Source organism: Anguilla anguilla, chromosome 14 (genome assembly GCF_013347855.1).
Source record: "Anguilla anguilla isolate fAngAng1 chromosome 14, fAngAng1.pri, whole genome shotgun sequence".
NCBI classification, from domain to species: Eukaryota; Metazoa; Chordata; class Actinopteri; order Anguilliformes; family Anguillidae; genus Anguilla; species Anguilla anguilla.
In genome coordinates, this window is record NC_049214.1 from 6,105,598 (window position 1) to 6,177,686 (window position 72,089).

The following is a 72,089-nucleotide window of genomic DNA, read 5'->3' on the forward strand; positions in this document are numbered from 1 at the left end:
AATGTCCAAACTACACTTCTAAAACTTCAGTGTTTAATTTGGTGTGACAGTTGTAACAGGTAATTTAAGGATTGACTGAGTAATCTAGTACTATTTCCAATATTATTATTACAGCTGCAAACATAGAAAAATCAGATGTTTTTGTAATTAAGATATATTACAAGTTATTGTTCTGGCATGTTTGGAAGTGGTTCTAATGTATTTGTATACTATGAAAAGTGTCAACCTCTTGGTTCTGTAGGTGAATGTAGTATACTGTAACCATTAGTCCAATAATTTGGCACATGGCATACCAAAGTTTAATTGGTTTAAATATATTACATTTCGAATGCATTTCAATGAATGCAGTTCATTAAAAATCATTGCCTTACAATATAATTTCAGCTGTATTGCAATGTTTTATTAAATGCAAATGTGCAATTAGATGTGGACTTGGAGGACGAGAGCTTTATTCTCAGACTAATTTGTGCATCTTTGAAAATTGTTCTGAAGCACTGCCTTGAGAGATCTGCGTATTTTACAGCATCTTGATGATTGTTTTCTTTTTAAATTTATCATCATTCCAAGTGAAACATTTAAAAAACCAACTGTCATCACATTGTTTTTATGAAATGCTTCCAGGTTTTAATAGATTTGGAAAGTCTAAAATGCCAAGGTACAAAGTGAGTACAATAAATAAAAATTGTCAATGATCAACAATAATTAATCTAAAATATCATGCCTATAGAATTACAACCAGCCATGCATTATTATATTATTTTCTTTTTTAGATATAGCTTCAGTTATGTCCTTGCTGGGGAAAACCAGATTTTTTAAGTTGACCTCTCTTTTTTATCTTGGTGGCATAATTTAAATTCATTGAAGGAATTTCTTACGAAGCAGCATTTCAGTTTGGTGTATACATACTACAGTAACTTACACAGAAGGGAAGGGCTATGAAGACCTTGTCTGAAAGCAAGTTTCATGCTAGAACACACATTTCTAAAGAACCCATAGTAAATACCCTTATGAGGCTGTGTTAGATAACTACAGACATGACATGAAGCATCATTTTATGCACAAACATAAATTTGAGACATGACTATAGAGCATGTTTTGCCATTTTGCAGGAGCAACCCCCCCCCCCCCTTTTAACCTTCAGTTTTTTTTAGCTGTGCATAATTAAGTTAATGAATGAACTTAAGAGTAAATCAAATCAATAATCTCTAATATTTGGTTAATGTGCAATAACTGCATCAAGTCTACGACCTCTTGACATCACCACCGTTTGGTATCTTCTTTGGAAATGTTTTACAGGCATTCACTGCAGCCTTTTTCAGTTCATCTTTTTACAGGAAGCTTTACTCCTCTTCATCAAGTGAAAGGCATGCTCGATTGGATCTAAATTAGGTGACTGTCCAAAATGTTCTACTTTTTCCCATTGATGTTTGTGTAGGCAGTGTTTCTCATTGTCTTGCTGCAGGATGAAGTGCCAGCTGGTGAGGCTGGAGGAGTTTTTTTTGTACGTAGGCAGACTGTTCACTTCTGAATTCATCCTCCTACAACCATCCTCTATTACATCATCAATAAAGACGAGTGAGCTAGTCCCAAAAGCAACCATACATGCCCATGTCATGATACTACCGCCTCCATATTTCTCAGAATAGGTGTGGAAGGGGTTCTTTGAATCATGGGCTGTTCCTCCCTTTCTCTGCCTTCAGCTTTCCATCACTTTGGTAAAGTTTTTTTTTGTTGATCTCATCTGTCCATAAAACTTTGTTCCAGATTTCTTCTGGCTTGTCTCTGTACTGTATTTTTTAGGCTACTTATAATCCTTTCAATTCTTGCTGCCGATCCTTTCAATTCTTGTTCGCATTTTGCAGTGTAGTCTTGATAATTCTGCTCTCAAAGTCTTCTGTGTACACTGGCTTTTGTTCTTTTCACCCCTGACCTCTGGAGACTGCTGGTGATGTCACTGACCATTATTTCAGGGTTTTTCCTTCACAGCTCGTAGGATTCGTCTGTCATCAACTACAGTCAACTGTAGTTCCTTTTATTTTTCAAGACTTTCCAACTTGCTGTAGTTGATATACCCAATTACTATGCTAACCCTTTTAATGAATTCTTCTGCTCTCTCACCTTAAAAATGAGCTGTTTTTCAGCCATAGTTAGTTCTCTGGCTCTTCATGATCGTGTATTCCTTGTGGCTCCAAATGAAATATCCCACCGGTGAAAACAAAGTCTTTTATGTGTGAACAATCCATGCAAAAGGAAACACCTGAGCAACAGTTAAAATCTGTCAGTCATCCATTAACCTAATTTTGTAGAGCAAAAATGGGATAACTCAACACAAAAGCAGCTGTTTATGGTTGAACATACTGTAAGTATAAAGTATGCATGTAAATAGGATGAAGTAAAGCCTTGATTGTTTGTACCTTTGATCTCATATTCATATTTTTGGGAACTGTCACCATCATTTTGGAGGGCATTGTACCTTGAGTCTGTTTCCAAAATCAACACTGTCCTCATTAATGAGCGCTTATATACCAGTGGTACCCAACCCTGTTCCTGGAGATCTATTGTTGTGCTGGTTTTTACTCTAATCCTATCAAAGCACACCTCAGTCAGTAGCCAGAGACCTCACTGAGCTGCTTATTGGTAGGATGGTAGAACTCCAGGAATAGGGTTGAGAACCGCTGATATACACAATAAAACTTAACCACAAGGTACAGATGTTGTGTTCATTTTCTGTTATCTGTACAGACATGATTTCCTTTCTAATCAATGTTTTGTTTGCACTCCTCACTGAATGTTATGAAAAGTGTGATGAGAAGAATAAGGCTGATCACATAAGAGCTGCTTAATGATGATTTTATTATTCATGGATTATCTAGCTATTTATAAAATGGGCTGTAAATCCAGGTTACAGGAAGTTGTACCCCACAAAGCATCTGACATCCATAAATGTTGTTTTATGGGCTAAATCTGGTCATCCATCCTGACCCTTATTTTGCCCAACAATTGTATTTAAAACTTTGGGGGCCTAATTTTGCATAACATAGTTGCATGTTTTAGTCCAAATATAGCAAAACCCAAATAAATATTAGAGCATTGTTATTCAGGTCTTATTTTTGACCAACTGACCATTCATTTTAAATGATTTTGACCATCAAATAAGTTACCTGGATATTTAATTGAATAACAATGCAGTCAAAACTGGATTTCTTGGCTGATATTCTTTATGATTGTGGTTGATTGTAGTCTCTGATCTCTCTGGCTTCAGAATTTGTTAGAGTGACCTGCTCAGACCACTGGCTAGCCAAAACGCGAATGGTGAATTCATCTTTAGTGCAGTGGTTAGTGTAGCTGCCTCTCCACCAGGAGACGTGAGTTTGGTTTTTGCCTGCTCTCCCACTGAGTTCATTAAATTGGGGTCAAGAGTGAAAAGTGGTGTGCCTCAATTGGAGAGAGCGATGTCCTCTCTGGGTGCAAGTGTGAATGCACGTTCTATATTTGGCAGGGAGTAGTGTAGAGGATGCTCAGCACGCTGGCTTTATATTATAATTATAAATTTAAACCCGAGAGTGGAAATTAAGTCGTTTACAAGATGCTGAAACAATAACCCGAGAAAGCCATCTTTTCAGCAAAACCTGGAAGTAGTCTGCATTAAAGGACTGTAAAAGTCTTTTCATGTATATCGTGATGTACTGCATGCTACAGTATGTGAATTTGGTATTGCATCAAATTTTCATTGCTGATCAGGCAGCATCAGTACAACACTACTTCTATTTCCTTTTAAACAGATTACTCTAAGTTTTAATACAGAGGCTGTGTGTCAGAAGATGCATTTTATGTTTCTTGTTTGTTTCATGTGGATCATGTATGTACACAATTTTTTCAGATAAATGTAAAACTTTCTGTAGATACTTCTCAGCATAATAATTGTGAATTATGGGACCACGAAGTAATTGTTGTGTTTTGTGATGTAACCTTGCTGTATAAAAAGATAAATACTGTACATACCAAAACATACCATGGTTGAATGTTACCAATATAGCATATATTATTTTATTTTTCTTTTACAGAATAATGTGTAGCTTATATCTCTGAGTCAACGAAACACTCGAAACAGCGTTGAGATGTGCGTTACATTGACGTATTTCTGTATTACATTCCGGCATCTGAGCAATTCTGGAGATAGAAAGGATGCCCAGCTTCAGCCATACACTGCAGTCTCACTCTCGTATACATATCCAAGGAATACATGCAGGGCCGACCCGTGGCATAAACGGTCTATGCGGTTGTTTAGGGCAGCAACCGCTGGGGGGGGGGGGAGGGGGGGGGGGGGGGGGGGGGGGGGGGTTGGGGGCAGACGATCCATGCCATGTTTATCTAAGGTAAATAACGTTATTTTCTCAATTACGTTATTCATCCCCTATTGCGGAACTAGCGGTATCAATCATTTATAATTTAAACGGAATGGCAACCGAACATTTAATCCCCAGCCCCCGCCCCCGCCCCCGCCCCCGCCCCTTGCCTAAATAGGTGTATATGCAAACATGAAAAAATAAACCTTTTCCTATACCATCTATCACTTACTGCAACACAGACAAGGTGTGTTTTAATATAACCCGTTGCCTATATCATTTGTGTAACCATCAATAGTTAAGACTTAATTTGTACCTACCTTGCATACAGTGAGTCTTTGTACGCCACAATTTTTTATTTGTAATCAAACAATTCACTTGTGGGTAAAGTGGACATTCTCAACTTTTATTTATGGGCATTTTTATACATTTATACATTTTTATACATAAATTACAGCACTTTTCATAAATAGTTCCCCCCCTTTCTGGGCGTCATAATGTTTGGGACAAATGTCGTCACGCACGTTTCTGGTTAGTCAGGTGTGTTCAATTGCTTCTTTAGTGCAGGTATATGAGAGCTTTCAGTATCTAGTTTAGATTCTAGCCTTTTGATTGCCTTTGGAGTCTTTTATTGGCGTTTATCGACATCAGGACCAGTGCCTTTGTGCCAGTAAAAAACAAAGGAAGCCATTATGAGGCTGAGAAATAAGTAAAAACAGACAGAAACATAGACTGAAATTAGGCTTTCCAAAACCAAATGTTTAAGACATCATTAAGAGGAAAGAGAGCCCTGGTGAGCTCAGAAATCACAGAGCCTATTTGAAAATCAGACACATTTTACAACAATGTGAGACTTCTGTGAGGTTGTTCTTTGCCTTCTACTTCATGACCTGCATAGCTTGAAAATAAATGTTTTCAACTTTAACAATATCTCCATGCAGTTTTATTGCTTCTGTCATTGACCCATGTAAAACTATGGAAATACAATACACAATAGCAAAAAGATAATACGACTGGGAATGTGTTTCAGACAGTGTCTATCTTTATGATTCAGTAGAGTGACTCGCACTGAGCCTGGATTTGTCAATAAGCAGGAACAAACACAAAGAAAATGAGTGGTTTGCCAACTATATGACAAACCAAACCTCCGTCTGGCAGTGCAATGGGTTGTGTTTATCTTATCCCTTTGGCAAAGAGCAGTGGTGAGGCATTTCTGCTTTTTTGAATGCAGGGACACATTGCTTTGTTTTTCTGGCATTACCTCAGCTTATCTGATGTGTAGATGAACAGAGCTCTCCACTCATCCTTTTCCTTTCTGGCTTGATTATCCAGCTGTGGTGCCTGCCATTTATGCTGTTTATTTAGGCAAACTTATACTAATTCATTCGATGAATCATTCATGCTTATTCATGGGTCTACAACATATATGTAAAATTAAAGGAATCCTTTTTTATGGTGAGTGCAATATAAGCATACATACAATACTGAAACTTTATATTAAATTAATAATCAACAGAAAGTTAATGGTTAATTACGGTTCTATATATATATATGTGTGTGTGTGTGAGAGAGAGAGATTGTGTGTGATGGGGGGTCTTATATTTATACATATCCTATATTATTTTTATATATACTTGTTTCATTTAATTGAAACCAGTCGCACACATTATTAGGGACAATATAAAACCTACTAACTACTGGAGAAAATAAACTTTATGATCAAAAGTATCTGAACATCTGTTTTTCATGGTTTGTGCTAAGCCCTGTACTTCCAGTGAAGGCAAATCGTAATGCTACACCATGCAATCACTGTCTAGATGCTTCCCCAACAGTCTGAGGAAGACCCTTTTCTATTGAAGCATGATAATGTTCCCAGGCACCCAAATTTCGAATTTCGAAATTGTTTTGTCAAGAACAGTGAAGAAGAACTTGACTGGCCTGTACAGAGCCCTGACCTCAACCCTGCCCAACACCTTTGGGATCAACTGGAAAGCCAACTGTGAGCCAGGCCTAATCACCCAATCAGTGCCCTACCTCACTAATGCTCTTTTGACTGAATGAAAGCAAATCCCTGTAGCAATGCTCCAACATCTAGCCTTCCCAGAAGAGTAAAGGTTGTTATAGCAGCAAAGGGTGGACCAACTCCATATTGATGGCCGTAATTTTGGGTGAGATGTTGCATGTCAGGTGTCCACATACCTTTGGCCATAAAGTGTATTTTTTTTTCACAGCATCATGTGGTGGACAGGAGTCAGGAATACATTTTATGAAATGAATGCAGAGTTGATGTTTCCACTATGTAAGTTCCCTTATGCTAACCATTTTTAAACCGGTAAATGCCACAGCATATGCATTGATGACATTTGCAACCAAATACCTGAAGTATGACTAATTTTTTGTATGCAATTCTCCAACTCATTTCAACAGTTTCTTTGATTCTTCCTCATTTAAATAGAGAGCTGAAAAAAAACATATTTTGACTAACCACTGTTTGTTGCCATCTTGTTCATTATGTTATAAAATAATTATTTACCCTTAATACGTTTTCAAGAGGATTTGGGACAATATGGAAAGCAAGTACTTTTGTTAATTTATTCAGTATTATTGGCATAAATCAATTATATAGGGTGATATAGCTTACTAAATATGTGTATTTTTAAGCATTTGTGGAACATTTTATATTTGTATATTTAGTCAGATATCTAGATTTTAGACTACCACTTTTGAGAAACAGACAGTATAATTTGATCAGGAAAAGTGGGTCTATCTCTGTCTGTTTTGCCCCCCACAGACATGGACAGGAATGTATTTAGCAATTAGGGCCATGCCGGAGGTTGTTTAATTGATAAGAACCCTGTGGTGTCCTGGAGGGCTTTCTCTCCTTTGAAAGTTTTATGACTTTATTGCCTTCCGGAAGAGGCACAAGACACCCAAACTATGGACCCAGCTGCCTAAAAAAATGCCCTTAAATAGACCATCTTCATTTTATGTTTGAATGTAATCTGTGACATTTCGAGGGAAAATCTTAATGCCATTACCACTGGGAATGCTTTAAGAATTGTTTGTCTGCAGAAATCACCTCTTATTGTCAAAAGCAGCAGTAAACTTTTTTTATTTTTTGAGATGTGCAGTAGCTGAGCTGGTGGCCAGTCTGGAGTTTTTGGGTGCTTAACATCAGCCAGATACATCTGTTGTGGTGGACATTTTGGGGTGGATATCTGCTGTTGCCATATGAAGAATCTGTGCCTTGTGTTTCTTGGTGTTTGGTAGGTGCAGTGTCAGGTTTCTGTCTTACATCTCACCTAACATTTTTACATTTTCATCCCTGGAATATTCGGCTGTCTTTTGGTTTTTTAAATTTGATCTTGGTTTTCTTGGGACCCCCTGGGAGAAACAAGCTGTGCAGGTATTTTCCTTCATTCATTTCTTTTGTGACTGTAACCTGTCCATGTCTGCAACACTTGTTGTTTAAGGTAGTTGTGCTTCGTCTTTAGATTAGACGTTGTATATTGTTGTAACTTAATAAATTTCTTCATTTTAATTTGGTTATTATTGGTACATTTTGATTAAGGTTGATCCAACAGGTTGCCCTGCCTATCAACAATTTAATTGATAATTAATATCTGTAATAGTAATTACCAAATTAAATCAAATAAATATATTCTATATTTTGGGTAAGTGAGAAGTTCTAACTCTTGATACGCTTGTGTTCGATATTCAGAATCCCGTATGCTGAATGTTAAATGAAGGTGTTAGCTGTTGAACTGCTGGATTGAGAATGTAAAACTATGTTACTCAATCCTTCTCTACCTCATTCAGTCATCCACTGAAAAACCAATCTGCATGTAGTCTGCATATAAATTGTATATGCTAACTAATAATGAAAAAATAAACACTGTTGCCTTGACAGCTGTATAATTTCTGTGGTCACCAAACAAAACCCATGTCTTATCTTTTCACATTTTAAACCCACTTCAATTTGTTTCACGACTCAGATATCTCTTGTAACTAAATCATAGCCTTTAATACTAAAATTGCTTCTCTGTTGGTGCCCTCAAAGCTTAAAATGGAAGCATACAGATAGCAACATATTTTTGTTCATTCTCCAGAAATGGCAAGATGAACAAACACAAGGGCAAGTCACATGATCAGATGTAGAAAACAGAAGAAACAGAGAAGTGTTGTAGTTCCATATGTGATTTCCACATCAATACTATGATATTCTGACTGATTTTTGCATGTGTGCCGACAAATTAATATAAATGCATGGTTTCTATTTATGACTAACCTGAACTTTTTTGTTGAGATACAATATTCAAACACAATGGAAGCTTAGAAAATATAATGTTAACTGTCCCACTATGTCCCACTAAAACAGTGCACGTTTGTGAACTGAATATTAAGCGAAACTGAAGAAAGACATTTGTAAGGCACAACTATGACTAGCATATTTTATTCATGATATAAACTGAATACAAAATCAAGTGGTAGTTATTAGGTCTTCTATAAAAAAGTGAAATCGTTATTGAGATGATACTTCTAATTATCAAATGATTAAATACATAAATAGAAAAGGAACATCAACATATAGTAACTACCATCAATATATACAGAATTATGTACATGAATACGGTGTTGTGGCACTGTGACAATAATACAGTATTCCAGTTAAGCACAGACTGGTTGTAATGCCTGATTATTGCATATAACAACTGGCCTTTCCATCTATTCCCAGGACAAAATATAACGCATGTCTAATAAGACTCCTACATATGAGCTACATAAATCTCACAGGCACTACATCTTCAAAACACTTAGATTAAAGTGAACAATCAACACACACTGATTGTCATGAACTATGCTATATTGCCATCCTCATCATAAATCACATCCCCATTAGATATTAAATAAATACATCGTTGTTGTATTACATATGACACATTATACAAATAGACTACTATGGTATAAAAAATGTTCATTAATACTGCTCATCTCTGAGAAATACCATAGTGTACATTTATAAATCTTAAAGAGCAACCAGGCTCAGACTACACAAGGTGTCGTCGCTAGGTGTAAGCAAATCCTTGACACCAAATCTGCACTGCACTTGTAGTTTGAGCTCATAAAGATGAGCTTAGAGACTGGTGATCAACAACAGCCAATAAGCTTGTAAAATGTTCCTGTTTTCATGCCAGTTTTTCCTCTGCTGTACTTCCAGAAGCTTTCAGTTGTTCCCTTTTCTTTTGTTAAATGAAAGCTAATGGTAGCTCCATTAGCAAAAAACAAAAACCTGCCGACCAGCTTGTTTTAAATAGCCCCCCTACTCTTTCTGAACCAATATTCAAGCTTTATTGCTGAACAGTGGAAATTACATATGTAGCTGCAAAACTGCATAATGAATCTGCAGCAAAAGTGAACCAGCACTTTTTCCTCAACAGCAAATACCAATTCACAGATGCAGGAAACAACGGAATATTTGCTAACAACGGGTTCAGTAAGGGAAGGGCTGCATTGGTCTCCATGCATTAGAGGATACCATTGGCCTACAACTGTCCCCAGACTGCTGTGATATCTGAAGGTCTGACTAAGCAGATATAAGGTCTGTCTTCTTCCAAGAGATTGATCTCATAATGTTGACCGTTGACATTCAAAGGGCCTACATTCACACTGGCCAAGATGTGCTCCGTGATGTGCTCGTTCTTCAGTAGGCTCACTCGTTGGGATTGGAACTGGCCGTGGAGACGAGCCGTAAAAAGTTTTATACGCCAACGTATCTCCTTCGAGGCTTTGAGGGGGGATCTTCAAGGGATTCCACTGCTCCCAATGAAGGGAGAGGAGAATTCCAACGTTCCTGAAGCGTGGGCCGACCGGCATCTGAGCGGAATTTTTTAACCCCGTCGGCAGCAGAGGGAAGGGGAGCATAAGTGGTGTGATGCTTGCCGCAGGACACACAACAGAGCTTGCTGTAGCCCGGGATGGAACAATACTGACCCAGCACCTCCATCTGGCAGAATACCGACCTGTCCTCGACACAAGGGTCACCTGAAAAAAAGAGAAGTTTATAAATAAAAATAAAATGCTTGGACAGAATACTCCCAAGCTGCAATCTAGAGGAGCAAGGCGCTAGAAGATAACAGATGCCATGTCAACTGACCTATTGACCTACATATTTTTGGGGGGGTGGAGGGGTGCAGAATCAACACTCATTCTGTTCACCCAAAACAATTATACGTGCCTGCAGTCAGATGGGTGGGGGGCTTCTGCTGATCTAGCATGTTATTGGTCAATGTATCAATGTGTCATTTTAGTGTGAGCACAAATGAGCACTTAATTTACCACATCATGCTTAATTTACTCTGTCAGTCTCATTTTTTGAATATCATCGCTGGACACAGGTGTGTTACTGTTGGAACATAAATGAATGAATGAATAATTAGTCAATCAATTAGTCAAGTCTAAAACAGACCACTAGGACACACATGACACTCAGCAATCAGTGACAATTAAAGGTAGATTAACATCTTGATAATCTTTTAATTTATGTTGCACACAAACTAAATTTACTGGCATGCACACAGCCCATCTCTTCACACGGGCCTTATGAACTTCCCATATTATAATTTTGCACTCATGGAGCAGAAATGGGCTGCTTTTTCAATTTAAAATTGTTTCCAATTTCTATGGCCGAGCAACACAGAAGCAGTCTACTGATAGCTGACAATAAAAGTTTTTTAAATAATTTCAACCTATATTTAATATTATCAGTCTTTGTTTCAGTGTTTAGTGTTTTGTGATGTACTCCAAAAATTAATTAAATTAAATTTATTAAAATTAATACTAATTAATGCACAATTAGGAATTTAATTCAATCAAATTTTGGTTGGGTTATTTAATATATGCATTTAGTAATATCATTCTGTTAGAAACCACCCGGATGAACTGAATTATTTAAGGGAATTGCCATTGACCTCAATGACAGTTTAAAAAACTGTAGGATAAATTGCACCGTGGATCACCTGCTCCACTGTAACACTTTCCATTAAGATTATGAACCATTTAATTTCCTTCCATTAAGATTATGTGTCATGTTTCCTTAATCACTCGTGGGAGCTGGGCTTTAACTGATGGGCAGCTGTGGAAAGATTCTACAAGGTCCACAGAGATCTCATTTGTGGAAGATTATTTTTTGTCTTGAATGTTCCAAACCTTGGTTGAAATGTGCAGATAAAAAAAAAGCAGTTCAGCATGGCTTCAACTCAATTCATCCAACTGCAGGACAAATCTCATGGAATAAACATGAACTAATGGCGATGTTAATACCACACCTCTATGCAAATCTAATATACGTGCAGCGCCTGGATGTGTCAGTTGAACTATGTTCAGCTCTTCCGTCATAAAATGGCCGACTGTATGGAGCCCGGACGAAACTGATGTTCTGATCCATCTCCTGGGATGCACCAACCCAGAGGTGTTTCTGGTTTTCATGGCAACTTCTGACCTTAATTACTTAATTAGCCGTACCATTTACTGCACCTGACATTTTAGCTACATTTCTTGATGAGCGCATGAATGACCACTGAAGACCACTGTTCTTTTGTCCACATGTGAAATGTTGTGCTGTGATCTAATCTACCAGTGAACCAGTATTGGTGTGTACTAATTGGTGTGTTTGGTCGGAGTGTAGCACAGTGGGTAAGGAACTGGGCTTGTAACCGAAAGGTCGCAGGTTCGATTCCCGGGTAGGACACTTCCGTTGTACCCTTGAACAAGGTACTTAACCGAAATTGTTTCAGTATATATCCAGCTGTATAAATGGATACAATGTAAAATGCTATGTAAAAGTTGTGTAAGTCGCTCTGGATAAGAGCGTCTGCTAAATGCCTGTAATGTAATGTAATGTAATGTACAGCCAATTAGCTCATTTAGCCAGGGTAATTGGTGGAAACGAAAACCTGCACACACACACCTGGCCCTCCAGGACTGGAATTGCCCACCCCTGCACTGACCTCTGCAGGGGCTTCGCATGCACGGCCGTGTGGCCTCGGGTTTGGCACCATTGCATCGGTCACCACGGCGGCAGGTCACCAGTCTGTACTGCAGCCCTTCCCCACAGGACACGGAGCACTGCAAAACAGCACGAGATCGTGGGGGCGACATAGCTCAGGAGGTAAGAGCGCTTGTCTGGCAGTCGGCGGGTTGCCGGTTCGAATCCCCCGCCCTGGGCGTGTCGAAGTGTCCCTGAGCAAGACACCTAACCCCTAATTGCTCTGGGGAATGCGAGGCATCAGTTGTAAAGCGCTATATAAATGCAGTCCATTTACCATACCTGACTCCTCAACGTAATATTTAACATGGTCAATTTTTCCATTCTAAAACATCATTTATTTATTTATTTATTTATTTATTTATTTATTTATTTATTTATTTATTTATTTATTTATGTACCATCGGCTGTCTCACTGTCCCATTCAAACCCTTGGATAATCTATAGCAGATTCTCTCTATTCATGGGAACATTCTTGGCATTCACACGAAGGTTAAAATCAACAAATTCTGTTATAGTACCAATAATAAAAGCTTATCTGCAAAGTGTACATCCATCCATGATCTATACCTGCTTGTCCTGGGTAGGGTCGTGGGGGGTGCTGGAGCCTAGCCCCCCCCCCAAAAAAAAAAATGTACCTGTGACCAGGCTGCAGTTGTCCACTGAGCAGGGCAGGGAAGCCTGTTGCAGGGCCTCTGGCTTGCTGGCTTGTCTGTGCCACAGTGGTTGCTGTGAATGGAGCGGGTGGTGCCATCGTGGAAGGTCTGTACGCAGCTAACAGCGCGGATCTGATACCCCCAAATGCCACAGGTCTTTGTGCAGCGCTCCCACTCTCCTACTTTCCAACTGGAGAAACAAAAACACAGTGCACAGATGGGTGGATTAGGTTTAACATTAAGGATGGTAAAGGATGAGGGTGAGCAGCTTGAATACTACTGAAGACGCTAGCTTCGTGTTAATGGCGGACAGTGTAAGTGCTAGCTACTTTGCACGTCTTTTACTACGAGTCTATTTCTGTAATGCCTCAGTTGCAGGATATGTCTTTATTTTTCAATTCTAACGGTACATTCTCGACATTGCTCTGGTCTAGAGGGTCAGACAAAAGGTTTACAGTGTTCATGTGCATATTGTATCAACTTCTGTAGCCCTCCTAGAATTTTTCATTTGTTTTTGTTTTTGAACCGAAAGGTCCACAGTTTTATTTTTGTGCAGTAAACCCTTATTTGAAGTCTACTACCTTCAGAATAAAGAACCTCGAGTGATAATTTGTGTCCTGCGTGGTTTTCCCAGGGCTACATAAAAAATGACTGCTTACTGTAGATGTGGGCAGTCCTGTAGATTGCATACACGGTGGATTGGCTTGGGCTTCTTGCTCTCATCACAGTAATTATGCATAACCATCTTGCCATCACCCTTTTTGCGACATCCATATTTAGTGTACTGGACACCTGGAAAAAAAAAAGAATATTCATAATGCAATGAGGTACAGTAGCATGATTTTCACCATACTCTTTGCCAGTGCCAGTAAGCCAGATGAACAGTAACCACATCTCAAGTATTCCGCATGATGCATCAATAATGAAGGGACTGTAATGGATGTTGATTGGACTATGCTCTTTTCAAAGAGAAGAACCACCAAACTGTGTTTTTGTGCTGATTTACCCTCACTGATATCTAGCTACCAAATAAATGCTACTAACATAATTTAGCCGCCTAAAATGATATAGGAATGTCATGCTTCACAGACTGCTAATTTAAAACCAAATAAGCAGTCTGTATTAAATACAGTAAATGAAATTGCTCCAAGGGTTTTGCCTAAATTCTATGCAAGCACTTCTGTTGACAATGGAGATCAAAGAGAGAAAAAACAGCCCTCAGATCATGTTGTGTTGTTCTCCACATGGTCTGGCATGGCAGGTTGACACCGAAGCCAATGTGAAGTCACCCAATTGTGATTGATGTAGCGGGACGGTGGCGATCCAGCATTACCGTACCCCCTGCACAGGGCCTGGAACACTGTGACCAGCTGTTCAGAGCCCACCCGTAGCTGTCTTCCTGAATAACGTTGTTGTTGTTCTTGTTGTTGATTGGCGCGGAGTCTTCGTGTATGATGTATTTATACATCAAAGTAGATCTTGTTCTGGTCTCCTGGGGTATAATCTTGAGGAAAGTAATGGGGAAAGTGACAGGAAGGATTTCATTTGGTATAGCAGAATGAAGTGTCGTAAGGATGCCGTTTGCATTTATCAGTCATCGAGAAGTTCACCAGTTGGTGCCATGGAATTTTAGCTACAGCAACCAAAAAAATAAAAAATCATTGATTCACATTGATCAGAATTTAGGTTAAAATGTGTTTCTCTACACTTTCAAGGCAGTGCAAAGCCCAGTGAAACTCCTGACATTGGGTTACATGACTAGCTATCCCAGTGGAATACACTTTGGGAAGTAGATTCAAAAACATGTGTAAACGGCAAGGTAATGTGAGAGTAGGCATTTCGCTTACACTTTTACAAATTACATCAATGTTTGCATTTCTATGTTGGTATTGAGCAGGAACTTTTATTAAAAATGGTGCCTAACAATAACTGTTTAAGTATTAGGCTGTGTACATGGTGGTGGCAATAAGTGCTTCCTATTTGGTAATGACACAATGGTCAACCAAACCAGGGCATGATATTAACTTTCCTTTTACTGAGAAAGAAAAGCCACATCTCAAGACTTAATATGATGGGACAGGTAGATGGTAATTGCGCTGCATTATGATATAGAAATCAAGGATAATGGTATAACATTTCAGAGTATTTTCAAAGGCATCAAGAATACGGCAGAAAATCTACAAACATGACGTAGCGTACCATATATGCAGTATCATAAGAATAATTTTAAAAGTTTTAAATTGTGTTACCATAACAACCAAGGCATCAGCCAGAGGTCCATCTGTGTATAGAGTCTCAATGCTGTTCTCAACTGTGTAGTCCCAGATCAGTCCCATATCAATAAACTTCTTTGACCTCACATCTGCTTTCCCATTGAGAACATAGTGTCCTGTTGCTTGATTCTTGATTGCTGAAATAAATATTTTGTTAATCAACAAATCAATTCGCTTAGACTTAGAGATATCCCCCACTCTGCTGCTGTGTGTGTGATTGATAGAATTAAATTCTAATATTAAAATGCATTTAAAAGAAACAAAGTAGCAGGAGCTCCAACATAATGGGAGTGCAATTTTTTTCTCACATAAAAGATAATCATTTTGAGTGCATACAGATTCTTGTGGATGTGCCTGGTGGGCTTTGCAACACAATGGAGCCACAGCCACAACAACACTGAACAAATCATAAAAATGTTCACCGTAAAAAACTGAATGCAAATAAACTCACTCCAGGCAGGATATACGAGCCACTGAGACTCAAAGGGTTAATTTGTGTCAGTGCTGTGTCATTTTTAATTTGCACAAGTATCCTTCCTAACAATGCCAAAATTAAGAATTCTGCACAAAAGGCAAAGGTAGGTTTGTTTCTTGTGCCACAGTGTTTGTAAAGCTCAGTGTATTTGGCCATCAACCGGATGATGCTCTCAAACATGACAGGAATCATGCAGATTTGTGTTAGATGGTTTCATTATGTTTCAGCCATTGTCTACAGCCAAGTAAAATGCAATTGGAACATCCAGTTCATTATTTATTACACAGCGATTTAGGAAAAGACACATCGACAGAAATCCTGCAAAAACTGAAAAGATAAAGTTGAAATTAAAAAAAAAGAAATGCCACTTACCAAGGATATGAGGAGAAGCCTCTTGTTCCTGGATGACCATGTGCCTTGCACCAGAAGGGATGAGAAACATCTTAAGGAAACCTTTGCACGGATTTGAATCAGCGAAGACCAGAAAGATGTGGAAAGGCAAAGAGAGGTTAGATAGCCGTGAAGATAAGATTATTTTAAACTGTCGGATACAGTATTCCCCCTTCTGGATGGTATCCAAATAAAAGTGCTATGACTGTCATAACAAAGATTTCTAACAAATATTGTTCCATGCGTGACATATGAAGAAATTGGGATGAGCTCATGGCTGGTCAGCTGGGTGGTATTCCCTCAAACTAATAAAAATATTATTCATTACTTGATCTTTAGGATAGACAGTCTACAACTCCTGCTATAACAGGTCTCTCAATAATGGGCACTGAAAAGCTGTCAAATAAAGGTATAAAAAGAATATTAAACGCAGTTGCTTTCATGTATAATTCATGAATCACACTTGTCTGCATTGGAAATGAGATTTGCCATGAAGAAGCATACCAGCTTTCTTGGGAGTGCGGGTCAATGTGCCTTTGACGGTCCTGCAGTGAGAGTTGTCCCCTCCACACACCCCGCACTTATCTTCCACTTTGTTTGAGCCAATTTCTTTGTCACAGCCCACTTTCTGAAGGAAGATAAGACAGGACAGAGATAACATCGGCCATTCATTTCTGTTTTCATCGGTATACAAATTCCTGCAGCACAGCTCCAACCTTGATGGTGTAGAATTGGTCTGTTTTTTTTTTTTTCTTTCTTCCCCAAGCTGCTGATTTAAGAAGGCTGATAAAGATAAATAGGTGCTTCACACTATCTGCAGCTCTGCTGTTTTTGAGTCATAGCTTCATGACAGAATGCAGATTACCTGTTTGTCAGGCAGAGCTGCACCTTATAGACATTAAGTGTTTTTTTTTCCTTTTATTTATTTATTTATTTTACATTATCATTGCCCTGTGCATATTATGAAACATCAGAGGTGGACAATCCAGCTTAAGACAGTAAAAGTCTTTCCCAGTATTTTGTTCCTATCACCTGCATTTGCTACTTAGCACAATTTTCGGCCCAGGAGGTAGAACTAATTAATTAAATCAGCTGGCTGAGTACATAGGTGGATGAAACACATGGCAGGACTTTTATGTTCTGACCCCTGGACTTTCCACTTCTGCCAGACACAAAACAATGTCCTAGCTGAAGGTTCATTAAAGATCCCATGAGGAAAAAAAAGAGTAGGATGTTCTCTGTTGTATTGGTAAAATTATTTCTCAATCCGGAAGCCGAGTGATACTGCATTCATATAGCGCTTTTATCCAAAGCGCTTTACAATTGATGCCTCTCATTCACCCATTCACACACACACACTTAGACACCAACGGTGAAAGGCTGCCATGCAAGGTACCAGTCAGCTCGTTGGGAGCAATTAGGGGTGAGGTGTCTGCCAGACAACCACTCTTACCTCCTGAGCTATGTCTTACCTCCTGAGCTATGTCGCCCCTATTTAAATTGGCAAAATAATTTCCACCCTCTCAAACTAAGCTGGTGTCTTGTGTAAAATGTTTTCAATGCACCAGGTGTGTGTTACCATCATGTATCATATATAGCTATGTATAGCTATATTCTATGAAAGTGATTATTTTGCTTTTTAGAGATGTCCAAAAGTGCAGCCAAGGAAAAAAACCTATTTAAAATAACAAAAAGGAGGGAAAAAATATAGTTAAGTATATATTTAACTGTAAATACTGTAAAACAAGTCAATTAATTAATTAATTTGGGAAAAGCACATCCTCTCAATGCTTCTTTTGTTATTTGCCAATTGTTTTTCAGGTTTAAAAAAACAAAAACGTTTTATTTAGTTGTTTGGAAAAGTTCTCTTCAGATATATAATTTTGGCATGTTCATATGTTTGGGTAGTTTCGGGATCTCAGTGCGCATAGTCATTTTCCTTGTATATGTAGGACCAGTAATACTATGCGACCAGCGATGTGTATCCCTGTAACTGCAATGGCCAAGGGAAACAAGGGGGGGAAAAAATGTCCGTCTTCATGCCCGTGTTCAGTCACTTCCAGTAATGCGGTTGAGTGTGTGCTGTGATACAGCAGCCATTTTCTCACCAGACATTCCCCTCGCACACAGATGCTGTGCGGATCTTTGTAGGAGCATCGTGTTCCATCGGTGACCACCTGTTTCATGTAAGCCACGCTTCTGGTTTCTTTTGATTGACAGTACAGGTGACAGCTTTTACTTGCTGGGAAATAGATAAATAAATAAACAAAAAATACAAGAACACGATTAAATATGTTTATAATATGTTCTACTGCTGCTTCTCAGAAAACCATATTTCCATTATTTATGTAAATTCAATTCATTTTATGAGTTTGAGCAGCATAAACATGGAGTAAATATGTGCAATAGTACTGTAGTTACTTGAAGTAAATATTGAGAGTGGCTGTCTTAGGTTTGTTCTGTGAACCCGAAGACAGAGGGATCAAATTAAAGCTTGTCCATGATGCTAGGCAGAGCAAGGCCTATGCGGTTCCAAAAGCTTTCACATAAAGGAAAGGGCACCTTTAAAACTCTAGGAGCTTCTGGAAGGACAGAACGCCATCCTTCTAGCCAGGCACCACACATGGTTTAAACTGAACAGACTTCTGCATGTACATAGAAGTGAATCCCAAAGTATAACGATAGAGCATGTGATAAGAAAAAAAAAAAACAGCACAGCATCCAGGTCTATGTCACATGGTCCTCATATGTGTGGACCACATGTACACATTAGTGACTGATAAATACAGTCCCACCTGTTAGTGGCCCCATGTAGGTGAACTGGGTCTGCTGGACTTACAGTCAGGATGCTCAAAGGGTAGCCAGTGGTGCTTGGAGCCTTGGAAGTCGAAGTGCAAGTTGTGCTGTTGGCACTGCTGTGCCCGGAAATCTTCAGATCGCTTTGCGCACTCATCTGCTTTACACAACTGATACTCATAGTTTACTCCAGGACAGTCCTGGCCTCCATTAGATGGCCTGGAGAGTACACAACGAAACAATAATGGCTGCTGAAATCATTTTTTATAGCCTGGAGCAAAAACATAAATGTTTTAATAAACACTGGTGGCCAATGAGACTGTCAGATTTAGATTCAAATTTTCAATATTCCTCAAAATGGAAAAAAAAGACATTATTAAGACAATCATTTGAACATTACCTTTTTATATTATCATATGTTCTTACTGAAAATCAAGCATGTTCCACATTGCAAAACGTTAGCTCTTGTGTCTAAATGAACATGATTTTTTTGTCCTTCCCCACTGGTGTATAGCCAAACAGGTTTTGAATAATAAAAAAAAACAAAGCTCAATGTTCTGCAGCTGTGTAATAATAATGTGTATTATTTTATTTGTCTACCCTTAAACTTACCCACATCCCTAACACTAACATTTTATATGAATTATACAGTTTCTTCCTCTTGTACAATATGTAATTAGTCAGCTTTGCCAATTGCATAGTTAAAGTGGCAACTTAATACAAACTATGAATAAAGTCTTTAATCAATTTACAAAATAGTAATGTATTTCTTTAGTAATCCCCATAGGTACTCATACAGTATTTTTGTTTCAGGTACAGTAATAGTGGATTAACAGTTTACAAAATTCCCACTATGACTAATTTTCTGTATTTACAGTCAAGATTAAAACAACACGGGTTGGGGTCATAACCTCATTTAGCCTCACTTTTTTACTGTGTTCTTGAGGCTTTGCAGTGAATAGACTGTAGCTCAGTGCAGGAACAGTGTGGGGTGGCTTACTTTGGGTTATCACAACGCCGCGTTCTGTACCGCACCCCGGTTGCACACGACCGTGAGCATGAGCCGTACTGGCTCCAGGGTCCCCAGCCCCCATCCTGCTTCACCTGGTCGACGCTCTTCCACATGCAGTAGCCTTTGTAGCACCACTATTGCAGTCACACACACACACAAAAAAATCTATCAGCGATGTCACATACAACAGAAACACAAAAGGTGAATCATTTGTGTATGCGTGTATGCGTGTATGCATGTGTGTGCGCAGGAGGAGGGGGTTGGGGGGGAGGGGGGCGGTATATTTACCTTCCCTGGGGCACACTCAGTCCCATCTAATGGGGGCCCTTTTTTGGTCTTGCAGAAGTAGGGGTTGTCTGGGTGACTGCACCACAGCTGCTTGCATGGATCAAACGAGTGAAACTGAAAGAAGAAAAGCATGCGAGGCCTTGTCTCAGTTTGACTCAGGCAGAAGTTGGTTTCAATGGGAAACCTAAGCTAACAAGCCTCTGAAGCATCAGAAATAGAGAAGATCGTAAACAAAGATATATAATACAATAATTCAGCAGTCAGGAGGAAATTACCTGAACTCAGAGAAATTAGGAATGATAGGCCTGCCTACTTCCATGCTCTTTATACGGCTTAAAAGGCCACTAACTTCTGCTTCCGCATGCTCTAGAGCAAATGGGAGGCAGCTGGATTAAGTTGCCAGATTATGCCGATATATGTTGCTACCATTTTAAATAAGAGAAATTTCCTGTTTTCTGTAATTCAAACTGTTTGTTAAAAAAAAAAAAAAAATCATTGATTTTAGTGTCCTGTGTAGAGTATTTCTAGAGCAACTTAATTCATTACCCCTGAAGAAAAGATCTGGACAAGCAGATTACAAAACATTCTATTGAAATCATAGCAATTGTGTACCTATGAGGTTTGCCTTTCAGCACTTACAGATGTGCAGGTTTTGTATCCCTCTCCAAAGTCGAAGCGACATTGCTCATTCATCGAGTAGCTCATTCCAGGGAGCACAGGAAGTTCCGGCCAATTATGTTTAAAGGGATCATCAAGCAGGCAATCATAAGAGCTGAAAGGAAGAACATGTGAAGGAGGAAGAAAATATGAAGTTCCATTAGATTGCTACAGGTTAGGATTATTTTCCTAAATACGTATTCTTGAAGAAAGAAAGAAATACAGCTTATAAGATATACAAAATAAAAACAGAGCTTCTCTCTATATCGAGAAGAAAAAATGAAAAGAAAAAAAACCTATATACAGTACACTAGGTCATGGTTAGTTTCAAGAGGGCCTATCAATTTTATATCATGATAAGCCCTCTTAGCAGATCCATCACTACATCATTTATTTTGCTTTAGTTATGTTTTATGTTAGTTAAAAGCACTCCATTACATTATTTATAACGTAATTTCGTTTGCTATAAGCATACCATTATATTATTTATAAGGGTATAAGAATACATCCTGTTTATCATCCAAAGACTGATTTTGAAACATGAATAACATTTGCATCCTAACAAGGATCTAAAAAGTAGCTTTAATGTCCAACTGCTTTAAATAAATTCTTCACAAGAGAATACATGCTATGTTTGAAGTGTCTCTGTTTTGGTAATAATGAACTCTTCCCTTATAATTATTCCAAATTTTATCGTTTCTTTGATGCTTTTATTTATTCATTCATTAATTCAAAAATGTGAGCAGGAAGATTATAAGATTAAAATGCTAAATTTAAGATTGTCGAGTTAAATCACTCTGTACTCGGGTGATTGTGATGTAAATTACTGAATGTGTCTCTTCAGCTCCTGGCCACTGCAGATGGACCAGTGGTAGCGGTGAAAGGCGGCCTGCACCAGAGGAGCCATTATACTGCCCATCTCCGTCTCATCGCCGCAGCGGTTCCCCTGCCCGTCGTGCTCCATTCCGAGCCTGTCAGGAAGAGACATTGCATCACTTCCTGTCAGTTACCCGAAGCACAAAAATAGCGTAATCTGTGAAAGCAATTTCTGAATGAATTTACAGTGCGATTCTTCTGGAATGGCATGCGATGATAGAGAAAGTACTGGACATAAAGAGAAGGTTGTCGGTTCAGGTTCTGGGTGAGAGGGGGGAAAAGAAGTGGGGGCTGGCTGCATGCATTTCATAGGGCATTGCAGCCATGGACCACAGTTGATCAGTCTATACTGAGAGAACAGAGGAAATAGAGGACACAAAGTTTCAGAAATATAAGCAGGAATTTTGGATATGATTGCCACTGTATCTAATTTTAAACAAGCTCTTGGTCTCATAGATGTAAAGGAGCACCTTTGGCAGGAGATAAGCCCCATGCAATACAGATAAACCCTTTATTTTTCCTCTCCAATAATGAATGAAATCACTACTTAAATTTCTATCTTTTTTGGGACTTCTGCTGATCATACGCCCTGTTAGAAATAGGTATTTTCGAGTCATTTGAAAGACTTTGTGTGTTTTATGGCCCCTATGAGGACCAGATACAAACATCTTTCTTGTGAGTATCCATCTTCTGCATTAAATAAAGAGCAAGCAGACTCCAAAAAACAAACGGAGAGTCTCAGAAAGTTTTGACTTCAGAAAGCTTGCAATATAAGCACAAGTAACTTAGTAGTATCTCTTTGAGAACATTCACACAACTTTTCATCTGTATCATTCATGAACGATCCATATGATTAATGAGGTTAATCAGCATAGTTGTACGTACTTATCTAATCTTACGATTCCATGTTGATTCTTGACAAAACAATGAGGTGACTGAAATCACTGCTTTCTGGCTTCACACACCTCATCCAGTGCCATCTTAAGCTCTGTGGGTAATATCTATGCTACAGTGTAAACGCACGTTGGCAAAGAAACTCACACATGTCCTGTCTCATGGGCCACCACAAAGGCCGAGGAGAAGCCATCTTCATGGTTGAGGGTGCAGCTTCGCATCGGGTGGCACATTCCCATCACCGGAGCATAACCTGCAAAGACATTAATACCGCTAATTAAATCAACCGGCAGTACACTGCATCAGAGAAACTAGCTGTTTCACGACGATAAGAGGGGGTGGGCAGTGGGGGACTTTGGCGGCGGGCTGTAGGCTGTTCACCCAATCAGAAGTTAGAAATGGTACTGGTATTTTCTGTGCTATTTTTCCATTGGCTGAACAAAAAACAAAAACAAACAAAAGAATTCTTTTTTTTTTTTCTTAACTTTTGATTGGGTGTGCAAGACGCACGTTTAGGTGGACGCACGTTTAGGTGGATGAAAAAATCAATTATTATTGGTGCTGAAGAACTGCCAGCTTCAGTCTGCACTGGAACAGTCAGGATATTTTGCCAAACATTGCTAAGAGTTACTGCAAACATTAAGATATCTAAACAGTTAATGCAACACACTTTGAAAAGTGAGAACAAATACGACAAATTATATTTAGTATGATCTAAATTTTATTAACATTAGCATTTTTGGCTATGCTACAGCTCAAAATAAAACAATTTTTTCCAATCTCATAATGAGTATAAAGGAAGTCTTGTCACAGTAACAGCACTTTACATGCAGCACACAACCTTTGATTTGTTGTAGGCCATGCAATTGACTGGAATTAAGAATGAAATATTCATAACGGAGGAAAGGAAGAGTAGGTGGCATCGTTCTTGACCCAGGTCAGCCTACCTTGCATGTGAGTGGGCCCAAAACTCCGCCTGGTCAGAAAGACAGTGTGGTCATGGTGTTCCGCATGCTGCAGGTCGGCCTTCTGCTGGAGGAATGCCCAGCGGCAGACGTTATCCAGACTCCGCGAAGGGTTCCCCCTCTCTATCAGACTCATGGACTGATGGGACAACGGGAATGCAAAACAGTCTGCTTCAGCTCCAATACCTAACTCGTCTATAAGTGTATTTTTTAAATGTGAAAATTGTGTACTTTTACAGAAAGACAGCATTGACAAACAGTGGTGATTTTCAAAAGAAGACAAGTGTTCAAGTGTACCTGCCATATGCGCTCCAATTCCTTTATTACTAAAGCTATACAGTATACTAGGTAAAGATAACAAATTATTTGGAATTTGAGACATGTTGCAGCAATCAATTGGCACCCACTATAAATACCAGACGTACTGTTGCAGACTGTTGATGTTTTTGAAGTTTGCACAATGGGACACTCTTATGGACCCTCAATTGTAGGGTTATAGAGAGGACTACAAAAAAAAGGTTTCAGGAACTACAAAACTTTCAAAGATCTGCCTATTTTATCTGACAAACATTACAGTAAGAGCAGATGTTTATTGAATGTAAAATTCATATGTAAAAAGTACATGAGTATATTTTAAAAGAAGAAATTTTGTAAAGCTGGGATCTTGAAATTTTTTTGTGAAATGACTCATTTTTTGGCCACATTTTTTGATATACTGCAGTATTGCACAATTAGGACCTGCTGAGCGAAGGAGGCTTTTAATAAGACCTCACCTTTTTATATCCAAGCATGATCATTCTCACAAGAACTATGTTTATATGGACACCTAATGAGTCATCGTGGTAAATTTCATTCACCTGAAACACACAAAAAAGTATGCATATTTATTCACAAATTTGCAGTACAAGCACAGTGACCCCCCCCCCCCCACCCCCCTCCTCCCAAACAAGAACAAGAACAGAAGAACAGACACGCGCACACACACACACACCTAATGAACCATGGTACGATCGCCCATGCTCTGCTACCTGAATACATCAGGGTCCAGACAGAACACTGAGGTAAAAACATAAATTGCACTATTTATTTGTGTGTCTGTCTGCCACATTATCCCAAACAGTGTACCTATAATTCTGTTCATGTTCATTAGGGGACGAAGAAAGACGTCACCCACATCAATTCTGGATGTGTTCTGGTCAAAGTACCTCTGTTGTCTCTATCAGTTCTTACAGGCCCATTATTTATTCAGCCAAAAAAGGTCCAATGTAAAAACATCACTTGATATGATTACTCTTTTTAAAATTAACAAGTGTAAAATATTAACAAATTAAAACAATACCTGTGAACGTATCCGCTTCCAGATGTTTTGTTTTTTTAAATTTTTTTAAATCTTGAAAATTAATATTTAATTTTTCTGAATAATGCATGAAACCCATATCTTGTGCAGTCCACTTACACTGTACACTAGCATAGTACAATGGGTAATAAGCAATGTGATCTACCAAGCTAATAAGCTGTGGCATAGTAGTTCTGTTCAGACACAGAGGGCCTAATTTAATAAGACCATTATCATGTGAGAAACCATTTAGCACAAGAAAAACTAATAAAACAACCAATGAATGGTGCAAAACAAATACCAAGACCAATCATTGGACATGTTATTGGCTTTGTGTGTGCTAAAAGGTTTGCACATGCAAAAGGTTGAAGTGAATCAGGCCAGTGTCTTTTTCTGGTTTTATGGAGTATCAAAGGCCAGTCTTCCCAGTGTTCAATGCGCTTGTTGAAAGGCGTGATGTACCCTGTGGAAAAGGCTGAATTGCATTTGCCATTTGTTATTACTCGCTTCTTTCCCAGAGCCCACAGCCTTTCAGCCTTTCAGCGATCGTGAAAGGTGTGTCTGGGCAGATAATTACATTTCTTGCCAGAATTCGGACACGCACACACCCAGGCTCCACATCGACGGCCATTTAGTGGCCACCAGCCTCGCCACAATAATTAACTGACATTTCCACTTTAAAATGAAACATTTGCAGCAAGGCCTACAGGCATAAAATGAGCAGAGAGATTTAGGAACGAATGGCTAGGCACTGGGATTAATTTTTAGAATATATATTTCAAGGGAAAATGGAAAGAAATGTGCCCTGAATTCAACTGAATTGTCTTTGATAGACAAAGATTCCAATACAAAAATCTTGACTTTAATACTTTTAGTGGGCCAGTGACATTGTAAAAGAACAGAATTAGTACTTTTACATCATAATCATAATCTCTGTAGACACTCATTTTCTAAAAGGCCACCAGGGACACCTACTGGCAACTGATGGCGAGCAACATTACAAAATACAGGACATCTCAGCAGAATACAGGAATTTGCAGCAGATTCATTTCATATTTGAAAGGGCAGTCTTTTTATTTCAGCTTAACCAAAAGTCCTTAAAAGAGAGAAAAAAAAAATGTTTCCTGCAGCTGCCTCAATCTCCACAGCCAATTTGAAATCTGAAGAATTTTGATAATGAGTCAATGCTTAGTGCAGGATAGTGGGAGGTATCCAGCCAGGTAGTATACAACAGCAATAGTGGATAGCTACACTACTGTACTGCCATTATTTTGTATTTAGAATCATTCATTTGAACTAGATGTGTATTTTCCTTTGTTGATCGCTTCTGAAATAAGATGAAATTAAGCTGTCGTTGATGCTTTAAAAACCCAGGATGTGTTCAAAAAACAAAAACAGATAAATTACAGTACAGAGCACACCAGATCAACAAAAGGAAATTAAGCTGTTATTGATGCAGTTAACATTCAGGACATGAACAAACAAATTGCATTTGTGTCATTTCACATATCTTGTACACATCTACTCTACCTAGCTGTGTACCGATATGTAAAATATTGTAATAGATCTTCTAGCGGGAAAGATTTGTTTTGGAGCCTGTTGGGAATAGCATTTCTGATAACATTTTATACATGAAAAAGGAAGTGGCATTTAAAAGCTTTTAAATGTTTTCATTGTAAATATTTTATTTATTTATTATATGCTTCAAATCCTTAATTTAATAGGCTAAGCAAAAGCACAGAATAAAAAATCATAAAGTCATGCTGATATCCCAAAATATAACATGAACTACGCATACGTATTCTTGTAAATGTGATGAGGGTAAGGTAAAAAAGAACAGGCCTCCGCTACTCTAGTCTCTACAAAGTAATGGTATATCCCCTCAGCACACACACAGCCTTATTTAGACTTTCTTTTATCTTGAGTAAACAGCATATTCAATTGTCACTTGATGTTTCCCTATTTTATAAATAAACTGTTTAGAAATGGCAAATGGCTTTCTACCTCTACCAAGATATCCCAGAAATTGTTAAGTGGTGTTTAGTTACCAGAGATTGCTAGCAAGATTAAATGAGACAAAAAAAGTGAGAGAAAAAAACAACTGAAAAGTTTTAAATAGTTCCAAAAATGGCCAACTTCACAACTAATGAAAGCTGTACTCACAATGTTCATGAGGGTAAGCAGGTAATTTTGGACATGCTCTCGCCCATGGAATTTCACAACAGAGTCGTCCACCCCCAGGAGCACCTCAACATTGTAGTCGTCCTCGCCTGCGTGTCTGCGTTTCCTCATCGTCTGATTCACCTCCTTGGCAACACCATTCAGCGCTCCTTCAATGTCAAGGAACTCTGTGGGACAAAGAAAAAGGCGAAGAAGTGTTGTCCAAAATGATGATACATGGCTAAAGTCTACTTCCTCGTTTTTCAACATAACAAGTAGTCATGGGTGGAGCAAAGAGGGTGCCCCCCTGGGTGGGGCACTCTTTTTGACTCTTGATCAGGTAACATTTACTAATAGTTTTGTCAAACAAATATGGCAGACGAGAACCCTTCCAATTATCAGAGATGCCATTTTGTTCTACCGTGGCACAAGATGTGTAAATCTACAGAATAAAATGTAACAGAGGTTTCCTTCTCTTCTCAGAGAAGGAAAGTAAAAGCCTTTGTAAGAGCAATTTCAAATAGCATGCTGACTATCTCTAAATGGCAGCTGTCACTGTGTTTTTGTAAAAAGGTAAATGCCAAAACTGATTGTAGATTTTTGCTGTATTTAACAAACAACCCAATCAGAGGTTAACACAAAGGTCTGAGTCTGAGTATCTCTGGGGTGCAGGTGGCAGAGTCCAGTCCTCGAGGGCCACAGTGATTTCTGGATTTCATTGTGGACTTCAGCCCTTGTAATTAATTTACAGTATTGGTTTTGGGGGGGGGGGGGGGGGGGGTTGGGGGGGGATAAGCACAGCTTGTTCTCAAGGCTTTAACTGGCTGCTGACTGAAAGGAAATCACAAAAACCTGCAGGCACTGCAAGACCTCCACGTCTGAGTTTGAGACCTTCTTGTTTGTGGTGAAGTCAAATGAACAAATAATACCTGAACACATTATCTCCTGATTCATTATGCTAGCTAATCAAATTAGATTAACATGTCAATATTTGAACGGGCATAGTTTGGATGGGTACATTTCAGAGTGGGTTAGCACAGTGCACATAATTACAAGTACATTATTGGTGGCAGAGTGGTATAATGGGTATGGAGCTGGTCTTGTAACCTAAAGGCCACTGGTTCAATTCTGAAGTAGGACACTGCTGTGGTACCATTGAGCAAGGTACTTAACCTGTATTGCTTCAGTATATATGCAGCTGTATAACTGGATGCAATGTAAAAAAGTTGCATAAGTCGCTCTGGATAAGAATGTCTGTAATGTTCATAATTTTGAATGCACACAAGAAAATGTTGGTCACTTCATTAATAATCAAGACCGTCTTGGCAGAATAATTTAACAGTCAGTATTTTTATACTAGACAAACAAATAAACACGAACCTTTCACATTGTGGTTTGATGACATTGTGTGTGTGTGTGTGTGTGTGTGTGTATGTGCTATATTTGCTCCATATCCTCATAAAACCTATGACTGCATGTTGTGACATCATAAAGACCTCACTGTGCTGGAAAACAAGTCCAGTCATCAGGAACCGAGAGGGGCAAGTCAATCCATTCTCACCCGTTAGCAATAGCCATCAGTGAGGCACACACAGAGTTATGGACCTTTCAGTACATCGGGTAATTTCATTCCTTGAAAATGCCTTTTGAATATCTGAGTAACCACTCCTCAAAGTTGACAAAAACAGCAATGTGTTTGCGCTCATTTAATGTAGTTAAAGAGGTTAATACTATTATTGTACTGAATGATAACAACTCAACCACTGCTTCATCCACAGTGTCAATCATAGTCATGCTTATGCACACTTTCAAGTGCTCTCAGTCCTTTTATGTTTTCCGTAAGGCTCTCTCTCTTCTTTTTTGGTTCATTGAAAAAATACAACAACAGATAGAGATTGCTGGAAGAGGCCTAGAACAAGACCAAAAGTTGGAAGATGCAATTCTGCTATCTTATAAAATGTGCACCAAGAGTGAAGCTACCATGTAACAGTGTTTTGTAAAAAGATGTTTAAGAATAACTTAGGTTTGCATGCCTTATGAAACATGCCCAATATAACCCCGCTCCCTTTTTGAAAGTACTAGCTAGATAATTATTTCAATATGTCAGTAGATATACAGTAGGTCCAGAACTGATACAGCTTGTGTGATTATGGTTGTACATCTTGCCACTTCTTTGTTGCTAGTGACTTTCAACAACATCTACATAAATTAATAATCTCCTATAATCACTCCCCCCCCCCCCCCCCCCACAGTCTCCCCACTTGTTTTTGTGATGTTTGTTTACTGGAAAGCAATCCTGAGAAGTTCCAGAAACCAGTGCTTCGTTGGTCAGGTTTCACAAGCAACAGGAGACCTGTATGCTTGCAAACTCAGCATGAGGTTTCTTTTACTGCAGGATTTGCCCATTCACTGAAAGAACGGGGCTGGTCTGAGTCTGTGCTATAACACCGGTGTTCCCTACAGACTGCAATGTGGAAGTCATTTAAAGTGTGCTTTAATTTGCCCCTAATGTAAAGTGCCTCGCACAGCAGCTTTTCCTTCAAGGATATCCTGTGGGGCACTGGAGATCTGGGGCCAGTGCTAATTTCAAACTCAGCTGGAGAAAAAAACGAAAGGTTCTTTCCGACATCAAAGTGCAGGTAATTGTGTTTTATGTGACAGTGGCAGAGACACACTGTTTTTTCTAAGATAAGCACACAGCCATACACTTACAAATTAATTCCAACCCATCCCTACCGCCTTAAGGCTTGTGGGATTTCTACTGCATGTAAAACACATGAATAAAGTTACAATGACATGTTACATGTTATAGTACTCTTCAGCACTGCTTTAGCTATTCATATAAATATTTATTATTTATTACATAATTTAACTGACATATGCTGGTATACGTGTGAATTGTGATTTGGAAGATGGAACACAATGTGATAGACAAGAGAAAGAGAAAAACACATTTTTATATGTATTTACAGAATTTTACTGAGTGGCACTAATTTCTTTACTTATTCTATACTTATACTGAACCATCAAATTAAAATGAACTCAGATGAACTATGCTATTCACTCTGCACATTTTACATTTTACATGAATGGCATATTAAAGACCCTGTGCAATAAAATCACACTTTTACATATTATAAGCAAAGAACAAAAGATTATTAGAAATTATATTAAGTGCTCACTATTCTTATGAGTTTTTTAAATGTGCTTTCTATCCTTAAAGCAAAAAAGTTCTTAAATTGCCCACCATTAGAGGATTTGCTATTGGTCTATGTAGCCTATACCTTTTAATAACATCATTAACTAGACAATTTACATAAAATGATTTTGCCCACCGTACGGAATTAATGGAATACCAGATCATTATGCAAACAAGTTAATTTACCTGCTTGTTGTTTTGCCAGTACTGACTGTACTATAGGCTCTGCATGAGTACCATGCCCTGTTGTATGAACTGCTGTGTGGGTACTATGGGCAGCCAATGAGTATTGCAAAAGTTACTCATACTGTAGATATAACAATATGCTGTGTCAATATAGGGTGAGCAGTGACATTCCACCAAGGTTCAAAACAGTAGGATTGTATGATGTGTATGCTATCAGAGGGAAATTAAATTAGCTATCCAACAAGCTTATTTGGCTCTTCATCAGCCAGTCTGCCCACTTGACATTTTTTCTTGACCAAATCCACCACCCCCTCACTCACAACCCCCCCAAATCATTGACATTTCTGTAAAAAAAAAATGTTGCCTCTTTGTTTGATTCACATAATCTGTAATATTTGCTTTTTGTTTGCGGTGGTTGGGCTGCTCATACATTTTGATTGTAGGGAAATCTGATTGTGCCAGCTAGCTACTGTCATGGTCGATTGCAGGGAAATCTGATTGTGCCAGCTAGCCACTGTCATGGTCGATTGCAGGGAAATCTGATTGTGCCAGCTAGCCACTGTCATGGAGCCATGCTGCAGGCATGACTAAATCCACAGCCACGGTACACAGTGAGACTACAGGAGACAGGAAACTCCTTCAGTAAAAACATAAAACACAATACTTACCTCTCGAGAGGGAGGGAAGCGCTGAAAGACTGGCGTCATGATTCAGGCTTTGCAAATGGGGCAGGGAAAGGTCAGCATTGATAGTGAGAGAAACCGATATTAAATAGCTAAATTTGAATAACCGTACAGCATGACTAGAAAGGGCACACGTCTGTAGAACTACTGAAGCTGTTCAGGTTTAGCACCTAGCCTGAGGGTATAAGTACAGGGCCCCATGTGAGAACCAGACCTATGACCTCAGAGTGACAAACTCCGTTTCCTAACCATTATACTATATTTCTGCCCTGTGACATATTCTACACTCTTTTCTCTTGAGGCAAATGTCTCTCTTCAAAGCAATGCGCATTCAAATAAATCATTATGTGTTATTACTGTGGACTGCAGGCAGTTTGCCTGAACGAGAAGCAAGAAAGCAATCCAGGAGACACGGACAGGCCAGAGTAAGTGTATAGGAGGACACAGAGAGCTGGCAAGTTTCTGTCTCACTTTGCAGTCTTCCTTCAGTACTAGACTGCATCATGCATGCAATGTCATCCGGGGCTAATGTAAGCATGTTTGTTAATTTTGTAGCAATCAATTTAATTCAGTTTTAAGTGTAGTTCTGCAAATAAACCATTTTATTTGAGTTTTCAGGTGTTGTTGTTTCGCTGTTTACTAATATTGATGATTTTTAATAATGAACCATATGGATTATGAATGGATGATTATGGATTTATGCATTTTTAATCTTACTTTTTACAGTTAATGTTGTTGTGGTAATGGTAATATTCATGGCACATAACATGCAGGGTTGTTTTTGTTTTCTTTTTTGGCAAAATTACAAGGTCGCACGTCAAAACACGAATCAGAATGCTTCATTAAGCTGCAGGTTATGTTAAATTTACCACTGGGGCACCCCTCCCCCCACCCTCCCCAAAATTCACATTCTACCCCCGCATCTTCAATGTTCAGAAGCACCAGACAGCACTGGTGTATCCTAGTGTGCAATGACTGTGTAACTGTTGTGGGACCCACTGGTGAGATCTGCTCACTCTGATTGACTCACCATCTGGATGCATTCCTACTATACTGGGAAAATTACACGTTGAAGCTACAGCTGGTTCATTCAAGTATCCTTTAAACAAGAATGCTCGTAGAACATAAACACCTTCAGTTTAACAGTAGAAAATAAAAATCCTATCGTTCAACACAGTGGGGTTACTATTTGCTTTTTATTACACAAGTACAATATGTATAGAGTTTGCAGCAGCCACAGCACCATGTAGCTTACTCTAACCGACAGTTGGGTTTGTTCAGTACTTGGATTCAGGATTGAGACCCCCACACCATGAGTAATTTACCAGTATAGTCGGTCAGCATACACACGCATTATCTTATACCCAGTCTGATTTGTTTTGTGGAAGTTACAGTACACTCTGTGGTAACCAACACAGTGTCCGTTTTTAAGAGAAAATCAGTATACTTTTATTCTTAATGTAATGTAAATGACAACAGTCCTGTCAATCCTGCAGTCTTGTAGTGTGATACATGCTCATTTTGTACTGTACAGCAGTGGTAGATTTGCAGCTGCCATGATGACATGCTACTCTACAGAAACCAGCCAATAAAATTAAAACACTTCATTTGCTGTGTAAGTCCTCTCCTTTGCAAACCAGGACAGGGATTTCAAACTATTCTTCAGATGGAGCTGTAACTCATATACATGTCTGACATCTGTCAAATGACACCCCTCTCTCATGTATTGTACTTTATTTGGTCATTCTTTTATGAGCCAGAGGGCTCTAAGTTGTTTGATGTAGATACAGAATTCTGCATTCCAGCCCTTCAACATTTGGAAAAGAAAGAGAAACAGATGTTCCTCCACAGTGACCTCTAATTTGAACATAGCATAATCAACCAGCAGACACAGACAAGGAGACACCGACAAACAAAATACAAATCAATATCAATACATATAAGCTGGTTTGATATGTATTGTGCACAATCAAATCATCCACACACAGCTTAGTTGATAATATTCACAACGTAACTAAACCAAGTTATTCTGAATACAAATTATGGCAGGCCAAAATTCCAGAGAAAGCAATGTGAATTTAAAACAGACATTTATTTGTTAATGTCTGTGATAACTCTGGAAAGAAAGAGTAACGTACCAACACTGGAGTGCATCTGAGCATGGAAAATTGTGTGTTGAAGTAAAGCCCTAGAGATGACTTAGTTGCATATGCTAATCTTGTTTATTTTACCAATGGAAAGGATCACCTCTGCTATATTGTTTTGCAAATTTTTGCAAATTGTAAGATTTCTTTAAATATTTCACACAACTTCTCTTGAACCGTCTGGTCACATATCCCATTGTACTATCCCATTGTAATATCCCATACAACTGCTTAATATAACAGGAACCAACATGCATCTCCTTATTTTTATCTAGGGGAAAAACAGATTCAGTCAAAGCAAAATTAATTACTTTTTCTGCATAATAAAATGAAAATAACTGCTTATATGTATCCTTGGTATGTATCCACTATCTTGACTGCATATATAATATTCTGCATATTGAGAAGGAAAACATACCATCAGCGTGGGGGTCAGTGGGTAAGACAGATGGAGTTCGTGGTACAGCTGATCTCCTGTAAACCACATGGACTCTTCCAGTCTCCTCATGCTCCTGTGAGCCCCTCTCCAGCGGCTCTATGAAGTATTCATCCGAGTCGGTGCGAATCAAACCTGCCTATTTACACAAAACAAGCCGCAATATTAAACAACTGTCGCTGACATCTGCTCTTGTTTTTGTGTCACTTGCTCATTTCACATATTTAATTGAGTACATTAATAACAACTTCTTCACTGTTCTCACATTAATCTGATGTGCAGCAGGCAAACAATGAAATACGATATTTTTAACCTTCATGAAGGCAACAGCTTTGCATCCCAGTTGGAATGACTATTAACAACTTTTTTAATTGCACAGAGAAAATATATATGCTAATGATGACATACGAAAAAAATGTAACAATGTGTAAACAAAAAGTTTTATTCATTGTAAAATCATATGAACATAATTAGACATAATTACTTGTATGCAGCATAAACATAAATATTAAATATGTTAGCTTAAGCGGCTGAGAAGTACAAACATACTGAGAGGTAATCACCAGCTACAATACAATCTATATTACATTTCAGTATACATATGGTGAACAGATTCCCTGGTGGACCATGTATATAATGCAATGTGAAGTTCTCCCACACCAAACCCAGCAAACAGGTATCATTCTCCTGGCATTCACCAATGCCAGATTTGTCCATCAGACCGCCAGATAGTGAAGCATGATTCATCACTCCTGAGCATGCATTTCCCCTGCTCCAGAGTCCAGTGTGTGGAGTGCTTTACACCACTCCAGCCGACGCTTGGCATTGCGCATGGTGATCTTAGGTCTGTGTGTGGTTGCTTGGCCATGAAAATCCCATTTCATGAAGCTTCTGACGAACAGTTCTTGTGCTGACGTCACTTCCAGAGGCAGTCTTGCAACCGAGGACAGACGATTTTTACACTTCATGCACTTGGTGGTCCCAGTTCTGTGCCCTTGTGCGGTCTACCGCTTCGTGGCTAAGCTGTTGATGCTCCCAGACGTTTCCACTTCATAATAACAGCACTTACAGTTGACTGGGGCAGCTCTAGCAGGGCAGAAATTTGACAAACTGGCTTGTTGGAAAGGCTTTATCCTATGACAGTGCCACGTTGAAGGTCACTGAGCTCTTCAGTACGACCCATTCTACTACCAATGTTTGTCTATGGAGATTGCATGGCTGTATGCTTGATTTTATGTACCTGTTAGTGTGGCTGAAGTAGCTGAACCCACTCATTATAAGGGGTGTCCACACAGATTTAGCCATGTAGTGTATCGCACTCCCTTTACTTTATGTAAAACTTTATATCAAATTGCACAAAGCCAGTGCCATTGCCACGCAGTGCACAATGGTTACGAATAAATTCGGACGGCATTTAAATCAGAGGGGACAATAATTATAATACTGAGCAAATTATGATTCTTGCAGTAAACTCACGGAAATCTAAATTATTTAGGTCAGCCAAAGTCTGTCTTAAACATGAAAAAGAATACAAACACAGAATTTATTGCCAAAGAAATCTGAAAAAAGCTAACATATTTTGCCCATATATCTTAATGCCTAACATCTGCTAACCCAGCGTGAAACCATGTTTCCATTAAACACGTGTTCCAGCTTTTTTTTCCAAGATCAGAGGTGTTAATTTCCTTAATGAGGTCACCATTCAAAAATATATCAAACCGTACCTCCTTACATGGTCTTAATTTTACACTAGCCCACAGAAGCATTTATTTCCTGAGTGTGGGCGTTTTATCAGTATTAAATTTGTGTGCTATATTTATCAGTGTACTGTAGCCATGTATGTTGGCACACTGCTACAGCACAAAAATAAGATGCTTTTTGTTTTTATCAAGATTATGGCCCAGTAGGAAACAACTACTTCACAGCAGTTATAGAAGGTGGATTTCATGATTTCTCAAAACTTTAGATGTGACATTTTTACCCTTTGTTATATAAGGTAGATCTTATTCTTCTGCCTAGTTTGGCTTTGCAGATGTTAGACCAGGATAGTGTTCTTTGTTCTCGGCTAGAAATAGCTTTACAAAATAAGTAATTGTACCTTACTGAACCCGTGTTCAGCAGTTGTCTACGATCATGAAAATGCACTTTTTGTACGTCGCTTTGGATAAAAGCGTCTGCTAAATGAATGTAATGTAATGTAGATTTTTTCATCTGAAGCCAATTTTGCTATAATTCTATTAAGTGCAGCTTGAGTAAAGGGATCAATAAAGTAACAATATTTCACAGCATCGGCATGTCGTACCTACCACAATATTGGGAAAAGCTTTGTAATACATAGCGATACTGCTGACTTAGAATTCACGCAAAGAACTATATGGGGGGCAAAAAACTGATGTGGGTCACGTTCTTCAACATAGTGTTGAAAAATATTCACAGTAATTTACTCATATCCCTGCATGACATGGTCTAACATATTAGCTCCAAAGCATCATAAATCCACGCACAAACCATCATTTTAATTTCAAAGCGTCTGATCATTATAGGCAAATCACACTCTTCAGGATATTAATTCAGAAGGCAAGTTTTCCTCGGAACAAGGTAGTTGCGGCTGTGGGAGGGGGCGGGGGTCACATTATTATGGTAATCCCATACATGGCAGTGACTCTGGTTACACCTTTATGCTGTTATTTTAAGTTGTAAATCCATGCTGTTTCAAGCTTTATAAAAAAGCTTAATGTCACAGGCATTTACAGGTAACTGACAAAAGCTCTGACCTGCAGTTTCCTCTCCGAACAGGGTTTAGAGCTCTGTGCTGCATGAGTGTAATAACCAGGTGTGGCCTTCAGCCCAGCAGACACCGCTGCTCTGCCAAGATAAGCAGCACGTTGGATTCAGCCGAAGGGCTCCACTTTTCCGACACAGCCCTCCAGTGTAAACTTCTTAAGAAGCTTAACCGAGACACTGGTACCTTTCACTTCTGGTGCTGTTTGGTCCAGGCTTACCTGTACCTTCCAGTTCTGTCCCTTTAAATGTGAACTGTAAAGAATACTTGCAAAGGCTGTTGAATTTATTTGTTTTTCTTTGTCCGTTCTGTGCGCTGGTTCGTTCATTATTAACCTGTTTATTTGAAGCAATCATATCGAGCTATATCACAGGGGAAGCTAATTATTAATGCATTACATTATTCATAAATCACAGGACTTTATGTTCTGCAGAATAACCTTTCAGACCCTGGAACTCAAGGGATGAAAAAAAACATTTACCACCTGTGCGCCCTAATCAGTATTACACATTACATTTGATGTAACAGTATAAAAGCATTTTCACATCTCACACCAGTCTACAAATACGGGATAATTTTGCAGTGTCCTACGAAAGGCAGTACGTGGAATTGCTTGCTCGGTCAAAATAAACCTCAGTTGTCATGAACAGAAACCAATGCAGCAGGAAATGTGGGTTTATATTGGCTAAACCCAAAGTGTATAAATGTATAAATAAAAACACCCAGAATACTTCGCTGAAACTACTGCCTGTGAATCTGAAAGAGCATTAAGAAGCTGCCTTTCGTTGCTCATGCCTCAGCCTTCCCATATCTTCTGATAATGTGGCAATATCAAATTAAAGTCAGGTAAAAACACAGCCATTCCTTGTAAATTGAGAGCCTAGGTGGAACAAAAAGCAGCATACACACTGAGTCCCTAGGACCTGGTTTCAAAAGAACTGCACCAAAGATCAAGCACTGAGAAATCCACAGACATTCCAGAAACATCAATATGGCTAATGCAGTCTTTAATTCTGACGGAAATATGGTTTATGTGGAAAACATACAGTGAAGCTGAAAGGGAAAAAACAGCAAAAGATCTGTGGACTGGACTAAATATAAAATGAGAAGCGTTTATTTACATGACCTCTCATGGTTCCTCTGTCACTCTCCCAAATGCTCTGTACTCTAAACGTTGCCATTATAGCTGTGGCCACAGGGACCTTTGGAAAGGGGACCCAGACTGAACCACCCTCTTACACGCTGGAAATGCTGTTTCCATTTTGGTACATGGAATAATATGCATTTGGAGAATAAATGCTATTGCCCCATTAAAAAGAAAATCACAGTTCAGCTCCATTTGCACTGTGCAACTGTTCACATTTGACAACTGCAAAACATATTTTCTTATTAAATCCCATTTACAGAAGGCAGTTTCAAACAATAAATGTACACTTAGTGTAAGTGCAAAATAACTGATAATAAGGATCTCATCAGTCATCTCAGATATCAGTGATAGGAAAGACTTTAGGGGGCTGATCCGATTCACAATCTCAAACTACAATTCATCAATAAAACTGGGAGTGATGAAAAAATGGTTCATGATGTGTGAGATATTGTGATCCTGGTGGTTGCATTCAGTAGTCTATCAAATACAGTAGGTCAATCTGTAGGTCAATAACCATGCCAAAATGAGCTATTTTTAAATGAACTGTCTGTTGTGATGTACACACACACAATTTCCCAGAGGGAAATAGAGACCACTGTCATTGCATTGATGACTGAGGTGGATGCTACAGCAGTTACATAATGCATTGTGAAACCATCCTCCTGACAGCTGATGACAGTTGCTGTAGGTCAGTGGAAGGAAAGCTCCATATTTTGGAAGAAAAAGAACAGAGTAGAGTAGCTCAGATTACTGAAAGAGATTAGCAAAAGAGATGACGACTCTGTAGATTGTATGGACTCTACAGATCCATACAATGCCCACCAAAATTATTCTCCATTGTAAAAATGAGTAATATAAACAATACAGGCAATGGCTATATTCTGTGCTAAGAAAGGGGAAAATTATATATGTTTATACATAAACAAGGAAAAATAATGTTACATTTTGTATTTGTATATTATTGTTCCACCAGTAATAATAAATAATTATTCATTAAATAGACAGCAACAAACAAATTCATGTTAACTTGAATCCCATGGATTACAGTTTAAGTGGGGTATAAAGATTTGGTAGTACTAATGTAAATGTGCCATCCATCACCAAGGGGAAGAGCAAATATCTCTCAGAAGATACTAGACCTTCACATGTCTGGAGATTTTTATACAAACAAATAAAAAATATAAAGCTAGCCACCACTTTCCCCAAACTAGATGCTATGCAGACTTGCATTCATCCACTCATACTGTAGATCTAGAGAAATGCACTCACATTAACAGACGTCAGTAAAATGTAACATTTTTCAAATAACTTCCCATGAGAACATTTCACAACGACCTTATTTATAGAAAGGTGTCTGATGATATCCAGGCATCTATTAGCTTATGGAGGTGAGGAACTGCGTCCATGGGAATCAATTATAGTGGAACAAATACTGCTTCTCTGAGACCCGACTGATGACTTATTTATTACCTCGGACTTAAGAGTGCTGCACATGTACCAGATACTATGCGCTTGTATTTTAAATGAATACATTCCACATTGACTCTGAGTTTTTTTTTTTTTAGACACCTGGCAGGTTTCAGAAATTAATTGCATGCATTGTCAAATCGAAGTTTATGACATCCTCTTATTCATGCAAGAAGAGGGATCTAAGATCGTATTACTCTGCAACTTCATCCTCTCCAAAGAATGAGCAAAACAAGGGCACATCATCAACAGTATGAATTATATGGCGTGAGCCACGGTAGAACTGTAGGACTGGGCCCATAAACAGGTTATGCAGCACTGGTGTGGACAAATTATTGTTCTCATTAGCCATGAGGTGTTCAGTGAAACATGACCACAGGGAAAGGCCAGACACACACAAAACACACCATAAATTCTGTTTGAAGCAAACAAAGGACTGGAATTGACAAGGTTCAGATAGGTAACATAATTCTATAATAGCTCATGAGATATATCTGAATTTAATAATAGAACAAGTGTAAAAATTTGGTGGTTTTATTTTGCCAGTGTTTTCACACCAAAATACTGATCCTTTGGGCCCAATATTTTTATTATGTATACATTCTCAAAGGTGGCTGACCATGTTATTACAAATCCAAATTCAAAGAAAGAGACACAGATAGAGAGAGAAGGAATTGTCACCTACCAGTCCATCACAGTTGCTTATGACAACAGATGCCCCAGGAAGGTCAGTGATGCCCCCAACAAAAGTGCAGTCGGTTCTAAGGGGCTTTTTCATCAGTATCTGCTCTGTGCTGTCATTAGACAGTAGTCTATTCTCTGTGCTGGTGGCAACTTCAACTATCCCCACGTCATCATGCCACTCCACAGTGGCACCAGGGGCTACGAGCCTGCTGTTGGGCCTCAGCCGCAGATGTAATTCCCTCCCAAAGGCTGTGATGTTGAAGAATAAATGTTCCGAATTCCGCTCCGCACCCCTCTTTACCCGCCGCTTGTGATTGGCTGAGAGAAGGTGTGACAAGAAGTGGCCCCCAGAGTCTGTGCTGATGGGTGTAATTAGTCCATATTCTTTCAGTTGCCTCTTTAATAATTCTGTAGGAGTAAAGAACAAAAGCACACATATCTCAATGGTGTACTAACAGCAACACATTTTAAAACACCATTATCGAGGCTGTAATTAAATCAACAATATACTCAAGAAATGTGAAAAGGATTGCAGCTGGATTTAAATGATTTTGCACTGGACACTGTGTTCTTGGTATTAATTACTTCTAACATTTAATTTAGAATTTGTTTTTTATTTGAATTGCATGGAGATGTTCTTTCAGTTACTTGTTTATGCAAGTTGACAGTGAAAGTTTTAAAAACTGTTTTAAACTACTTCATACTGGGGCTTTTATTAATCCCATGCTGGATAAAAACAGTTAATTTAATTTTAAGTTATGCTAGTGGTTCTTCAAGTCTCAGATGAACGGTCTACTTTTGAATACATTCTGTTAACTTGTTGAAAAGATAATCGTTTTCAATACATACCTTCTTTATCTGCTCCACTAACCTGGAATAAAAACAGTAACACTTAAACACGTAAGGTCCACGTGTAATTGTTAAGTACAATGGCAAGACAATGGCTTGGCCTACAATATTAAGGTCATGGATTCTTTGACGTAAATTCAGTATAGCATGAAAACATTTATTTCGGAAACCGAGTTGGTGCCTCGAGTTCATTCAAACGTTCCGTGTTACATTTCACGTGTTCGCAACACAGAGGGTAATTGTTCGTAGCATATTTAGAACACAGTCGTGCTTCTTTAAATAGCCTAATTAATCTTACTCAAATAATCCTGAACGTTCAGAGGTTTAACATTTATAGATGGTGGAGTTCTAGAGGAAACTAGTAGCAACGAGTTTTTTAACGACCGTGACAACACCTGGGAGAATAATAATAATACTTATGAAAAGACATTTTTAAACGCAGCGTAGCCAAGAGTAACTTGATGATTGAAGGTTTCACTTACCTTATCTGAAGCCAGACTAACTTCAATTCCAGCTACAAGTAACCAAAATGACAGGAGAAACATCACGGGTTGACTTGACTCAGAAAAAAGAAAAATTGCTGTGCAGCTGTAACTGCTTATTGAAATTTTCTCTAGGCTTTATAGCAAGCTAGGAAAGCTGACATGGCATACTTTTGTGTTCAGCACGTTTTTGCATTTATTTCACTCTGAAATTCAGTTATGTGTTAATGACATGGAGTTAGATCACTTAAGGTGACTCATTTTCTTGCGCGTACACAGTTAAGACATCTCTGGCCCAAGATTGGTGTGTCCTGCTTGTAGGCTACCGCGCACTGTCAACTTGAGGTCTACTCTGTTCAGGTTAATATGATCAACCACAGACCAGCTCCGTTTGACGTCAATTTCTTATTTTCTTTCTTTTTTTAAGATTGTGTACACATTGCGATGATTTCAGCTGACGCGAACTCATGAAACCCGTAACCCAGCGATATTTCGTATGTTTATTTATTTATTTTTATTTACTCGTTTTACGCACGTAAGATAATGAAAAATACAAAGCATTTCCAATACATTTCGGGATGGAGATGTCTGCATCTGTTAATTCTCTTCATGTACGCTTGTAAGTGTTTATTTTTAGTTGGTCACCTCCTTATAGTTACTCACGAGATAAACGAGAAAGACACATATGGTATTTATTCATCGAATGTCGTGTGGAACAGTCTTCAAGTATTTATTACAATATATGTGTTACATTTCCAGATTTGTTTTTTTGTTTTGGGCTTGCTCGAAAATGCATGAATACGTGTCATTTTGGGGGGAAAGCTTTCAAAAATTACATAAGCTACACATGCAGTAGTACGTTTATTATGTTTCCATGAAACGTTGGACATTTGTTGGACTACATTCAAATGTATTAAATTTGTTTTATGTAAAGATATCTAAATCAATAACAAGGATTTGCTAAAATTAACACACTGCCTTACATAGTGGCTTAATGTGGCAGATGCTAATACAATAAGTCACTTAGGTAGGTACACTACAAAAAGTTGGTCAGCTCATGTTTGCAAAGCAAATGTTTGTCTGGAACTCAAAAGCTAGGTTAAAGAATTTTCATTCAAATCCAGATTGTAGTGATGCGTAAACACTTATAAATATGAATGCTGTTTTATGTGTGTATCAAGCATGAGCACGCTTTCTTTTTAAATATGATGTGATTTGTGTTAGTTGTTCAGCTTAGTTGTTGTTCAGTGCAAATGCACGTAAGTAGAAGAAAGTACAATTTTTAAGCATTGATGGAAAGAGATTTAGGTCTGAACTCAATGAACATCTGTCCTAAGCTTCTAACATATAAACAAATATAAATATCAGATGCAAACATGATGAGAGAAATTGACAGCAATCATCGTTGTTTTGATGCGTTCTTAATGGCCATAGGTACCCATGCTACAGTAGAAAATATTTGACTTAATTGAAGCCATTGGTAGCTTGGAAAACTTCAGAAGACCCATTTAAAATTGATAAAAAATCAAGGTAAATATCACGAATACAATAATACAAATGAAAAATAATAGGTTTCAGGTGTTTTAAAAAGAGTTTTTCCTTGAAAAAATATTAATATATTGCTTATTGTTTTATGGCCATAGGTACCCATGCTACAGTAGAAAATATTTGACTCATTCAAAATCATTAACAAATCTGTGTCCTAACCATTCTTCAAGCTGCTGAACACAGCCGTGAACTTGCCTTTTCCCTCAGACTTACGGTTTTCCTAACCCTAACCCTAGTTTGGGCCCTTAACCCTAATTGAAGCCATTGGTAGCTTGGAAAACAACAGAATACCCATTTAAAATTGATTAAAAATCAAGGTAAATATCACGAATACAATAATACAAATGCAAAATAATGTTTCAGGTCTTTAAAAAAAAAAATTTTACTTGAAAAAATATTAATATATTGCTTATTGTTTTATGGCCATAGATACCCATGCTACAGTAGAAAATATTTGACTCATCCAAAATCATTAACAAACCTGTGTCCTAACCATTCTTCAAGCTGCTGAACACAGCTGTGAACTTGCCTTTACCCTCAGACTTACCGTTTTCCTAACCCTAACCCTAGTTTGGGCCCTTAACCCTAATTGAAGCCATTGGTAGCTTGGAAAACTTCAGAAGACCCATTTAAAATTGATAAAAAATCAAGGTAAATATCACGAATACAATAATACAAATGAAAAATAATAGGTTTCAGGTGTTTTAAAAAGAGTTTTTCCTTGAAAAAATATTAATATATTGCTTATTGTTTTATGGCCATAGGTACCCATGCTACAGTAGAAAATATTTGACTCATTCAAAATCATTAACAAATCTGTGTCCTAACCATTCTTCAAGCTGCTGAACACAGCCGTGAACTTGCCTTTTCCCTCAGACTTACGGTTTTCCTAACCCTAACCCTAGTTTGGGCCCTTAACCCTAATTGAAGCCATTGGTAGCTTGGAAAACAACAGAATACCCATTTAAAATTGATTAAAAATCAAGGTAAATATCACGAATACAATAATACAAATGCAAAATAATGTTTCAGGTCATTTAAAAAGATTTTTTCCTTGAAAAAATATTAATATATTGCTTATTGTTTTATGGCCATAGGTACCCATGCTACAATAGAAAATATTTGACTCATTCAAAATCATTAACAAACCTGTGTCCTAACCATTCTTCAAGCTGCTGAACACAGCTGTGAACTTGCCTTTACCCTCAGACTTACCGTTTTCCTAACCCTAACCCTAGTTTGGGCCCTTAACCCTAATTGAAGCCATTGGTAGCTTGGAAAACAACAGAATACCCATTTTTAAATTGATTAAAAATCAAGGTAAATATCATGAATACAATAATACAAATGAAAAATAATGTTTCAGGTCTTTTAAAAAAACCTTTCCTTGAAAAAATATTAATATATTGCTTATTGTTTTATGGCCATAGGTACCCATGCTACAGTAGAAAATATTTGACTCATTCAAAATCATTAACAAACCTGTGTCCGAAGCCTTCTTCAAGCTGCTGAACACAGCCGTGAACTTGCCTTTACCCTCAGACTTACGGTTTTCCTAACCCTAACCCTAGTTTGGGCCCTTAACCCAAATTGAAGCCATTGGTAGCTTGGAAAACAACAGAATACCCATTTAAAATTGATTAAAAATCAAGGTAAATATCACGAATACAATAATACAAATGCAAAATAATGTTTCAGGTCTTTTAAAAAAAAATTTTCCTTGAAAAAATATTAATATATTGCTTATTGTTTTATGGCCATAGGTACCCATGCTACAGTAGAAAATATTTGACTCATTCAAAATCATTAACAAACCTGTGTCCTAACCATTCTTCAAGCTGCTGAACACAGCCGTGAACTTGCCTTTTCCCTCAGACTTACGGTTTTCCTAACCCTAACCCTAGTTTGGGCCCTTAACCCTAATTGAAGCCATTGGTAGCTTGGAAAACAACAGAATACCCATTTAAAATTGATTAAAAATCAAGGTAAATATCACGAATACAATAATACAAATGCAAAATAATGTTTCAGGTCTTTTAAAAAAAAAATTTTCCTTGAAAAAATATTAATATATTGCATATTGTTTTATGGCCATAGGTACCCATGCTACAGTAGAAAATATTTGACTTATTCAAAATCATTAACAAACCTGTGTCCTAAGCATTCTTCAAGCTGCTGAACACAGCTGTGAACTTGCCGTTACCCTCAGACTTACCGTTATCCTAACCCTAACCCTAGTTTGGGCCCTTAACCCTAATTGAAGCCATTGGTAGCTTGGAAAACAACAGAATACCCATTTAAAATTGATTAAAAATCAAGGTAAATATCACGAATACAACAATACAAATGCAAAATAATGTTTCAGGTCTTTTAAAAAGATTTTTTCTTTGAAAAAATATTAATATATTGTTTATTGTTTTATGGCCTTAGCTACCCATGGTACAGTAAAAAATATTTGACTCATTCAAAATCATTAACAAACCTGTGTCCTAACCATTCTTCAATCTGCTGAACACAGCTGTGAACTTGCCTTTACCCTCAGACTTACGGTTTTCCTAACCCTAACCCTAGTTTGGGCCCTTAACCCAAATTGAAGCCATTGGTAGCTTGGAAAACAACAGAATACCCATTTAAAATTGATTAAAAATCAAGGTAAATATCACGAATACAATAATACAAATGCAAAATAATGTTTCAGGTCTTTAAAAAAGATTAAAAAAAAAAAAAATTTAATATATTGCTAATTTTTTTATGGCCATAAGTACCCATGCTACAGTAGAAAATATTTAACTCATTCAAAATCATTAACAAACCTGAGTCCTAACCATTCTTCAAGGTGCTGAACACAGCCGTGAACTTGCCTTTTCCCTCAGACTTACGGTTTTCCTAACCCTAACCCTAGTTTGGGCCCTTAACCCTAATTGAAGCCATTGGTAGCTTGGAAAACAACAGAATACCCATTTAAAATTGATTAAAAATCTAGGTAAATATCACGAATACAATAATACAAATGAAAAATAATGTTTCAGGTCTTTTAAAAAAAATTTTCCTTGAAAAAATATTAATATATTGCTTATTGTTTTATGGCCATAAGTACCCATGCTACAGTAGAAAATATTTGACTCATTCAAAATCATTAACAAACCTGTGTCCTAACCATTCTTCAAGCTGCTGAACACAGCTGTGAACTTGCCTTTACCCTCAGACTTACGGTTTTCCTAACCCTAACCCTAGTTTGGGCCCTTAACCCTAATTGAAGCCATTGGTAGCTTGGAAAACAACAGAATACCCATTTAAAATTGATAAAAAATCAAGGTAAATATCACGAATACAATAATACAAATGCAAAATAATGTTTCAGGTCTTTTAAAAAAAATTTTCCTTGAAAAAATATTAATATATTGCTTATTGTTTTATGGCCATAGGTACCCATGCTACAGTAGAAAATATTTGACTCATTCAAAATCATTAACAAACCTGTGTCCTAACCATTCTTCAATCTGCTGAACACAGCTGTGAACTTGCCTTTACCCTCAGACTTACGGTTTTCCTAACCCTAACCCTAGTTTGGGCCCTTAACCCAAATTGAAGCCATTGGTAGCTTGGAAAACAACAGAATACCCATTTAAAATTGATTAAAAATCAAGGTAAATATCACGAATACAATAATACAAATGCAAAATAATGTTTCAGGTCTTTAAAAAAGATTTAAAAAAAAAAAAATTTAATATATTGCTAATTTTTTTATGGCCATAAGTACCCATGCTACAGTAGAAAATATTTAACTCATTCAAAATCATTAACAAACCTGTGTCCTAACCATTCTTCAAGGTGCTGAACACAGCCGTGAACTTGCCTTTTCCCTCAGACTTACGGTTTTCCTAACCCTAACCCTAGTTTGGGCCCTTAACCCTAATTGAAGCCATTGGTAGCTTGGAAAACAACAGAATACCCATTTAAAATTGATAAAAAATCAAGGTAAATATCACGAATACAATAATACAAATGCAAAATAATGTTTCAGGTCTTTTAAAAAAAAATTTTCCTTGAAAAAATATTAATATATTGCTCATTGTTTTATGGCCATAGGTACCCATGCTACAGTAGAAAATATTTGACTCATTCAAAATCATTAACAAACCTGTGTCCTAACCATTCTTCAAGCTGCTGAACTCAGCCGTGAACTTGCCTTTTCCCTCAGACTTACGGTTTTCCTAACCCTAACCCTAGTTTGGGCCCTTAACCCTAATTGAAGCCATTGGTAGCTTGGAAAACAACAGAATACCCATTTTAAATTGATTAAAAATCAAGGTAAATATCACGAATACAATAATACAAATGCAAAATAATTTGTTTCAGGTCTATTAAAAAAAAAATTTTCCTTGAAAAAATATTAATATATTGCTTATTGTTTTATGGCCATAGGTACCCATGCTACAGTAGAAAATATTTGACTCATTCAAAATCATTAACAAACCTGTGTCCTAACCATTCTTCAAGCTGCTGAACACAGCCGTGAACTTGCCTTTTCCCTCAGACTTACGGTTTTCCTAACCCTAACCCTAGTTTGGGCCCTTAACCCTAATTGAAGCCATTGGTAGCTTGGAAAACAACAGAATACCCATTTAAAATTGAATAAAAATCAAGGTAAATATCACAAATACAATAATACAAATGCAAAATAATGTTTCAGGTCTTTTAAAAAAAAATTTTCCTTGAAAAAATATTAATATATTGCTTATTGTTTTATGGCCATAGGTACCCATGCTACAGTAGAAAATATTTGACTCATTCAAAATCATTAACAAACCTGTGTCCTAACCATTCTTCAAGCTGCTGAACACAGCTGTGAACTTGCCTTTACCCTCAGACTTACCGTTTTCCTAACCCTAACCCTAGTTTGGGCCCTTAACCCTGATTGAAGCCATTGGTAGCTTGGAAAACAACAGAATACCCATTTTTAAATTGATTATAAATCAAGGTAAATATCATGAATACAATAATACAAATGAAAAATAATGTTTCAGGTCTTTTAAAAAAACCTTTCCTTGAAAAAATATTAATATATTGCTTATTGTTTTATGGCCATAGGTACCCATGCTACAGTAGAAAATATTTGACTCATTCAAAATCATTAACAAACCTGTGTCCTAACCATTCTTCAAGCTGCTGAACACAGCCGTGAACTTGCCTTTTCCCTCAGACTTACGGTTTTCCTAACCCTAACCCTAGTTTGGGCCCTTAACCCTAATTGAAGCCATTGGTAGCTTGGAAAACAACAGAATACCCATTTAAAATTGATTAAAAATCAAGGTAAATATCACGAATACAATAATACAAATGCAAAATAATGTTTCAGGTCTTTTAAAAAAAAAATTTTCCTTGAAAAAATATTAATATATTGCTTATTGTTTTATGGCCATAGGTACCCATGCTACAGTAGAAAATATTTGACTCATTCAAAATCATTAACAAACCTGTGTCCTAACCATTCTTCAAGCTGCTGAACACAGCTGTGAACTTGCCTTTACCCTCAGACTTACCGTTTTCCTAACCCTAACCCTAGTTTGGGCCCTTAACCCTAATTGAAGCCATTGGTAGCTTGGAAAACAACAGAATACCCATTTTTAAATGGTATATAAATTAAGGTAAATATCATGAATACAATAATACAAATGAAAAATAATGTTTCAGGTCTTTTAAAAAAACCTTTCCTTGAAAAAATATTAATATATTGCTTATTGTTTTATGGCCATAGGTACCCATGCAACAGTAGAAAATATTTGACTCATTCAAAATCATTAACAAACCTGTGTCCTAAGCCTTCTTCAAGCTGCTGAACACAGCTGTGAACTTGCCTTTACGCTCAGACTTACGGTTTTCCTAACCCTAACCCTAGTTTGGGCACTTAACCCAAATTGAAGCCATTGGTAGCTTGGAAAACAACAGAATACCCATTTAAAATTGATTAAAAATCAAGGTAAATATCACAAATACAATAATACAAATGCAAAATAATGTTTCAGGTCTTCAAAAAAGATTTAAAAAAAAAAAGAAATTAATATATTGCTAATTTTTTTATGGCCATAAGTACCCATGCTACAGTAGAAAATATTTGACTCATTCAAAATCATTAACAAACCTGTGTCCTAACCATTCTTCAAGCTGCTGAACACAGCCGTGAACTTGCCTTTTCCCTCAGACTTACCGTTTTCCTAACCCTAACCCTAGTTTGGGCCCTTAACCCTAATTGAAGCCATTGGTAGCTTGGAAAACAACAGAATACCCATTTAAAATTGATTAAAAATCAAGGTAAATATCACGAATACAATAATACAAATGCAAAATAATGTTTCAGGTCTTTTAAAAAAAAATTGTCCTTGAAAAAATATTAATATATTGCTTATTGTTTTATGGCCATAGGTACCCATGCTACAGTAGAAAATATTTGACTCATTCAAAATCATTAACAAACCTGTGTCCTATCCATTCTTCAACCTGATGAACACAGATTAAAAGCATGTGTCCTAAGCATTCTTCAAGCTGCTGAACACAGCTGTGAACTTGCCTTTACCCTCAGACTTACGGTTTTCCTAACCCTAACCCTAGTTTGGGCCCTTAACCCTAATTGAAGCCATTGGTAGCTTGGAAAACAACAGAATACCCATTTTTAAATTGATTAAAAATCAAGGTAAATATCATGAATACAATAATACAAATGAAAAATAATGTTTCAGGTCTTTTAAAAAAAATTTTCCTTGAAAAAATATTAATATATTGCTTATTGTTTTATGGCCATAAGTACCCATGCTACAGTAGAAAATATTTGACTCATTCAAAATCATTAACAAACCTGTGTCCTAACCATTCTTCAAGCTGCTGAACACAGCCGTGAACTTGCCTTTACCCTAAGACTTACGGTTTTCCTAACCCTAACCCTAGTTTGGGCCCTTAACCCAAATTGAAGCCATTGGTAGCTTGGAAAACAACGGAATACCCATTTAGAATTTATTAAAAATCAAGGTAAATATCACGAATACAATAATACAAATGCAAAATAATGTTTCAGGTCTTTAAAAAAGATTTTTAAAAAAAAAAAGTAATATATTGCTAATTTTTTTATGGCCATAAGTACCCATGCTACAGTAGAAAATATTTAACTCATTCAAAATCATTAACAAACCTGTGTCCTAACCATTCTTCAAGGTGCTGAACACAGCCGTGAACTTGCCTTTTCCCTCAGACTTACGGTTTTCCTAACCCTAACCCTAGTTTGGGCCCTTAACCCTAATTGAAGCCATTGGTAGCTTGGAAAACAACAGAATACCCATTTAAAATTGATTAAAAATCAAGGTAAATATCACGAATACAATAATACAAATGAAAAATAATGTTTCAGGTCTTTTAAAAAAAATTTTCCTTGAAAAAATATTAATATATTGCTTATTGTTTTATGGCCATAAGTACCCATGCTACAGTAGAAAATATTTGACTCATTCAAAATCATTAACAAACCTGTGTCCTAACCATTCTTCAAGCTGTTGAACATAGCTGTGAACGTGCCTTTCCCCTCAGACTTATCGTTTTCCTAACCCTAACCCTAGTTTGGGGCCTTAACCCTAATTGGAGCCATTGGTAGCTTGGAAAACAACAGAATACCCATTTAAAATTGATTAAAAATCAAGGTAAATATCACGAATACAATAATACAAATGGAAAACAATGTTTCAGGTCTTTTAAAAAAAATTTTCCTTGAAAAAATATTAATATATTGCTTATTGTTTTATGGCCATATGTACCCATGCTACAGTAGAAAATATTTGACTCATTCAAAATCATTAACAAACCTGTGACCTAAGCATTCTTCAAGCTGCTGAACACAGCTGTGAACTTGCCTTTACCCTCAGACTTACGGTTTTCCTAACCCTAACCCTAGTTTAGGCTCTTAACCCTAATTGATGCCATTGGTAGCTTGGAAAACAACAGAATACCCATTTAAAATTGATTAAAAATCAAGGTAAATAACACGAATACAATAATACAAATGGAAAATAATGTTTCAGGTCTTTAAAAAAGATTTTTTTTTAAAATAATTTTTATATATTGCTAATTTTTTTATGGCCATAGGTACCCATGCTACAGTAGAAAATATTTGACTCATTCAAAATCATTAACAAACCTGTGTCCTAACCATTCTTCAAGCTGCTGAACACAGCCGTGAACTTGCCTTAACCCTCAGACTTACCGTTTTCCTAAACCTAACCCTAGTTTGGGCCCTTAACCCTAATTGAAGCCATTGGTAGCTTGGAAAACAACAGAATACCCATTTAAAATTGATTAAAAATCAAGGTAAATATCACGAATACAATAATACAAATGCAAAATAATGTTTCAGGTCTTTTAAAAAAAAAATTTTCCTTGAAAAAATATTAATATATTGCATATTGTTTTATGGCCATAGGTACCCATGCTACAGTAGAAAATATTTGACTTATTCAAAATCATTAACAAACCTGTGTCCTAAGCATTCTTCAAGCTGCTGAACACAGCTGTGAACTTGCCGTTACCCTCAGACTTACCGTTATCCTAACCCTAACCCTAGTTTGGGCCCTTAACCCTAATTGAAGCCATTGGTAGCTTGGAAAACAACAGAATACCCATTTAAAATTGATTAAAAATCAAGGTAAATATCACGAATACAACAATACAAATGCAAAATAATGTTTCAGGTCTTTTAAAAAGATTTTTTCTTTGAAAAAATATTAATATATTGTTTATTGTTTTATGGCCTTAGCTACCCATGGTACAGTAAAAAATATTTGACTCATTCAAAATCATTAACAAACCTGTGTCCTATCCATTCTTCAAGCTGATGAACACAGCTGTGAACTTGCCTTTACCCTCAGACTTACGGTTTTCCTAACCCTAACCCTAGTTTGGGCCCTTAACCCTAATTGAAGCCATTGGTAGCTTGGAAAACAACAGAATACCCATTTAAAATTGATTAAATATCAAGGTAAATATCACGAATACAATAATACAAATGCAAAATAATGTTTCAGGTCTTTTAAAAAAAAATTTTTCCTTGAAAAAATATTAATATATTGCTTATTGTTTTATGGCCATAGGTACCCATGCTACAGTAGAAAATATTTGACTCATTCAAAATCATTAACAAACCTGTGTCCTAAGCATTCTTCAAGATGCTAAACACAGCTGTGAACTTGCCTTTACCCTCAGACTTACGGTTTTCCTAACCCTAACCCTAGTTTGGGCCCTTAACCCTAATTGAAGCCATTGGTAGCTTGGAAAACAACAGAATACCCATTTAAAATTGATTAAAAATCAAGGTAAATATCACGAATACAACAATACAAATGCAAAATAATGTTTCAGGTCTTTTAAAAAGATTTTTTCCTGGAAAAATAATTAATATATTGCTTATTGTTTTATGGCCATAGGTACCCATGCTACAGTAGAAAATATTTGACTCATTCAAAATCATTAACAAACCTGTGTCCTAACCATTCTTCAAGCTGTTGAACATAGCTGTGAACGTGCCTTTCCCCTCAGACTTATCGTTTTCCTAACCCTAACCCTAGTTTGGGGCCTTAACCCTAATTGGAGCCATTGGTAGCTTGGAAAACAACAGAATACCCATTTAAAATTGATTAAAAATCAAGGTAAATATCACGAATACAATAATACAAATGGAAAACAATGTTTCAGGTCTTTTAAAAAAAATTTTCCTTGAAAAAATATTAATATATTGCTTATTGTTTTATGGCCATATGTACCCATGCTACAGTAGAAAATATTTGACTCATTCAAAATCATTAACAAACCTGTGACCTAAGCATTCTTCAAGCTGCTGAACACAGCTGTGAACTTGCCTTTACCCTCAGACTTACGGTTTTCCTAACCCTAACCCTAGTTTAGGCTCTTAACCCTAATTGATGCCATTGGTAGCTTGGAAAACAACAGAATACCCATTTAAAATTGATTAAAAATCAAGGTAAATAACACGAATACAATAATACAAATGGAAAATAATGTTTCAGGTCTTTAAAAAAGATTTTTTTTTTAAATAATTTTTATATATTGCTAATTTTTTTATGGCCATAGGTACCCATGCTACAGTAGAAAATATTTGACTCATTCAAAATCATTAACAAACCTGTGTCCTAACCATTCTTCAAGCTGCTGAACACAGCCGTGAACTTGCCTTAACCCTCAGACTTACCGTTTTCCTAAACCTAACCCTAGTTTGGGCCCTTAACCCTAATTGAAGCCATTGGTAGCTTGGAAAACAACAGAATACCCATTTAAAATTGATTAAAAATCAAGGTAAATATCACGAATACAATAATACAAATGCAAAATAATGTTTCAGGTCTTTTAAAAAAAAAATTTTCCTTGAAAAGATATTAATATATTGCATATTGTTTTATGGCCATAGGTACCCATGCTACAGTAGAAAATATTTGACTTATTCAAAATCATTAACAAACCTGTGTCCTAAGCATTCTTCAAGCTGCTGAACACAGCTGTGAACTTGCCGTTACCCTCAGACTTACCGTTATCCTAACCCTAACCCTAGTTTGGGCCCTTAACCCTAATTGAAGCCATTGGTAGCTTGGAAAACAACAGAATACCCATTTAAAATTGATTAAAAATCAAGGTAAATATCACGAATACAACAATACAAATGCAAAATAATGTTTCAGGTCTTTTAAAAAGATTTTTTCTTTGAAAAAATATTAATATATTGTTTATTGTTTTATGGCCTTAGCTACCCATGGTACAGTAAAAAATATTTGACTCATTCAAAATCATTAACAAACCTGTGTCCTATCCATTCTTCAAGCTGATGAACACAGCTGTGAACTTGCCTTTACCCTCAGACTTACGGTTTTCCTAACCCTAACCCTAGTTTGGGCCCTTAACCCTAATTGAAGCCATTGGTAGCTTGGAAAACAACAGAATACCCATTTAAAATTGATTAAATATCAAGGTAAATATCACGAATACAATAATACAAATGCAAAATAATGTTTCAGGTCTTTTAAAAAAAAATTTTTCCTTGAAAAAATATTAATATATTGCTTATTGTTTTATGGCCATAGGTACCCATGCTACAGTAGAAAATATTTGACTCATTCAAAATCATTAACAAACCTGTGTCCTAAGCATTCTTCAAGATGCTAAACACAGCTGTGAACTTGCCTTTACCCTCAGACTTACGGTTTTCCTAACCCTAACCCTAGTTTGGGCCCTTAACCCTAATTGAAGCCATTGGTAGCTTGGAAAACAACAGAATACCCATTTAAAATTGATTAAAAATCAAGGTAAATATCACGAATACAACAATACAAATGCAAAATAATGTTTCAGGTCTTTTAAAAAGATTTTTTCCTGGAAAAATAATTAATATATTGCTTATTGTTTTATGGCCATAGGTACCCATGCTACAGTAGAAAATATTTGACTCATTCAAAATCATTAACAAACCTGTGTCCTAACCATTCTTCAAGCTGCTGAACACAGCCGTGAACTTGCCTTAACCCTCAGACATACCGTTTTCCTAACCCTAACCCTAGTTTGGGCCCTTAACCCTAATTGAAGCCATTGGTAGCTTGGAAAACAACAGAATACCCATTTAAAATTGATTAAAAATCAAGTTAAATATCACGAATACAATAATACAAATGAAAAATAATGTTTCAGGTCTTTTAAAAAAAAAATTTTCCTTGAAAAAATATTAATATATTGCTAATTTTTTTATGGCCATAGGTACCCATGCTACAGTAGAAAATATTTGACTCATTCAAAATCATTAACAAACCTGTGTCCTAAGCATTCTTCAAGCTGCTAAACACAGCTGTGAACTTGCCTTTACCCTCAGACTTACCGTTTTCCTAACCCTAACCCTAGTTTGGGCCCTTAACCCTAATTGAAGCCATTGGTAGCTTGGAAAACAACAGAATACCCATTTAAAATTGATTAAAAATCAAGGTAAATATCACGAATACAACAATACAAATGCAAAATAATGTTTCAGTTCTTTAAAAAAGATTTTTAAAAAATATATTTTACTATATTGCTAATTTTTTTATGGCCATAGGTACCCATGCTACAGTAGAAAATATTTGACTCATTCAAAATCATTAACAAAACTCTTTCCTAACCATTCTTCAAGCTGCTGAACACAGCAGTGAACTTGCCGTTACCCTCAGACTTACCGTTATCCTAACCCTATCCCTAGTTTGGGCCCTTAACCCTAATTGAAGCCATTGGTAGCTTGGAAAACAACAGAATACCCATTTAAAATTGATTAAAAATCAAGGTAAATATCACGAATACAACAATACAAATGCAAAATAATGTTTCAGGTCTTTTAAAAAGATTTTTTCCTTGAAAAAATATTAATATAGTGCTTATTGTTTTATGGCCATAGGTACCCATGCTACAGTAGAAAATATTTGACTCATTCAAAATCATTAACAAACCTGTGTCCTAACCATTCTTCAAGCTGCTGAACACAGCTGTGAACTTGCCTTTACCCTCAGACTTACGGTTTTCCTAACCCTAACCCTAGTTTTGGCCCTTAACCCTAATTGAAGCCAATGGTAGCTTGGAAAACAACAGAATACCCATTTAAAATTGATTAAAAATCAAGGTAAATATCACGAATACAATAATACAAATGCAAAATAATGTTTCAGGTCTTTAAAAAAGATTTAAAAAAAATATATTTTACTATATTGCTAATTTTTTTATGGCCATAGGTACCCATGCTACAGTAGAAAATATTTGACTCATTCAAAATCATTAACAAAACTCTTTCCTAACCATTCTTCAAGCTGCTGAACACCGCCGTGAACTTGCCTTTACTTTCAGACTTATCCTTTCCCTAACCCTAACCCTAACCCTTACCCTAGTTTGGGCCCTTAACCCTAATTGAAGCCATTGGTAGCTTGGAAAACAACAGAATACCCATTTAAAATTGATTAAAAATCAAGGTAAATATCACGAATACAACAATACAAATGAAAAATAATGTTTCAGGTCTTTTAAAAAGATTTTTTCCTTGAAAAAATATTAATATAGTGCTTATTGTTTTATGGCCATAGGTACCCATGCTACAGTAGAAAATATTTGACTCATTCAAAATCATTAACAAACCTGTGTCCTAACCATTCTTCAAGCTGCTGAACACAGCTGTGAACTTGCCTTTACCCTCAGACTTACGGTTTTCCTAACCCTAACCCTAGTTTTGGCCCTTAACCCTAATTGAAGCCAATGGTAGCTTGGAAAACAACAGAATACCCATTTAAAATTGATTAAAAATCAAGGTAAATATCACGAATACAATAATACAAATGCAAAATAATGTTTCAGGTCTTTAAAAAAGATTTAAAAAAAATATATTTTACTATATTGCTAATTTTTTTATGGCCATAGGTACCCATGCTACAGTAGAAAATATTTGACTCATTCAAAATCATTAACAAAACTCTTTCCTAACCATTCTTCAAGCTGCTGAACACCGCCGTGAACTTGCCTTTACTTTCAGACTTATCCTTTCCCTAACCCTAACCCTAACCCTTACCCTAGTTTGGGCCCTTAACCCTAATTGAAGCCATTGGTAGCTTGGAAAACAACAGAATACCCATTTAAAATTGATTAAAAATCAAGGTAAATATCACAAATACAACAATACAAATGCAAAATAATGTTTCAGGTCTTTTAAAAAGATTTTTTCCTTGAAAAAATATTAATATATTGCTTATTGTTTTATGGCCTTAGCTACCCATGCTACAGTAGAAAATATTTGACTCATTCAAAATCATTAACAAACCTGTCTCCTAAGCATTCTTCATGCTGCTGAACACAGCTGTGAACTTGCCTTTACCCTCAGACTTACCGTTTTCCTAACCCTAACCCTAGTTTGGGCCCTTAACCCTAATTGAAGCCAATGGTAGCTTGGAAAACAACAGAATACTCATTTAAATTTGATTAAAAATCAAGGTAAATATCACGAATACAATAATACAAATGCAAAATAATGTTTCAGGTCTTTTAATAAACATTTTCCTTGAAAAAATATTAATATATTGCTTATTGTTTTATGGCCATATGTACCCATGCTACAGTAGAAAATATTTGACTCATTCAAAATCATTAACAAACCTGTGTCCTAAGCATTCTTCAAGCTGCTGAACACAGCTGTGAACTTGCCTTTACCCTCAGACTTACCGTTTTCCTAACCCTAACCCTAGTTTTGGCCCTTAACCCTAATTGAAGCCACTGGTAGCTTGGAAAACAACAGAATACTCATTTAAAATTGACAAAAAATCAAGGTAAATATCACGAATACAATAATACAAATGCAAAATAATGTTTCAGGTCTTTAAAAAAGATTTTTAAAAAATATATTTTACTATATTGCTAATTTTTTTATGGCCATAGGTACCCATGCTACAGTAGAAAATATTTGACTCATTCAAAATCATTAACAAAACTCTTTCCTAACCATTCTTCAAGCTGCTGAACACCGCCGTGAACTTGCCTTTACTTTCAGACTTATCCTTTCCCTAACCCTAACCCTAACCCTTACCCTAGTTTGGGCCCTTAACCCTAATTGAAGCCATTGGTAGCTTGCAAAACTTCAGAATACCCATTTAAAATTGATTAAAAAATCAAGGTAAATATTACGAATACAATAATACAAATGAAAAATAATGTTTCAGGTCTTTTAAAAAGATTTTTTCCTTGAAAAAATATTAATATATTGCTTATTGTTTTATGGCCCTAGGTACCCATGCTACAGTAGAAAATATTTGACTCATTCAAAATCATTAACAAACCTGTGTCCTAAGCATTCTTCAAGCTGCTGAACACAGCTGTGAACTTGCCTTTTCCCTCAGACTTACCGTTTTCCTAACCCTAACCCTAGTTTGAGCCCTTAACCCTAATTGAAGCCATTGGTAGCTTGGAAAACAACAGAATACCCATTTAAAATTGATTAAAAATCAAGGTAAATATCATGAATACAACAATACAAATGAAAAATAATATGTTTCAGGTGTTTTAAAAAGAGTTTATCATTGAAAAAATATTAATATATTGCTTTTTTTTTATGGCCATAGCTACCCATGCTACAGTAGAAAATATTTGACTCATTCAAAATCATTAACAAACCTGTGTCCTAAGCATTCTTCAAGCTGCTGAACACAGCTGTGAACTTGCCTTTACCCTCAGACTTACCGTTTTCCTAACCCTAACCCTAGTTTGGGCACTTAACCCTAATTGAAGCCATTGGTAGCTTGGAAAACAACAGAATACCCAATTAAAATTGATTAAAAATCAAGGTAAATATCACGAATACAATAATACAAATGCAAAATAATATGTTTCAGGTCTTTTAAAAAGATTTCTTCATTGATAAAATATTAATATATTGCTTATTTTTTTACCAGACTGTATTTCTAAAGACATAAGGGGAAGGTAAAGGATATTTGTTCAGTTATTCTTCTTATCCGCCCTTTAATGTCCCAATGTCTTTTATTCATTAAATTAACATTTAACTTCAGTATTATTTGTTTGGATATGAAATTTGATGCAAATATTGTGGTAAAGCATTCATGAATACATTTTGTCCCACTATTTGAAGAAGTATATTTTGTTATTCTGTGAGTCAAATGGCATTATAGTCTTGCATGAAGTTGTTCCTAACATCTTGAAGAATGTGCATGCTTACACATTGCTTACACGCTACAATGTGCCATGGTCCATGTATCCCCTCCAGGCAACACATGGCACACATGTGGGGTTAATTTATGTAAATGTGTTGTACATCTGTTTTCTTAATGACTCTTAAACCCCCCTTGAAAAAAACCATTTGCAACAAATGGGTTTTCCCCCTTTACTATGTATGCATATTTCCAGCCCAGACATCTTTCCCAGTGATAACTTTACTAGAGGGCAATTAAAATTTTACTAATTAGAATTACTGACATAAAGATTTAAACAAAATAATTCTGCTTTTCTGACACACACACACTCACACCCACAAACATACACACACATTCACACCTCAAATGGCAACCCTCCCAGTTCCTGCTCTGTGTCTTAGCTCCAGGCTATGCTGGCCAAGTGCTTTGAAGCTTCCTATGGCTGAGAACGGCCAAATGGTTAATTAACTGTCCGACAATCCACATCATCTGTGGCCCTGTTCAGACCTGTACTTTGTATCCATATATATCCAGATTGTGTCTAGATTCAGTCGAGACGGATGTCAGTTCCCACCTGGCATCAGAATACGTCTCCACATGCGTCTCGAATGACCACTTGTGATCGAATCTCACTTCCCCGCTCAATATGCAAATAAACACGTACATCATTTTCGTTTGCAAAGACAAAATTCGTTGTTGTTTTTAACCGGCGGGAGGCAGCAATGCACTAACTGTGCCTAGTCTGTCGGAAATTAAAATAAGAAGAAGAAGAAGTTTGCAAAGACCTTGGCGCACGGGCAAAATCAAAACAAAAACAGACTGGGTCTATTCCTTGGCGTGTTCCAGGCAAACCAATCGCCGAAGATGTTTGACGCACTCGTAATCAGCGTTGCCATATTGGGCGGGATTCCGCCCAATTGGGCTACTTTTGATAACATTGGGCGGGGGAAAATAGCATTGTGCTGGTAGATGAAATTCCTTGTGCCGACACCTGCCAGCAACCAGTTCATCAGTAGAAATTCCATGTACTTACAGGCCTTCTATTCTCTCCTTTTATCTTTCTTTTAGCTTTGTCTTTGTGTGTGTGTGTACCAGGCCTTTGGAGTGTGTGTGCCTGCACACATGTGAGTTTTTGTTTGTGTGTGCGACTGATGGGACAGTAACCACAATATTGTGTGTGAAATCCCTCTCACACAGGCACGTGGATAGAATAGCATTAGGTTCCATCAGGTTTAATATATGTATATTGCGCATGTAATCACATAATTAACTACACGCCTATACCAGAGTTGGTTGGCAGAACTCCAAAATAATTGTCCCAACCAACTTTATTTATTATATTTCTATTTATTCCATTGAATGTTCATGTTCTCTGGTTCTAATTTGAAATGTTGAAAATGGTTTCTATTGGTTACTTCATTCTATGTAACTATAGCATTTTAACATTGTACCAACCAACCCCAAAATCAGTGTGCCAACCAACCTCTCTCACATTGGTAAGCACCTCAGTGATAATATCATGCTACCCAGCTAACATCATTCATCACAGACTTTCAGATCTTATATCAAAATGTAGCTGATTCCTATGTCTACTAACTGAAAGTAATACATTTCCTGTATCTCTCTCTCTCTCTGTCTCTCTCTCTCTCACGCACGCATACACACACACCTGCAAATTTGGGACTGTTGCATTATTTATGCATTTATATGTTCCATAAAAGTTGGTTATTTTGCTGCTGAAAACCCCTGGTGGTCTTTCTGTTTCAGCTGCAGTCACCATCTAGTTTGGGAAACTTTTTTTTACAGGCTCTTTTATTTATACCTAACGAGGGGATGTTCCAGACAGTTAACCATTAGAGCAGCCATTTCTAGGAGTCTTGCCCAATTTCCAGCCATCGTAGCACTAACAGAGAAAAGGAAAATCGTGTATATAATGTAGCCATCTAACTGCAATGCATTTTTAAAAAATGTACATTATGTAAATCATTTCCTCTTATTTCTACTGTGTAGCAGAACTGTGTTATTTTGTCTAAATAATTAAATTGCTAAATTAACAGAATTAAATGGTGTTACTTAATTCACAGTAAACCTGGGAAAGGTTTTGAGTTGTGCAAAATGTTTGACATTATATAACTAGTTGTTTTGACTGACCTATTGTCATAATGAATTTCTTTTATGTAAATGTTATTTCTGAAAATAATGAAATTGTGTTATTTATTTGCAGATAATCTCTCATATTTACATATATACAGTCATATATACTCTAGTCTAGCGCTTTCTGAAAGTATTCGGACCCTTTACTTTTTCACATTCTGTCCTGTTGTGTTACAATTTTAATGCAGTCAATACTTTGTAGATTGACATTTGCAAGCAGTTACAGCTGTGGTTCTTCATAGGTGCAGTATGTATGTATGTATGAATGTATAGTAGCATGTTTGTATAGCATGTATGTACTGTATGAACACAGCATTTCGATTTTGGAATTTTTGAGTATTCCTCCACATAAACTTGTTCCAAACTGCTCAGTGTATCCAAGTTAGATGGAGAGCATTGGAGGACAGCAATTTTGAGGTCATACCACAGATTCTGGGATTTAAACAATGGGACAAAGTCTGGGCTTTGGCTCAGCAATTCCAAATTTGACCTTTCATGTTTTTTAAGCCATTTCTTTATACTGCAGTTATGGATTCGCCTGTACTGTATCCATCTTTGACGGTAGGGATGTCGTTATATGGGTGATGATTTTGTGCCAAACATACAGTAGCACTTTTCTTTCAGGCCAGAGAGCTCAACTTCAGACTCATGAGACCACAAAATCTTCTTTCAGAAGCAACATGGCTTCTGGAAAAATGCAAGCATGATTTATTGATGGCCTCTCTCAGAAGAGGCTTTTGTCTTGCCACTCCTCAAAGGGGCCAGATCTGTGGAGTGCTGAAATGATTGTTGATCTCTGAACTGTTCGTCCCAAGTTTAGCCAGTGAGTTCTGCAAGCTCTGGCCTCTTGGTCACTTCTCTGACAGTTGCCCTTCTCATCCAGTTGTAGTTTGGTAGTTTTCTGGGCTATGCCATTGTCTTAATATGTTACAATGGACTTGATGAAGCTCCCAGGAATGTTCATAGCTTGGCCAATCTTTTTATTACCTTCTCCAGCTTTTTGCCTTCTAAAAATTTCATCTCAAAGTTCCATGGACAGTTTCTCCATGAGGGCATATCTGAGTGAACTTGTCTGCCATTTTAATTGTGAGACCCCATGATGTTGCTGACCTTTATTATTTATTCTGCAATAATGCAGTAGAACACAGCTGGACAGTGCCTTCAGAAAGTTTTCATCCCCCATTTGTTATATCTTGTGTTCTTGTTGTGCTGTGTTGCAAAGATAAATTACATTTTTGCTTAAATTTGATTTTTTTTCCGACTCCTATTTAAGTTTAAATGAAATCAGAAATCCCTATTGCTTCAACCACAGTTATTGATTTGGGAGAGCACCGGCAAGCATGTGCTGTCCTCTAAAGCTTGTGATGTAAGCTGCAGCTTTTATCATTCTGAAGCTGACAAGTCAGGCTTGTGGCAGACATGAGCTGGGAGGCACTTCATGTGAAGCTTAACAGGCAGACTTGCGAGTTCCAGATTAAACAACTGAAGTCACTGGTGTGCTGTGTCCTGACTGAAACCCCCCCATTCAACGGGTGACACTAGTGCCTAAGGGGCTATTCGCTACCAACTGGCACTGGCATCATCCGGATTTGATACCTGGCCATCCATGCACTAGAACAGTACTTTAACAGGACGAGACAGAGTTGTTCTAATGAGCTTTCTAAAATAAATGTTCCCCTTTGTTCCCCTCAATGTGGAAACAGTAATTCTGCCTCTGATGCACTTTCCTGCAAACTAGTAGCCATTCTACAATAGTAGTGGGAACGTTTTATTGGAGACTAAACGTGTGTTCTGGAGGGGCATAACTCATGGATGACATCTGGTGGCTTGTGGCAACCCATCCCAGCAGAAATGAAGCAACTAAAACCTACCCTACATCAGGAAAAAAGAGCCTAGTTTTTTACTGCCACTGGAGACTCCCAGTCATAGTCAAATAATCTCATAGTCAATGCTTGAACTAGTCACATTATTAGGAACAGATATTCGTATTACAATTAATGAATCTTCCATTCATTTTATGAATTTTACTGCAGTCAGACCAGTTCTGAAATAAATAATGCTTTCTTTTTCTAATTTTAGAGACATTTCATATCTGTAACATGAGACTTACCAACTGATTATTTTTAATGACTTTCAACATTCCAAAGATTTTTTAAAAAGGATATTCTAGAAGGAGGTGAACTCAATTTGAAACATAACCCCATTCATTTTTAATTGCATTTTGATTCACCATAATGCTGAACTATGACGGTTTATGTTTATATTTCTTATTTACTAGTCCCTCCTATGCAGCATTGAAAACTATATTATCAAACCCGTTGATACATGAGCCACTGCATTCCCAGTCTCCCTGATGCCCCTATTATGGCAATTTATTTTGTAGGCCTGTGTATGTATAGTATTACTTCTGAGTTATGTATTAACAGCAACAAATGACTGTTACTTGATGAGTTGGCCCCAGTTCTTCACTGCCTACACCTTTTGTACACACTTAAATTAGACACTCTGGATAAGTGCTAAATGTAAATGTGAGAGAATTATTATGTGGTCAGAAGAACTACAACGCATGCTGTTGCGTACATGCACAGTGTACATTGTAGTATTCAAAGAAAAAATGTGTAATTTAACAAAGGGCAACTACAGCCTATATTTTAGACAACCGAATCTTGAGGTTGAATCACAGTGTGAAAACATACTTTGGGTGTAATGCTCAGAAATACAAGATGATTCATTCAGCCATCTGTGTATTGAAAGCAGCTTTGGGAGTGACTGCTACTAGTATCTTAGTTTGATGGGTGTGGAATGCAAGACCACTTGGGGTTCTATACCTTCAGCCTGCAGCACTCTTATTTGATGTGACGTGATTACTTGATGGCCAAATAAGCCTTTTAGAATATACTTGTGTTTCCTAATGTGAGGTTTGTGATTGTCAGAATGGCTCAGTGAGGGCAATAAACGAAGCACGCTGGGCCATTACCGAGATGGAGACCCTTTAAATAAATATGACCTTCTGAAAGACTAATTGGCTTAAAATTTACCACATCCTTACCACATCAATAACTCCATAGTGTGGCTACTTCATATAAACTATTATTCTGGATGATGAAAATGGCTGCTAATGCATTTTGAAATTACTGCATATAAAACCCTACAATCCTACTGTTTCACTGAAAAAAAAGGTTTTTTCTGAATAGCTTTTTATCCAGATTGAACAGGACTGACATTCAGAAAAAAATTCATGTCTGGGGAAAAACAAATTATCTGGTTCCTGCTGCCTAAGTATATGCTACCCCAGTAATGTTACAATCGTGTTTTCATCTTTCTAAATGTGCAAATTTTACTTGTAGCAATGATTGTAAATTTGCTGCACTGTGTACTGCCTGATTAACGTAGTTCATATTCCTTGAGGATAAGGCTTCATTCATCGGTGGTGGTATAATTACAGTAGTCTATTTTGGTTACTGCATGTCGCATTTCAATTTCAGACCTGAAGTTTCTCGCTATTGCTTATTTTATATATATATTGCAGGCTGTCTTAATGAATAATCCTTTGTGCATACTGACTACACATGCAGGCTGCTTAAAGGTTACTCATGAGTCATCGGTCCAATTTCCAAGCCACAACGAGAATTTAATCCAAACACAAAATACTTGCTAAAAGCATGCTGCAAAAGCATCTATTTATTTCCCCTAACATTGACAGTCGTCTTCCTGGTTAAGTGGAGGCTGTCCATTCTGGACATTCTTTATGAATAAGTGAAGACCTTATTTCAGGAAAAAGCACACTCCCCTCATTTTGGGGACTGCATTCACTGTCAGGGTCCTCCTTATCACAGTGAAAGATCACTGGTCTTGCTCATCTGTCCTCCCAAAATAAGTCCTTCAAGGCATTAGAAATGTTACAGCCAGCCTCTTGTGGTGTACAAAGAATTATTTGCATACACTCATTATATATTGGGAATTAGGCTGCGCCTCTCCTCTGTATCTCAAAAATATAGCTTTTTTTCTGCTCACCACAGACTGTACAGAAGCTCCAACAGAAATTAAAACAGCCTATGTATATTTTACTTTTCATTTTATAGCAAAGATTGAGTAAAGTGGCTTTATAAAATCCTGAAATAAGCAACTGTGGCTTTTATGAAGTTGAAAATGTAAGCTATATATTATCAAAAAAAAAAAGTGTTACAAGTGTAACAAAAACATTATTTATATGCTTAGCATTGATTAACATTGATTGATTGATGTGTATTCATTGCTGAATTTGTATCGTTGTATATTGTTATGTGACACAACTCAGAGAGATCAGGGTGTAATTAATGCAAGCTGATAGAAATGTATGGGGTTAGATTTTTATTTACCAAGCTTAAATAAAATTAAAAGAAAATTCAGGTAGGTGGTCTTAAATATTACCTTTATTTCCTTTGAAAACCACATGACCGTAATTGTCAACAATACTGACTTACTGCAGCCACAAACATTGAAGCCATGGGATCATGAAAGGTAGCTTTGTACCAAGTTTAGTGAACTGAAACACCACTACTGAGGCTGACAAAAGACAGACACTCTTAATTAAAGCCAAACTGGAGGTAGTGGTAAGACGTGCATCATGTCTAGTTACATAATGTGCCCAGGCAAGTCATATGAGATGTATTATGATGAATACTGCACGCAACAAACTGCATCCCAATTTGAAGTAAATTAATTGCAGCAACGGTGTTTCGTTATGTATTTAGTTATTTGAACAAGAATAAACAGATATGAAAATAAGTATACTGCATACTGCAATGTCCAGAAACTTTCGTAAATAATAATAAAAGAAAACCCAAGGAACTCTGAATATTGATACGAATGCATTTGTTAATTTTGCCTGTCCATACTGAAAATTAAATATAGCAGATGTCCACACCAATGGCCATTTGACAGTTCTTCCACTAACAGCGATTGTCATTTTAAGAATATGGATCACCTGTGATGACATCATTGTGCAGCATTTGCACCACTCAGTGGCCAGGTGAGAAGTTTCCCTATCATACCATAGGCTTCATAAAATTAGCTGGAACCATTGTACTTTCTGTTAGGAATCCTGCCCTCTTAAGATGCTGCAGTCTTAGGAGATCGCCTCTTTTAGGATTTCTCCTAAGAGACTTTTCTAGAGACTTCTCTCAGCACTCAGAAAAGTTCTCCCCACAGTAAATGCTTGAAATCTAGGTGCAGAAACTTAGCTGGCATTGCAGTGACTAATAACATCATGGGAACTAGCATAAGCACATGCTATTTACATTTAGTGTGCACAATATGGTCACCATGGCATGGAATGCAGCTAATTTTACATATCAGAGGTATGATACAATATAAACATTCATACAGTATGATCTGAGGGCTTTTTGAGCAAATAATAAAGGGAAATACCTTTCACCGAGTCCAGTCTATATTAATCATATGAACTATGTTCACTATGCCTTCTGACAATGGATAAAATTGGATGAACTCAGAAAACAATTTCATCAAACTTTATTTGACATACTGTTAAATCATAGAGTAATACACCACATAGTATTGTACATTTTTCCAGGGAGGCTGTTAATAAAGTGTTTAAAATGTATTAACTGCAAAAAAATATTGGCGTAGTGATCCTACAAAATGAAAGAGCAACTATACTTTTGAAACTGTTTTACATCACTACGTGGAGAAAATGTATGCTGATTTTCAAAGTCCTGCTGTTTCTTCTAGGCATCACATCAGTCAAGTCACTATCCAGTGTCCATACACAGTAAATTCAACCAGTGTTAATTCAACACTTAACAGATAACATTTGGTCCCACTCTGAACATCATCGCTCTAACAATATCATAAATGAGTGCACTAGTGAGATTTAGTGTGCATTTGGTACACACTATGCAGTTTCAGTTCATATTAATGGTCTGTAGTTACATTGCATCTTGGCTGAGGTACAGTATATTATTGAGCAAGCACACCATACAAATACTGTATGTTGGTATCTAAACCCATTTACTTAGCAAAACATTGCGTGCATCACACATATTACAAAATGACATTTACAATACAAAACATGAGATGGCATACTTCTGTTTTTGTGCTAGTTTGCTATTTTTGCCAAGTATTTAAACACTTTAGAAAAATAGGATTTCACCTCATTAAAATTTGAAAATGTTTTCTGTGTCATACCCCCTCACATGATAATGACAACTGTGTTCTTTTGTTCCCTCTGGGGAATTCCGTAAATTTCTTTATTTGGAAACTACTGTGTATTTTATACCCTCCTCAGACCCAGCAAGTAATTGTCTCTGGTCTTAATCTCAAGAACCATATATTACTATGCCGAAACCTAGACTACATGGGGCAGTATATAAGAATGAAATAAATATTTGAAAATATTTTCACTGCAACATGTTGATGTCATCCAAGCCACTTGTATTATGCCTAAAAAAACTGTAATGTGCAAAACTGAAATTGTGTGATGTCTGTGCCAGTCAACCTGTTCTCTTTGGCAATCGACCGACCAAAAATATAGCTGTGGAATCAATCATATGTACATAGAATTGCAATATTCTCTCTTTGGACAAGACATTTTATGATGCATGAGGACAACAATGTGAATGAATTACTATGACATACTATTACATCTGGGGTAGCAGTGTGTTTTAATGGTTAGGGAGCTCAGTTTTCCCGCTCGGCCACGACTTTCATACGATTGGGCCACGGTAATGAGCCTGAATTGTTTCGCTAAAAACACCCAGTTGTATTCCGTGCAAGAGGATGTGTTAAATAGTTCAATATAATGTAATAAGACCACACTCATTTTTACTGATGTAGTCGTGTTTAATGTAGGTGTTTTTTTCTTCTTGCAAATAAATAATGGTTGAATATTTTTTTTCATAAATGTAGCTAGTGCACCTATAATTCACTTTGTTGACATGTCCCATCAAGGGCATCACAAATTTCCTAATTAAATCTGGTGTAATTATTAGTAGAACCTATGCTGTATTGTATCGAATAAATATCTGCAACGATGAGCCTTAATGATCTGGGTTGAACCGCCTGCCACATGCCTGTCAAGTAAGACGGTCAGGAGTTTCTAGACACAAGAATATAACCACTTAATGCTATTTTAGTCAATAGGACATGTTCAAGAAAAACGTGATTGGCACCACCTCTATCCTGGAGAAGCTGCTCATTGTTTTGGTTGACAATTCATATATTATGTTAAAACCACTAGTGAGAAATTCATTCATCTACCTAGAATTATGAGCCATGGGTGCTAGACCTTGATTTATTACACAGAGTAAAAGTTAACAGCGTTTGCTCTACTGAAATCAAACAAGAGATTTTTGGTTTAGAAATTAATCTGAGGTTACTGGGCCAAATGAGAGAAGTCTGTGTATAAAAAAGATGCTAAAATAATAGATGTTGTCATTGCACTAAATAAGATTCATATTATTAAAATTTCCAAAGAAAATTACTTTGCCACTGAATAAATGAGTTACAAGAAATAGAAAGGATTAGAAAATGAAATGTGCATTGACATTTGTTTTGGATATGATTGTCCATTATGTCGTACCATATTTTATCATGCCATTCTATAGTGTTTTTTTGTTTTTGTTTTGTTTTTTTAACTTTGAGTTAGATATACTTTTCTGGTATTCTCAATTTTAATACATTTTTAAAAAAAACTTTTTTTTTATCAGTCCATTTTTACTTGCATTAAACGGTAAATGGACTGCATTTATATAGCACTTTTATCCAAAGCGCTTTACAGTTGATGCCTCTCATTCACCCATTCACTCACACACCAACGGTGAAAGGCTGCCATGCAAGGTACCAATCACCTCGTTGGGAGCAATTGGGGGGTAGGTGTCTTGCTCAGGGACACTTCGACACGCCCAGGGTGGGGGATCGAACCGACAACCCTCCGACTGCCAGACAACCGCTCTCACCTCCTGAGCTATGTCGCCCCAGATAATATTTACAGAGCATACCGTTTAACTCTTCCCTCAGACATGGCATTTGCAGCTTGGTAAAGGTTTGTCTCTTTGTACCAGACACTGCATCCATGACCCAGTGTCTGTTCTATTTATGCAAGAGAAATTGCTGCTGACACAAAGGAATTCTAGAATGTTACTGCCTCTTAGAACCTGAGGCTTCTAAGCCTAGGAAAACTCCTCTTAACCCCCACTGTAGAATGCTTTTGTACAGGCTATGTGTATTTTGTGTAACATTTCATTTCCACTCCAAATAACAAAGAAAAAAGATTTTAATGAAGTAACACATATAGCTACAAAGCTAGATACCGAAGAATAGACAAAAACAGGCAGCTTTTTCCTCATCAAATTTTGAGACACACTCCCATGATATCTGATTTCTGCTACAACCTGTCAGTAGTTCCATTCTGAACACTCTGTTGACATTCCACTACTCAACAGCCACTTGCTTTAAACAATTTTGGAGGCAGCAGCTTGGGGAGAATAGGACAAGGTGCACAGAATTCTGCATGAAAAGGGGTTCTCAATTTAGCTCCCAGGGTGGCAGGATGGTTGGGTGTTCAGACTGAGCTGTGTCTACCATGAATCTGCTGTACGTTACTGGTGATAAAGCTAGTGTGGGATGGGGCTTGAAAGCAAACCTTCTTAAAGAAAGAATCAATACAGTGGATTTAACACAATATTTTAAAAGGGTGTGCATCAGCTGTGATCCTCCGCTCTCTTCTTAACTCCTCGTACTCTCGGGCTGTGAAGAAAAAATAAAAAATAAAAAACTGTTAGGCGGCATCTCTTACTGAGGACAGCATTGGCTGGTGATTTCACACAACGAACACAAACAAAAGAGCCATGCTGAAGTTTCATTAGCCGTGTTCTTGACCATCGGATGAGCTCATGCTCCAAAATAGAGGACCATCTCTGCAGAACACACGATCAACATATCTGCATGTGCCGTGATTGGCTGAAGATCTCAGATGAAGTATTGCATAGTTTTAAATTGCTTTTGAAAATGTACACAACTAAAAACAAATAAATGTAAAACTTACATTTTACACTGGACCTGCCAGAGACAGAGGGACAAAGAGAGTGAAAGAGAGAGAGTGAGTGAGAGAGATGAAACAAGCTTCTTTGCGTATTTGTTTTCAAACAGTTCTGATTAATATTATGAACAATACTATAAATGATAAAAATATTATTTCAGAACCTGAACCTACATGACTGTCACGGTCTTCATCACTGTCATCCTCACTAAGAGTGGGCTTGGCTATGCCCCGGCTCGGACTTTTCTTTTCCACATCATTCCAGGACTCATCCAATTTGCCAAGCTTGACTTTAGCTTTTGCTGTAAAAAATGTAAAAAAATCTTAATGTTAATGAGTTGATACCTGAATATGAAACTGTCCATGTATTTGGGGAAACAAGACCAGGTCAAAACCTAGTATATGGATGGACCTCTCCGGCCAACCAGTGGTGTAACTTTATAACTCAGCTGACCAATGGTGTAACTTCAGTCAGTCACTCAGTCAGTCACAGACATTCGCGTTTGTAGGGCTGGCCCCGCTGTTGCGGTCCAGCCAAAAAATGCACATAAGCAGACATGTTCTCACTAGATACCGAAACTTTCACAATGAAGCATTTTTTATTACAGGGAGTTTCATTTTGGGAGGATTTTGAGAAGAATCTTACACTCTGATTCTGACTCAATTTCATCAGTGTCACCAGCACTCTCCTCTTCCCTCTGTTCCTTTTCAGCAATCTTCTGCCGAGCGCTCTCGAACACTGACTGGAGCACAATGGAGTCTTCATAGATCTGCAGGGGACCACACAAGAACAGCGGCAACTCAATCTATCATTTCCAAATCGAGTCTGTTATCAGTATAACACGCTCAGTTCAACGAATCATTAATTAACACACGCGTGGAAATTTTTTCCAAAGCTATGAAAATGATAACATTTGAGTATTCAAAGTAATTGCCAGCAGATTCTCATTCATAAAACATAGTCCACGTTGACTGTTTCACAATATTTATGCTGCTTATTTCTGATTTTGTCAAGTAGATGCCTGCAGTTTAAGCCACAAGTGAGCCCTGGAGAGACACCAGACACACCTGGGATCCCTCCAGATGGAAGGTCTGAGCATTGTGACACAGCAGCAGAACGTCCTTCTCCAGATCCTCTACACTCCTGTACTTGTGGTTACGAACACGTTCCTGATGGCAAAAATACAGCTAGGCTCAGAAAGAGATTATGTTTGGTTTAAATACAATCATTTACTATGAGTACAATGATATTTCCAACATGTAAAACACAAACCTGAGAACTGACTGAGTAATATAAATGGAGCTTTGGACAGTAACAGACAACTTTTTTTGCATAAAAATGTCTTCCATATTCAATGGTAATCAGTCCAAATAAAAGACCACCTTTCCCACAGCATCTACCACCACTACCACTACCACATCACGACCACTAGTACTAGAACTACCAATGATACTCAAATACACAACAAATATATTTAATTGAGCCCACCTTAATCTTCCTGAAGTCCACAGGCTTCCTGATCAACTCATAGTACTCTGGAAGCTCCTTCCTGGACTGCAGTTGGATGAAAGCTTTGCTAAGCTGTCGGCCAGACCTGAAATCAAACACACTGCAAGCCTGAGAAACGAGATGTGGCCTGTGTGCACTCTGCTGTCTATAGGGCCTAACAGAATAGCAGAATGTGAGAATGCAATCAAACAAGGAGCATCTCTAAAATTCTATGCAACACATTACTGACTAACACCAAACTGACATCTTGAACCTCATTTGATTTTAACAGAACACTGTTAGAATAAATAGCTTTTTTCAAAAATGTATTAAAAGATGTACTGTGATGTTATTATTTTCTACATATCTTCCAAGGTAAGGTTAATCTTCTGTGGTTGGCAACATGAGCTAATGATAATAATATCTTTCATTGTGGCAATGCAGCAAGTGAAAATTGTTTGTGTATATATATTTTTTCTTGTATCATGTTTTCTTAAATGGAAATTTCAAAAGCTTTGTTTCTTTTAAAAATCTGTTAAATTGTCTCATCTTTTATTCAATATTTCTATTTGAAAATAAAATCCATACGGTTTCCTAAATAGACAGCAACTAAATAGAAAAATGCATCCATGATGTCCTACCACAGTGGAAAGATGACATGGAAAATTAATACTTCCTTTTTACAGCTTGGGTTCTCTGAAGCATGCTGTGACTTGAAGTGTTGCCATGGCAACAAGGCAAAGTTAAGTATACCTTATAAAAAATAGGCATAGACGCTGTCTGACATGGTATTGCCAAACAGCCTAAACATTTCCATACTCATCTACTGAATGGGTTGCACTAGGGCACCCGTTTAAAATTCATCAATTTATTCTTAATTATGACGACTCTGCTCCT

At 37.2% G+C, this 72,089-nt stretch overlaps 3 protein-coding genes across 7 annotated transcripts in view; 1 reads left to right on the plus strand and 2 right to left on the minus strand.

Moving 5' to 3' along the window:
* Positions 1–1,931, plus strand: part of LOC118212652 (neuropeptide FF receptor 2-like) — a 5,243-nt gene extending 3,312 nt beyond the window's left edge. Inside the window, exon 4 of the mRNA XM_035390798.1 lies at positions 1–1,931. This exon is cut by the window's left edge and continues 1,010 nt beyond it. The gene's annotated coding sequence lies outside the window, so the exon portion shown is untranslated.
* Positions 1,932–8,964: 7,033 nt separating this feature from the next.
* On the minus strand, positions 8,965–41,695 carry LOC118212487 (A disintegrin and metalloproteinase with thrombospondin motifs 3-like). The gene is made up of 22 exons (XM_035390381.1): positions 41,228–41,695; positions 40,746–40,767; positions 39,898–40,304; positions 33,799–33,955; positions 27,172–27,356; positions 24,446–24,529; positions 23,655–23,811; positions 22,855–22,960; positions 21,765–21,908; positions 20,920–21,052; positions 20,281–20,394; positions 19,981–20,126; positions 19,024–19,199; positions 18,293–18,426; positions 16,689–16,812; positions 16,167–16,247; positions 15,296–15,456; positions 14,385–14,550; positions 13,706–13,838; positions 13,029–13,236; positions 12,353–12,470; positions 8,965–10,388 (listed from the first exon to the last, which is right to left on the minus strand). Exons 1-22 carry the CDS (start codon positions 41,288–41,290, stop codon positions 10,105–10,107), a joined length of 3,303 nt encoding a protein of 1,100 aa, XP_035246272.1. The 5' UTR covers positions 41,291–41,695; the 3' UTR covers positions 8,965–10,104.
* A 26,824-nt stretch (positions 41,696–68,519) lies between these two features.
* The window catches only part of LOC118212464 (probable global transcription activator SNF2L2), an 8,591-nt gene continuing 5,021 nt past the window's right edge, over positions 68,520–72,089 (minus strand). For all 5 annotated transcript variants that reach the window (XM_035390356.1, XM_035390354.1, XM_035390359.1 and 2 more), the window contains exons 3-8: positions 71,193–71,298; positions 70,772–70,873; positions 70,350–70,473; positions 69,878–70,005; positions 69,710–69,723; positions 68,520–69,411 (exon numbers count right to left, since the gene is read on the minus strand). In XM_035390356.1, coding sequence (XP_035246247.1) covers positions 69,366–69,411; positions 69,710–69,723; positions 69,878–70,005; positions 70,350–70,473; positions 70,772–70,873; positions 71,193–71,298 — 520 coding nt within the window. In that variant the 3' untranslated portion in view covers positions 68,520–69,365. The remainder of the gene's footprint in view (positions 69,412–69,709; positions 69,724–69,877; positions 70,006–70,349; positions 70,474–70,771; positions 70,874–71,192; positions 71,299–72,089) is intronic.

Bases quoted from the DNA above. Each gene is read 5' to 3' on its own strand.
- LOC118212487 (XM_035390381.1), bottom strand. From the start codon at position 41,290: ATGTTTCTCCTGTCATTTTGGTTACTTGTAGCTGGAATTGAAGTTAGT. The intron at 20,395-20,919 runs GTAAGTGCTGAA...TTCTTCTTTCAG, and splicing joins GATACAAAACCTGCACATCT to TTTCACTCGTTTGATCCATG. The intron at 18,427-19,023 runs GTAAGTCCAGCA...TCTATTTCCCAG, and splicing joins ACCCTTTGAGCATCCTGACT to CAAGTAAAAGCTGTCACCTG.